The 60,948-nt window shown below is 45.2% G+C and overlaps 1 protein-coding gene across 1 annotated transcript; it reads left to right on the top strand.

Annotated features, from left to right (window-relative positions):
- Positions 1–658: 658 nt before the first annotated feature.
- LOC146204942 (tubulin beta chain-like) lies at positions 659–13,910 on the top strand. The gene is made up of 7 exons (XM_084586698.1): positions 659–715; positions 2,353–2,461; positions 5,810–5,920; positions 8,448–8,692; positions 8,848–9,047; positions 13,174–13,610; positions 13,744–13,910. The coding sequence occupies exons 1-7, from the start codon at positions 659–661 to the stop codon at positions 13,908–13,910; spliced, it is 1,326 nt and encodes a 441-aa protein (XP_084442824.1).
- The last annotated feature ends 47,038 nt before the right edge of the window (positions 13,911–60,948 follow it).

Genomic DNA, 60,948 nt, shown 5'->3' with positions numbered 1-60,948 from the left:
TTTCACATCACAGGACTTTCTTCTTGGCGCGAGCAACATTGTTGTTCTCCTCTAAGGTGATTGCACATACCCACACAGGGGGATCGGCCAAGAATTGGGGTGCAGAGATATTAGATTTTGAGATGTATAGCTACATCGGAAAAAAGAATGCTAGGGAGTAGAAAAGGAAATGTAAATATGATAAACCAAAATATATAAGAGTAAATACTAACGCACGCAGTAGGAGAATAGTAAGATTTATATGTACAGATTAAAACTTCAAAGCATATTGGCAAGCAACATTAAAAACGTAGAGAAGAAAGTAGAGGTAACTGCGCTCGTGCCTGGGGCCACATCGCGAACATTTCGACGCGAAAAATAGTTCCTTGCGACAGCAGAAATAGTTCTTGTTGCACTAGCGCAAATTCATCGCATTGCATCAGCTACGCCAACTGAAAATGTCATATCCATTCTCTCAAACGTATTTACCCTCATTTAGCGCTTTCTCTGGATCTATTAGGGGGTCACCACTGATATACGTACTCGTGGTGATACCCAAAGAAAGCAGTCGAGGCAGAAGTAAGTGGTGATGCGGTGCAGGGTTATAAAAAGGCTCCCCCGTGCCCCAGACTAGCAGTCGCCATTTTTGCTGATTGCTTCGGCAGCGATACGCATTGAAATGCGAGAGATAATCCTGATCCAGGCCGGAGAGTGCGGCACCAGAATAGGAAGTAAGGTAAGGAACTGCTTTCGACTCGGGGTTTTTCGCGGCTGAAGAGGTTGCTTTTTTGTGTCCTACAGGAGGTTTCGGCGCGGTATACGATTGCGACGTCACTGTGCTTTTAACGCTATTTTCGAGAATCTCTAGTTACAGACTATGGGCGTAAGTATTGGCTTGTGAGCCAGCCAGGGCTCATAGTAATTGCAGTTCTCAGCTGTTTAGTCGTGGCTCCTGTGCGTGCGGGACAACGTTGCGAGTCACAGTGCGCCTCCATTTATTCTTGATCGCTAATTTAGGGCTGACGGCTACTTTTACTAACCGAGTGGTGTTTGGTATTATTGATATATGGTGGCAGGACATTCCGGCGACTGCAGCTTTTGTTTCTGCCTCTCACTCGCTACCAGACAGAGGCAGGACTTGAGTTCAGAGGGCGAGGTCTACAGAGACATTTGAAGTGGATTACAGGTATACTGAACAAATATCCAAGAATATTGAAAAAGCACCACAACTGCATTCTTAAGACACGATTACACTAGTACAGAGACATAATTCGGGTTAGTTTTGAGCGGATGGCTGTATTTTTGACGTTTTCTGAGCGACCGCCGGGTCCGAGGCAGCGCGCTCCCGACTGTGAGCCGGCGGGTGTGACGTCACAACTACCCTCAGCAACGTCATGGCCCCGCGATCCCGCCGCCCCCGCACCTGAAGTTGGTTGACCGGCTACACGCAGTGTCGGTTCCCCCGCGTCGCGCCGTGCACAGTGCTGCGAAGTGGGGAATGCTGCATACGAGGGCGGTCGAGGGGGACGCGTACTGAGGGCGCGTATTGCGGACAATTGTTTGCGCGCTGGGAGGGAACGATGAATTGCGCGCAGGAACACGAGCAGCAAAAAAAAAAAAAAAAGCATGTCTGTCCCTGCATGCCACGGGGGAAAGGAAATATGAACAGGTGCGACCGGCCACGATGGGGGTAGTCGTGACGTGATATCCGGTTTTGTCAGAGCTTTCACAGGAGCCCGCTAGGTGCGACGACTTGAGAAATATTTATTAAAATACTTAATTTCCGCTCTAAGTATTTTAATGAATATTTCTCAAGTCGCCGCACCTAGCGGGCTCCTGTGAAAGCTCGGACAAAACCGCTCATTTCTGTTCATTAAGTGGATTGTTTTTGTCACTCCCAATGCAATAGCTACCATCTGCGCTGAAAATTTGGTCTAAGCGCTCTGACAATTCTTCTAAGCTTCAACTTATCGTCTTGCGTGGCCGATTTCCGTACTAAAATTGAATTAAACGTCTCGACTCCGGCCTTTTTTTTTTTGTTTTTAAGCTCGCAGCAGAAAGTATAGGAGCGCTTTCTGCTCCTACTTTAGTGCATCTTTAACCCACGCTCGGATTTTGCAGAGCGACGCTATTCATGGGAGGTTGGTGTACTTTCGCCAATGTTTCGCGAACCGTTAGCCGCGCGTGAGGAGTATGGCCGGAAGCGATCTATGAAAAAGAAAGGAAACGAGGCAGGTCTGCTATTTCTCATATATGTAACTGAGTTGCGCTCCGCGCGCACCTTGGGCCTTGGGGGGCGCTGTTTATTTTTTATTCTTGTCGCGGTTAGATGTGAGCGCGCTATGGTCAGTGACATCTTTAACCCGCTTGCAGTTCTGGGAGGTGGTATCTGCAGAGCATGGAATCTGTCCTGACGGAGTGTACGAGGGCGACTCCAACTTACAGTTAGAGCGAATTAATGTCTATTATGACCAAGGAGCTGGTAAGTACCTTTTTTACATTTTAGTTGATTTTACTGTTCTCCTGTAGCGGCTGCGTTGAGCACTCTTTCCATCTACTTCGCACTGCAGTGTCTGTTTTCTCACTAGACAAGTTAAGAAGCACACTCAGGATGAATCGAATTGATGCTACCATGTAATGTGTATTACTGCTTTGTTACAGTTTTTTTTTTCAGTAACACTTCTCTTCAGTTAAAAAAAAAACGGGGAAAAAAAGTGGCGGTTTTGTTTGGCTAAGCACTGATGTACACGCAGACACATTAACTATTAGATTGCTTTGCCACGTCTTGACATGTTTAGTTTAGTGTTTAGCAGGTGCTTTGCCTTTTATTAGGATTGAGCAGGCCTAATCAAGGTCTTCAGCCAAATTTTGTCAGAAGAGGTGAACATGTACATGAATCGCACTGAGACAGACTGACAGCTTAAGTGGGCTTATTAAAATACATATTATCTCTCACACTTCTCAGTGGACACCTGAACCTGTCCGCAAGAAAGGAAATACGCTTGTGTGAAAGAAACAGAGGGACTGTAGTGTAGAGGGCTCTGGAACAATGGAGGCCACCTGGGGATGATTACGGTGCACTGACATCGCCCAGCACACGAACGCCTTTTGGCGTTTTGCCTCCTTAGAATGGCATGGCTACCGAGATGACGCAGTGTCTTAACGCGATGCCTCTGCCTCGGTATGAAAACCACTGGCAGCAAGCTATTTTAGAGCGCAGCGCTTTGGCGTCCGTTCCTGGGTTTCGCGTCGGCGTCGGCCTCGTAACCAGCTCCTTTTCTTTCATCCCCCCAGCGCTAGCAGCGACCGACTGATACCGCTGGATGCCGCTGACGCCGCTAGAGAGTCAAGATAAAGTGACTGCATAGAACACCGTCGACGCCATGCAGAAAGAGGAGGGGAGGGTCCCCCCCCCCCCCCTGTTTCTGTGTGGCGGATAGGGTGCTCTTCAGTTTCCGACGCGCCGGTTATTTCACGTAGGCCCCGGCACGTCGACGAATACGTGACCACCTTCCCACGGCTAGACCTGGTTCTTGGCGCTGCGGAAGCGAGGGTATCATATTGTTTGCGTCGGCATCGGCGGCGTTGTCCCTGAAACCAACTCCGCAGCTGGGGTTGACTCACTATCGGCGTCAGCAGCATCAGTCAGTCGCTGCTATCTCTTCCCTCCTCCCTTTATCGCGTTGTCCGCTTGCTGCGCGCGCTTCTGCCTCCATCGTTTGCCGCTGGGTGTACACGCCGCCCCCCTCCCCCCTCTTCCTGCGAGTCTCCGGTTGTCAAAGCGCCGGCTCGAACTTAATTCCTTTCTTCGCTCCCCCTCCAATGCAACCCCTGTGCGGTGGCAATCAGAGAGCCAGATCGGTGGCGGCGGATCTGTATATGTGCACCGCCCGAGCCGAAATTGCCGCTGCCGTTCTCCACTGCGAAATTATCTGCCAGTTCTTTCTGAGCCATGAGCGAGACGAATGTTGACATAAAGACAAACAGGAATTTCTTCACACTTATGCGGGAGAACATCCCGTTCCTCTCGCTCGTAACGCGTCCCACGGCTGTGACAACCTCGCGAGGCACTTGTATAGATCTCGTCTTTGAGAATCAAGCATTGGTGTACCAAGTCGAACATATATCAGTCTATTTCTCCGACCACAAAGCTTCCTTCATGACTGTCAAAAACTATTAGTGGAGTCTTTGTTATTCAAAGATCCGCGAGGAGTACCCCGATCGCATTATGAACACATTCAGCGTGGTACCCTCGCCAAAGGAATACGTGTGAAAAATAAAAAAAAATTCTGTGATAGCGCATACGTGTGTTGCTCGATTTCTTTGCCTCAATCTATCGAAAAGGTGAAACAGCTTATTTGCTGCGCTCAAATTTCGCATTAGGAAGTAACGTAATCGTCGGTAATTTTTTTCAGAGTTTTTCAAATCAGGCTTCAGAGACACCCCCCTCCCTCCTCTCGTGAAAATGAGGCCGCCGCTGTCAGGTTGGAAATCCGGGTAGTCTTCAGGCAGTATGCACCTCTGATAGCAGGCAGCATTACGTTCAGTGGTAAAATTTTGTGTAGACATTTCAGTGTGCGCTTTTTTAACGCATGTACGGCTTTCAATATATACCCTTCCAGGCCGGAGCGGCGCGGGCAACAACTTTGCCAAGGGATTTTTCACAGAGGGCGCTGAACTGGTTTACGCCGTTCTTGATGTTGTTCGTAAAGAAGCCGAAAGCTGCGACTGCCTGCAAGGTTTCCAGCTCACTCACTCCATGGGCGGAGGCACTGGATCTGGCTTGGGCACTTTGATCATTTCAAAAATCCGCGAGGAGTACCCCGATCGCATTATGAACACATTCAGCGTGGTACCCTCGCCAAAGGAATACGTGTGAAAAATAAAAAAAAAAAATTCTGTGATAGCGCATGCATGTGTTGCTCGATTTCTTTGCCTCAATCTATCGAAAAGGTGAAACAGCTTATTTGCTGCGCTCAAATTTCGCATTAGGAAGTAACGTAATCGTCGGTAATTTTTTTTTAGAGTTTTTCAAATTAGGCTTCAGAGACACCCCCCTCCCTCCTCTCGTGAAAATGAGGCCGCCGCTGTCAGGTTGGAAATCCGGGTAGTCGTGTTCAGTAGCCAAGTGTATTCACCATTAGGTCACGGCAGCAGCCTCGCTAGGCATAATTTTGGTTGGCTTTAAACATATGAAAGGCGCAGTATCTGTCAGTTTTCTTTGGACTCCTGAAGCGCATCGTAAGGGAAAGGAGGAAGCTGGGAGGGAAAGATGAACGAGGGAAAGTGGTGAAGTTGTACCGGAAGTGTGTGACGTCAGAATGACGTAATATTACCAATGGTTTAGAGACAGGTTGATGGTTCGAGTGCCAAAGTATGTTCAAGCGTTCTAACCTAGAGTTAAGGTATGGGGTTTGAATCCCGGTTAAAGTCTATACTCACTTACAAGTTAAGAATGCAGCGACGAGATTCCTCAAAGGTTCCTTCAATCAATACGGCATCGACAGAGAGGAACCTTCAAGCAAATAAGTCACATAATTTTTCCCCTTTTAAGACAGAAGGTGACAAAGGACGTTGCGTTGGTGACACTGATCAATCATGGAGTTGTTTCGTGGCAATATGAGGACGTTCGCAATGTTCGCAAAGTAAAGAAAGTATCGATATGCACACGACTTCTCAGCGTTCGTCCTGCGTCTCTCCTTTATTTTTCTCGTGCATTTCGCGCTGAAGAAATGTACATTATACTTAACGCAACCAACTACCTCGTCTTTCTACGTTAACATGACTCCATTTCTACCGTTCAGTGAGAATTCGATCCCTTTTACTTCAGACGGAAGATACGTCCCTCGGTCGATCCTGGTTGATCTGGAGCCGGGAGCCGTGAACGCCGTGCGTTCGGGACGTCATGGACAGCTATTCCGACCCGACAACTTCGTGTTCGGTAAGCGGTGGCTCCTAAATGCCCGAAGCAACATCCATGAATTTTCATTTTCATTTATACATGCACAGAAATAAAGGGCATGTCATGCTACGAATGGACATTTCCACATCAGGTACAAGCGCGTACGTTTATTTTGAGGGTGAAGGCGAATGCATGGCCGCTCTTTTCGAAGCGTTAGTCTGTCCTACCTGACTTCGTCTCGAAGCGAAAATAAGAACGCTGCAGGCACCATTGTCCACCTGCGACACTTTTCTTACGCCGGCGGGTCGGACGCACTGGCGCTTCACAGAGAGGGACCGCCAGCTAGTGTTTGCTCCAAAAAAAATAAAAAAATGTAGGCCATATAGTCCGTGTGACCGTATATCCGGTGAATTCAATTGACGACCAACATACCACTAGAAAGGACAGAAGTACGCTAACACTGCTTCTCTAAAGCATACAAGGGCGTGTCATTAAAACGTCAAACCTAAAACCTAAGAAAGTCGATGACGTTTTAAGCGTGAAATGCTTTTCGCACAGGCTGTCGGCGCGAGTAACCGAAGACGAACATGGAGATGAATTGAAAGAACGCGGAGGCAAACCTAAACGAAGTTCTACAGTTCCGAGCCTTTCATCTTTTGCGCCCCGAAACCATCTCACAGTGAAGAAAGACGTTTTCATGGCACAGAACTGTGTAGAAGTCATGCCCCCTGACGGCACGGCCATGCGGCCTTTTCCTCGTTAGACCTCCTGTGGGGTCACGAGGGAGGGTAGCAACCGTGCTGGTGGCTTCTTCCTAAGGGACGCGCTTCCGAGAACTACTGTCAGTCACCCTTCTTTGGGTTCTTCTCGCACTGATCTCGCGTCCCCACTGGGCCACCTCCCGGCGACGTACGTACCTGGCTGTTTTCAACGCGAAGCTCCGCCCGCTGTATACCGACCACCGACACGAGGAGCAGCAGGCGCGAATATTTTAGTTTGAAAGCACTTACTCGATGGAGCTTAGCAAAGTAGTCTAACACTTATGCCGTCGCCCTGATTGGTTAAGCTGCTTCGTCAGATAACAACCACGTGGCCTCGCGTGGGTAATTCGAAATCAGTTCGGTATAGCGGCTCCACGAGCGAGTCTCCCCGACGGGTCTTTCAAATTCGTCACCCAACAGACCCCAGATACTCGGGTTCAGTAGCCGAGCGTCTCAACCACTTAGTCACCGCGGCTCGTGCTTTCGTTACAACCAGGTTTCGGTAGAATAAACTCCTGTTATTTGACGCGGCGGTTCCCAGATGGCGCTAAAAATAGCGCTAAATTTGTGGCCTCTGTAATCGCGCCATTGCACTGGCGCTGAACGCGGAGACAACAGTAAAAGCTCCCCTATTTGACGCAGCAGATCCTAGATTGGGCCACATGTACATCTGGAACAGCAGCGCACCAGGCCTACAGCCATAAAGTTTGGGCAACCTTGCTTTCGCGCTTTCACACGATATTAGAATTTTAATCAAATTCTCTGCATTTTTTTAAACCTGGTTTTTTGCCCTTTGTCGGGAGCGGTAAAATTTTGTGTGGACGTTTCAGTGCCCACTTTTTTAACGCATGCACGGCTTTCAATGCATGTCCTTCCAGGTTCAGATTGAGATTGTAAACGGGAGCAACGTGTGTGCTTACTTGAGTCCAGCCCCGAAAGGAGTCCTGCGCCATCCTGTGGGGCTCTGACACTCCTTAGTCAGGAAGACCGCGATTTGGCACGGTTCTTCATCACCGTCGGCCAGTGCCTCGCGATGAGCCATCGATATTTAAACAGTGTCTTCAAGATGTGCCTCGGGCATCCTTCATCCTCCACGCTGTGTCGCGAGTGCCTTAGCTCCACCGCGAATGCATCTGTAGTTTTTGCCTTGATTGTGCCGCCGCGGCCCCGCTTATTTGGCTGTTTCGGTAGACTTGAGTTTTATTGAGGTCTGTAGGATCAGTGCAGTTTTCTTCGTAGCGAGAGCACAGACGCGCAGTGAACACTGGCTGGGGTCCTCAGCTTGCTCTGGCCCGTAGTCACGATATGTGGGTGAACTGTGAAGTGCCACCGAATAACAGCCCACTGCAGCGGTAGCTCCACAAATGGAAGGCTCAGAACTCTCGGTGAACACCTTAAAGGCGTCATCAGAGCGGACATGTGCCGGAAGAAAAAGGATTCTATTGAGCAGGGTGCTCTTTTCCACTAATTCATTTCATTATTACGTCTACTCTCGGCGCTGCGATAGTGATGTTTTTAATTTCTTTCCTTTTAATTATAATTCCTTCGTTTCACTCTCAGGCGTTAAGGTCTGTTCTTAGCTAATCGATGCCACAATCTATATATCTTGGTGAGATTACAATGAACAAAAAAATGTTGCGTTCATTATTAGTGTATTCTTTTCGTGGCTCTATTTCCTGCAGTCTTCAGGCAGTATGAGCACCTCTGATAGCAGGCAGCATTACGTTCAGTGGTAAAATTTTGTGTAGACATTTCAGTGTGCGCTTTTTTAACGCATGTACGGCTTTCAATACATACCCTTCCAGGCCGGAGCGGCGCGGGCAACAACTTTGCCAAGGGATTTTTCACAGAGGGCGCTGAACTGGTTTACGCCGTTCTTGATGTTGTTCGTAAAGAAGCCGAAAGCTGCGACTGCCTGCAAGGTTTCCAGCTCGCTCACTCCATGGGCGGAGGCACTGGATCTGGCTTGGGCACTTTGATCATTTCAAAGATCCGCGAGGAGTACCCCGATCGCATTATGAACACATTCAGCGTGGTACCCTCGCCAAAGGTGCGGCAATATATATCTCTTAGACCCGATTTCAGTCTTTTTGAAACTGACCAAGTCAGGGAATTAGTCTCTGCTTCTTAAGATGTCTTCTGAAATTTCCTTCATGTGGTGTGAGTGCGTACAGTTCTAAGTGGACTTTATGCGGTTGCCTCCAGGTCTCCAACATCGTTGTCGAGCCCTATAACGTCACACTGTGCATGGACCAGCTGATTGAGAACGCCGATGAGAACTTTTGCATTGACAACGAGGCTCTGTGTAACATATGCGAAAGGACCCTGAAGATCCCGAGCCCCACCTACGGGGATCTCAACCATTTGGTCTCTGCGACAATGTCAGGCGTGACCACATGCCTCAGGTGAGTATTTTACAGCTGCGCTCAGTGCTGCATTCCGTTGATTGAGACAACGAAGTGATTCAATGGTCCCCTTTCACTCCACTACTCCCAATGGCTGCTTCAAACGAGAAAAACACCGAGGTTATCTACGGAATATTTACGCATATTCACAAATGTATGAAACGCGTGCGGTATACCATGCACCATTCTCACAAATCTACACTTCACAGAAAAATCTAAATAAACAGTATCCTTGGCTTCCGCATAGGGAGACTCTAAGCTGCATCTTGAAGGGTCCGACGCGACAAAGTTGATAGCTGGCTTTTGCGGCTGCCTTTGCGGATCATCGTGTCGCGTATATCCACTCTGACATGTACACACCTAGCCACACGGAATAAGTGCCTATAGGAGCAGCATGTTCGACTCGGCATCGATGCGTCCCGGTGGGCTATTCTAGTCTCGTCTCACCATCCTTTAAAGGAACTGTCCGAGTTGGTGCCTCCTGCTAACTCGACCATGTCCCGAAGTTTCGTGACGTCACACAGCGGCAGGCCAGATCACTTGCCAACTACTTACCGCCAAATGCATGCCCGGGATCTTCCACTCGCAGCGCCACGGGGCCTTAAAGAAAAAAATAAGCGACTGCGCGCACTTGTTATAGGCAACGGGCATTCGCTAGGAGCCGCCGCGATCGCCTAGCAAGCCAGCGCCGCCCTGCGAGCAGAGGATCACTTCGGCAAAGCCGCCGTAGTAGACTGGGTAGCATAGTGCGAAACCGAAGGCATCGCAAAAGAAACTGTGCGAGTAAATTAATATTTCGGCAGAGATTCATGCCTTAGGAGTTTTAGTTCGCAGGTTTTATTTTGCAGAGGCAATTTAAAAAAAAGGTGCGCTATATTTTTTATTTATTTTTTTTTGAAGTAGGACGCGTATACGACTAGATGGTGACATCCGACTTCTCTGGAAAGGCAGTTGCACGCCTCAGACTATGAACGCGCAGCTGCACTTCAATTTAATAAACGTCTGTATTAAGTGACCTTGTAGTCTTGGCTACTTTCAAGGAGTGCTTTCGTGTGGATAGTAGAGTCAGTACCGTAACGCCTGTCAGTTATCGCATGGCGACGCGGCATAGTCTCAACGGTGCGAACTAATAATTAGGATGTAATAAATTTTCTTCACACACATCACTTAAAATATTTTCTCTTTGTAGGAGATGGGTGATGTTCTTTTGGGAAGAACTGTACATTGATACATTAGTATTAATGCTTAGTATAGCTATGCTCTTTTAAGCAAGGCGAAATAATCCGGCATATTGGAAAATACTTCGTAAACAGTTCCTTTTTCCGCAATTTACCGGCGTGCCTTAAATTTTGCCAGCTTATAATTTGGAGCACGTACGACGGGCTCAATAACATGCATGCTTCAGGGAAAATCTGCGTCTGCAGGAGGCAATTTTCTATCGAATGGAAACGAATTACGGCCGGTACAACAGATGTATTTGTGAAGGTAGACGTACAGCGAGACAGAAATTCTGAACAGATTGTTTTCTTCTAGAAAGATTTTAATAGTATAGCGATCGCCTAGCATTTGGTGAGAGGGTCGTTTTTATGACACGCGCGTAAGATATGGGCCTCTTCATTTGCCTTCGCAACGAGACATCGTTTGGGAAGTAAGTTTAGATTGATGTTATGTACCAGCTGCATTCATAGCATACATCCAGCGCCAACCGGCAATCAAGTCACTTTATACAGCTGTCAAACTGTGCTTATAGAGAAATATTATGTCTTCATGCCTGCAGAATCGACAACGCAACAGTTCATGGTTAAGATCGGCTGTATTTGCTAACTGAGCAGCATCCTCGCCGCAGCCGGAATGTAGCCATTGCCGCGCTAATCCTGCCGCACGTGCGCTTCTCGCCGCGAGTGAACGGCGTTCCCGTCGGCGCCGGAGTTAAGCACTGGAACAAAGATCGGCAGCGGCAGTAGTGGCGAGCCTAAACCCCAAGCGGCGCCTAATCTCTCACGCGATAGCGCACAGTCTGCAGCGGAATAGAAGCGTTTAATTAACAATCATCCCCGAGGAAACTAGCTCTGTAAGCCTGCACGAAGAAATTAAGGCACGCTGTATAGAGTGCATTTTCAATGAAAAAAAAAAAAAACAAAACAAAAGTGTTCGGACACCATGCGTATATTTTCATGTACCACGACTCATGTGTGTTCGTCTTACCTGGCTGCTTGTGCCACACAAGCAGAATAAGTGGCGCTGATTACAATGCGTGTAAATTATTTTTAATAATTATATTCTTTATTCCATCAACGCGGTCTTTATTTCCATCGAACTGGGAATAAGTATTTATTATTGATGTAAAAAATACCAGGTTTGCTCCGCATATCAAGGGCACATTTGTAGCGTCCAGATAGTTTCTAAATACAAGCATAAAGCACCTGCCCTCTATATCTTATTGCCAACGATACCGTTTCGAAGTTTTTCATGTGCAGACGGTTGGCTTCTACGAGAGTTGTAAAAAGTACAATCAAGGGAATAAGGTCTCATTAGCATACACACAAGAGCTGCCATACGGTTACAGAGGAATGCTGTTGAGCTTTCTCAGAATCTTCGTAGTTAAAGAAAAATTCGTCCTAGTCCGGGGCAGTCGCTCTTCCAACCGAGCTAACCAGGACGGCCAGCAGGTCAGATGGTAGGGCGACAGCGAATTGGTCAATAACTCGGAGCGAGAGCATTGTTGGTCCAATGATTAGAGGAAACCCCCAAGGTATGGAAGGTTTGATATAAGGGATTAAGTATTCATTAGCATACCCTGCTAATGAGTACTTCCTCCCTTATTTTAAATCTTCTCCCACTTCGAGTTATTGAAAATTCGCTCATGTTCCGCCATCTGATTCTGCTTGGCTGTCCTGGGTGGCTCAGTTGGAAGACCGACTGCCCCGGACCGGCAGCAGTCCCGGGTTCGAACGCCGGACCAGTAGGAATTTTTATTTAACTACAAAGTTTCTGAGAAAGCTGTATAGCTTTCTGTCACAAACGTGGCAGCATTTATGTTTTTATAATATTGCAATTAATCATTTGCAGTATTCTAGAAGAGTTGATTGAGATATTTCCCTTCCGGAGCCGTGACACTTTCCTTTGTAGCCGTATGGTTGCTCTTGTGTGAATGCTAATGAGTAATCACTTCCCTTCTTCTAAAACTTCTTCACCTTGGGAGTTGTGCGCCGTGGCAGGCCGTCGGCGGAGCGGTCCAGGCGGAAGTCGAGCGCCAATGCTCTCTAGTTCTACTTGCTAAGTGTATACTCAGAAGTTCCCTCCTATGTTCTCCAAATGTACAAAAACTGCGTAACCGTCGAAGCTAAAGGTGCGGCCAAACGAATAATCCATTGCTTTTTATGCTTTTCAAATGAAGCGACAGGAGCAGCAGTAGCAGAAGTTGTACATGAATAATGTTCATCTTTTGGTCTCTCTTCCGCTGCAACATGGCAAAGGCGCTGGATCAAAAAAAAAAAGAACTAGTGGGAAATGTGTAAATTTTCAACTGCTCAACTCTACTCATCCGTGTATATATATATATATATATATATATATATATATATATATATATATATATATATATATATATATATATATATATATATATATATATATATATATATTTTTTTTTTCTTCTACTTTGTGCCTAATTATCTTTCCCCTAAACAGATTACATTACTAATTTCTGTGGTTATCGAAGTAAACATTAAAAAAAAAATGACATAAACATACCATCCCCAACGCTTTCCTTGGCCTCGCCGACTGTTGGCCTCTTTCCTTCATATGTATATATATATATATATATATATATATATATATATATATATATATATATATATATATATATATATATATATATACACACGGATGAGTAGAGATTTTTTTTTTTTCATTGAGCCCGGGTGTCTGCCTTCGCGCGAAGGCGCGCTAAATGTTATTTTCAAGTTCATGAAAATGCGGCAGTATATCACTGCATTCTACAATGCATCTCCAACGACCGCTTTAACTGCTACACAATCGTAGGCCGTGTCACGGCTACTGCCCCAGCAAGATCTTTCGCTTTCCCCTTGCGAGAGGCTTCTAATCAAGCATATTTCCGTCCCAGGTTTCCCGGACAGCTGAACGCCGACTTGCGCAAACTGGCCATGAACATGGTACCCTTCCCAAGACTGCACTTCTTCATGACTGGCTTTGCTCCACTCACCTCCCGAGACTGCGAGGGCTACAGAGCCCTGACTGTGCCCGACTTGACGCAGCAGATGTTCGACCCAAAAAACATGATGGCTGCTTGCGATCCACGCCAAGGCCGATACCTAGCAGTGGCGGCTGTGTTCAGGGGCCGAATGAGCATGCGCGAGGTGGACGAGCATATTTTCAACATCCAGAACAAGAGGTCGCACCAATTCGTCGAGTGGATCCCCAACAACGTCAAGACTGTTGGGTGCGACATCCCACCTCGCGGACTGAAAATGTCGGCTACGTTTATTGGAAACTGCACAGTCATACATGAGGTGTTCAAGAGAATCTCCGAACAATTTAGCGGTAAGTGCAGTCTTAGATTTGAGGCTAGTTTCCAAAACAATGCTTTTATTAGTCAATTTTGCCCATTTTCTGGAACATCGTATTAGCACCAGTGACCTAATACGATGTTGCTTGCATTCAATCTTTTGCGCAGCAATGTACCGCCGCAAAGCATACCTGAACTGGTATACAGGCGAGGGCATGGACGTGATGGACTTTACCGAAGCAGAGGCAAATATGAACGACCTGGTAGCAGAATACCAGCAGTATCAGGTTGCCTCATCTGCAGAACAGGCAGACGAAGATGAAGCGGATGCATAATTTTTTTCTCGTTTTATTTGTGAAAGCTTTAGGATTATTTTTTTGCTCTTCATTAGTTTTCTTTTTTTTTTTGCTCTTTAATAAAGTGTTCATTTTCTGTTCATGGCGTTTTCTCCTATCCCTGTCCGAAGTGCTTCGTTTCTATGCCTTTATACTTTGTCAAACCTACTGGACGACCTGTTGAACATTACTTTGAACTGGTAGTTGGTTCATGCAGTGCCCTCGTGAGGTGAGGCTACAGGGCCCGTTAGTGTTGGTTCGCTCAGCTTAAGCGAACTATTGGTGCAGACGACCGTGCAAATTTGGAAATCTCTTGCAAATCTGTTATGTACCCAATGTCTTGAGCCATTGCGCCTTAGTAGGCCTTAAGCAACTGCTGTGCCCATTTAGCCCAGTTCATCTATATTAAGGCTCACGCAGTGTAAAGAAACATGGCACATTTAGCTCCAAATGTACTCGGCTGTGGCAGGTCTTGAGACGATCGTGGCCATAATTTTTAGCGATTAGCAGGAATGTCATAAGAAAATGCGGATTGCGTGACTTTCGGAATCTCTGCATAAATGGCATATAGGAGCGGATTATCATAGCGTACACGGGCGGCAGCATGTGGTGGTATAGAAGGACGCTCTTCCTATCTGCATTGCCATTGTGCGCTGTTACTGTTTTCTGTCACGTGCTGTTCTAAATGCTAGCGAGTACTTAACTTGCTGACCCGCTGGTTATGATAGACTGAAATGTGCCCCTCCTTTAACTCGGACGCCTCTTCAAGTGCACCTAATGTGAATGGTCCTCTCATTGTTTTCTTCCTAACAGTTTGTCTTCAACCCGGCCGTCGGGGTGTAGTTGTTACGGCGCTCGAATACTGTTCCCAAGGATGCGGGATGCGGGAAGTGTCATCTCGGCCGATAGAAGCGCTAAGGTCGCCCAAAAGACAAACAGGACGAAACATTGCGTAGTGAAAGTACTGCATGGTCGAAGTGAGACGCGTGGTGACAGAACTCGCAGATAATAAAATCACTGCAGAGACACTCTTATAGATGGTCACAATCGACAAAATGGGGCAGGAACTTCCGCATCCATCAGGTTGCTACGGAAACGGGCTCGTCGACATGAAAAGGCAGTCAGGCGAGCTTGTTGACCTACAGAAAGAAAAAAACTGAGTGCGACAATGCAGCCCAGCTCAACAACTCTGAGCAACTTCAGTACAACAGGAACCATAACCTAGAAACCTATGGTTGCCATCAAGTGATGAAAATTTACTCCACAAAGTTAATGATCTGGCTAAGGAAATGGGTCTTGGTCACTAACCGCTACCGAAGAAGAAGCCTACCGAAAAAGAATGAAATAAAATTAGACCGGATTACGTGTATGACTGATGACAAGACATAGCGATGTTTTTTGCTTTCGGTTCGACTAAGTTATCCGTGATTAAACTTCGAGATTCACTTCTATCCGTTGTCGTCGACGCAGTAGTGTGACCGATACTGTGCTTTTTCTTTCCTGTACACCAATATGAAGCGCTGATGGTTCCTGCTTTACTGCGTCAATTTCTGTATGTTGTGTGATGCGGCATTTGAGGAAGCGCCTAGATCGGACGCCCGTTGGGGTCTGCTTCGAATATGCGTGAATCGCCTGGTGAAGTCTTCGGTCATGACCGTATGGGACGTCATGATGACGTCAGTTTCGGTTATTAAAAACGATTGAATGTGACGTCATCGGACGTCACATTCGGTCATGATGTGAAGTCCGGTCATGGGGACGTCATTACTGCCATGGAGACGGCATGTAGAACCGGATGTGACGTGACGTCTGGTCATGAGCCGTCATTATTGCGAACACATGACGCTGCGCACGATAGGAGAAAAATCTCAGGCTTAAATGGAATCGCTGTTGAAATCCCGCAGTGTTTGTTCACTTTGTATCACGTGTTACGCGAAACGTGTTGAAAATGAGTGTTCTGCGAGTGTTTTGCAAAGTTCTTTCTGGACAATCTTACAGCAGAAAATAAGAGACTGCTATGGGTTATGAAAGTATGAGCAGAAGAAAAAGGCTGCAGTACGCCTGGCAGAGGGGCGGGAAGTTATTCGTGTGCGCAAGGCCTCAGGCGTACAGGCTATCCGCATTCAGTGCGATGGAGACCTCGATAAAATAGTTTGATTTTTGCTGTCTTTTTTTTTAAGTATCACCTGTTTACGTACCACCTGTTTATCACCTGCTACCCTTTGCGGCGACATATATCACGATAATTTGTTACTTACCCTATCCTGCGCAGTCCTTTTTTCAACTCAAATGACAGCGTTTCCATTTTTCATGTGAATATTAGAAGTTTGAAGAAACAACAATTTGACAGAGACAGTTTTAGAGTCACTAGATAACAAGTTCGGTCTGCTTGCATTCACCGAGACGTGGTTCTCAAGTGATCGTGATACTGTTAACATCAATGGATACCGGCCTGACGTTTACCGATTGGACCGGAGAGGTGGCGGAATTTCACTTTATGTAAATAATCTTAATTATGATGTTATATCTGAATTGTCGCAAATAACCGTGCATCATGAGTTTTTGACTATGAAATGTAGTGTATTTGCCGCCTTCGGGCAGGCTTCCTGACTGTGTTCAATTCACCAGCAGCCTTCTGGAATATGCATGCCGATTGTCCTGATTGATTAAGTCAATAAAATCTGAAATTCTTTTCTTCCTTGCGCATTTCAGCAGCTGGGGATGGTGATCTCAAAGCCGAGCCCATTATAGCTGTCACCGATATACTTTGTTGTCCATTACAACATATATGTAATGAGGCTTTAATTAGCGGTCATTTCCTGATGGCATGAATACAGCCAAAGTAGCAGTTAAACATGAAGGAGGCCGGTGCGACGACATAAACTACTACCGGCCTATCTCAGTCTTGCCTGTGTTTACAGAAGTTTGAGAGCGTCTCCTGAAAACGCAGTTAATTAGGTTTTTTGACGAAAAGAAAGTCTTCGCTTTAAAGCGGTATGGTTCTCGTGCAAAAAGAAAAAAAAAACCGTTGAAATGGCATTACTGAATGTTAAAGAAAAATTGTTGAACAATTTCGAGAACAAACGTTTTACTGTCGGATTGTTTGTAGATCTCATGAATGCTTTCGATTCAGTTAAGCATCATATTCTGTTCCAGAAACTCCTGTCTTATGGCATTTGAGGCGTAACGCTCCGGCTGATCCGCACCCATTTATCCGGGAGATTACACCACACATGCCTCAATGCTTTTCGTTCTCAGGTAAAAGAAAACATACCGCGTTCCATCGGGCTCCATCTTAGGACCGTCGCTTTTTGTTATCTACATTAATAATATTGTACACATTACACTCACCCCAGAGATTATTATATAGGTTGATGAAACCAGTTTGTCTTTTTGTTTTTTCGGACAATAATTTGAGCGCTCTTGCAAGCCGGGCCAATACATGGTCGCACGGATTACCGTCTTGGCTGAAAACAAACTAACTACAGCTAAATATTGGTAAAGCGAAATATTTCAAATTTAAATTCAGAAATAAGCTGATGATGCATTATTGAATGCTAAATTGAACGCTATATTAGACAGGGTTTGTTCACTTATGTCTTTGGGTGTGCACTTCGATGCGCATTTGAGTTGGACGCCACATGTGAACAGGATACACGCGAACGCATCTATATCCGTAGGCATGCTGCATAAAGTTAGCCACTTAATCCCTGTAAGGTTAAAGCGACAGTTATACTACACCCTTATATAGTCTCACCTTGACTACTGCTTAATATTTTGGAGCTCTATTACTAAGACCAACTTTGACAGACTCGTCATTCTCCAGAAACGAGCCATTCGATGAATTGGAACCTTGAACAGTTAGAATACACGGCCGTGGTGCTTCATGGGCACAAGATGCCCATGGTCGTAACGTTGCTATGGTTCAGCAGGTAAAACGGCTTAAACTTGCCAAACACATTAGAACTCGAACTTAAGAGACCCATCTAGCATACCCGCCTTGCGTTTGCCCACTACTCGGTACAACACGAGACACAATTTTTATAAGCTACCCGCCGTGAGAACTATATAGTTATCGTGCCCAAACTCCGATGTACTTAATCCCTAACTTTCTGAACACCCACCCACCATTCCCAGATATCATGCAGCAATTTAGACCACGTGGGGCCTTAAAGAAGTCTTCACAACTTACATGCAGTCCTATTCCATGACAAGAGTATTTTCTTTCTTATTCTATACCAAACGTGTATACATGTCGAAATGTTGCTTAATTGTGTTGGTGTTTTCAGTACAGCTTATTTAGTTAAGCAAGGTCTCATTCCGTCACTTGCTTCTTTTGACCTGTGTATGGGAGACAGGGCCCTCGTCAGGCAGAGAGTTTCTGCCTTTAGCCCTGTTATCCAAGACCAATTCTGTCTAAAAGATGTTATAAATAAATAAATAAATAAATAAATAAATAAATAAATAAATAAATAAATAAATAAATAAATAAATAAATAAATAAATAAATAAATAAATAAATAAATAAATAAATAAATAAATAAATAAATAAATAAATAAATAAATAAATAAAAATTTAAATAGCGCGCTGAAAACACTGCACAGAAACACGCACACTTACGGGAGGGGAGCCAGCAGCGCCATTAATTAGAGCAAAAAAATCAATTCGCATGCGAGTTGGGCACCCACCTGAGCGGTGCGCAAGGCCTTAAATGATAAGGCCGCTGAAAACATGACATAATGCACATTATACAGCTCTTTTTGAGCAGTGAGGATAACATTTTACGTTATTGTTCGAATTGTGTTCTGTGGTTCCATGTGGCTTCGGATTCTGCGCTCCACGATCCATCCTGCTTTCAGGCTGCTTCTTAGCGCGCCATGATTACTAAATTTTGAGAACTACAGCTTCGTAGCGCATTAATTCATTCTCACATTTCTTTAGTTCCTGATACGGCGCAACGGACGCGTACGAGAAGGGGACACAAACAAAACACACACCCCTTCTCGTCCCGGGTCCGCTGCGCTGTATCAAGGTCTATGGGACACCAACTCGTCCAAGCATCCACATTATCACATCTCTCACATTGATTCACGGCGAAGAATAATTTTGTTCACAAATAATAAAATTGCGTGTTTTCAGATAACATGTGTAAAACACTGATTATCTATACATATGTATACTTGCAATTCTCCGCTCGGCTACGCCTCGACGTGCACGTGCATGTATAGTGCACTTTTTCATACTTCTACAGCAAAAGGGAGTTGAAGTAACCGTTTTATGAAAACTATAGTTGCCTATTTTTCGTGCTTGGTACGACAATCATGCCATTTAACAATGGTAAGCAAGATCCGCGTTTTATTTGTTGCCGCTGGAAAGAGTGAGATCAACTACTGGCTCTTCAGCAGTTGTGCTTTGGTCTTCTAAACACGCGATATATTTTCCTCCTTTACGTAGACGCCCATTGCTAAACCTCTGATTAATTTAGGAACAAGAGTTACCTGACACGATTGACGGCATTAACATATATATATATATATATATATATATATATATATAAACACACGTATGTATGTAATTCTATAGATTGGGAAGGTAGAGATGTCGGCCGGAGAGAGAAATGACAGGCCTGCTAACTCTACGCTGGAGAGGTCGAAGAAAAGAAGAAAAAGGGTCGTGGATGGGTGACGATGGGGAGACAAAAGGTATAAGGAATATATAATTAGTTCGCATGGTGATCTCGAGTTGAGTCCCCTGTGAGTCGAGAAGCGCGAAAACACCCAAATCTATAAATCTCAGTCCTAGCAGCAGTAAGTCCTCCAAAAGTGGCCTAGTGCTTAAAGGCTCAAGGAAGAGGCTAAAATGAGTATTTCGCGATAATACAATAGACACATCATCAGCACATGTCCAAAAGTATGACTGCACTAGTGGAACATTCTACGGTGCCCGCCTATGTAATACGTGTAAGCGCTTGCTTGTGAAACCAACGTCTAGACAGAGTATTAGTTATAGCAGTTTCAACATCTGAGAAGAGTAGAATGGGATCGCCTTGCAGCCGTGAACGAGAGGCTATAAGGAGTATGACATACCTTCGACACGCACCACACCGGTCGTGGATCTGCAAAAGAATGCACAGCTCAACCGATCGATGAGCTGGTGCAGCAGCGGCGTGATGCTCGCGTATCGCACTCCACACAAGCACCGATGGCTCATGCAACTACGCACTCGATCCTTCAGCCGCCAGCGCCTGTTCTTTCCCCAGGGAGGTTTACGCAGCTAAGTGATAACAAGCCAACAGATAATCGCAGACCAACGTCTGTAAACTCGGCATCGTCGGATTTATTGTTATAGACGTGGATGCAAGCAACCAAGGTTGCGAAGCAAGAACGTGCAGAGCTGGCTTTAATCACACTTCCACATTTCTATTAAGGCGGAGCCTTTAATGGCTTATACTGCCGGTGTCCGTCCGGTCACACTATAGCTGTCGACCATCCTGACTTAGCCACGCCGGGCACGTGAGAAACGCATCTTAGTTGTCCTTGTCTAGCGCCATGCCAATGTGGTTGCCGTGCAGATCACCGCCGCTGTTTACCTTTAAAGCTGTCAGTGAAGATCTTTAGTCAGTGATCGATAGTGACCGATAATGATAGTGGTAGTGATAGTGACAGTGATGATGATAATGACCGAGATGACTGTGACGTCATCACGACGTCACATCCGGTCATGCCTGATATTCAGAACTGACGTCATCGTGACGTCACATCTGTTCATGACGTGTTTCACCCATGTACGAAGCTGACCCCGCCTGGCGTCCGATCCAGGCATCCATGGTGCGTCTTTCATTTGGCGCTTCCCCGAACGCCGCACCGAACAGCGTACAGAAGAAGACGCAGTAAAGCAGGAATCAGCAGCGTTTCAAATTGCTTTACAGGAATGAAAAGGCGCAGTTTCTGTCACAATTCTCTGCGGATACCGAAAGCGCGCCTTAAGGGAAGGGGGGAAGGTGGGAGTGAAAAAAGAGAAAAAGAGGTGCCGTATAGTGGAGGTTTTCGGACACTGCGCAATAAAGGTGTTCGCCTCATCGCACTTTAGTGCTCCAAAGTGCTCCTAGAATTTTTTTACGGAACCATCTATATCATTTTGTGTTGAGCTCGTTGCAGTTCAAGAGGCACTCTGCTCCGTGGCCACCATAACTATGTCCCATGCGGCCCACGTTTTCATCCGTACCGACGCCCTCCAAGCAGAACGATTGCTTCTACGTGTCAATCGCTGCCAGTGATATGTCACGACATATACGGGCCCGATCGCGGCACGCATTCCGCAGTCTACACGTACTGAGTGGGTTCCACGGTATCGTACCACCTTCTCAAAGCTATGCAGACTTAGCGACCCGTCTCGTGACTCCAGGTTTATCATGGCCCAGGCTCCTTAATTTGGACAGCATTACTCTCCTTTCATCAGAAAAGGAGCGCCTCTGGCGCCGCGCACGGGCTCTTATCCCTCCGTGTTCGGTGACCCTCCCCCGCAGTCCCACCCATGCAGAGGAGATTGCGCATTGGAGGATCCGGGTCGAGATTGCCCTCACTCCTCCGTCGCTCGGACGTGCCCTCATTTCCGACATTTGTATCCCCGCCCAGGGTGTCCGATGAAAGCATTGAAGCCGACGTTCACCACTTGCTGTGGGACTCTCCAGAGACCGACAAGGATCCGGCACCTGACGAGCGGGTCTTTCACCGAGATGTCCTGCTACATATATTGCCTGGACGCAGAAACCGCATCATCGCTCACTCCTGGACTTCATAAAATCAACACAGCTTTTTTGATCAATTTAATAATTTCTTTATCCTTCATCATCATACTCCTCTGATGCCCTGAAGCAATAACATTGCTAAAAAAGTAGTTGGCTTAGTTGGAACTGGCTTCTTAAGAAAATAACGCCTAGCGTGTTAGAAAAAAGTACATGACACACGCAGACCGGACTAATGCGAAGGGTGTTTGCGTGCCTCTGTTTGACCTCTCTGTGACTTTTTGTTCAATGGAAATTGTGATTTCTAGTGAATTAATTTTTTTTTGTTTCAGGAATCTTTGTTATATCCTCATGAGTTGCTTCTCAGTTAATGAAAATCACCTAGTGGTTTCCAACTACTCGGTGTCACATTAATTTAACGTCAGTTCATCAATGCTATACTGTTTTCATCAATGTGTGTGTGCGTAGTGTTGCATCCGGTCGAACACAAACAATAAAAGGCACGCAAAAAGTAATTTTGCGGCTCACATTCTGTCCGACGTGGTTCTTCAAATGCTAAAGAAGTTGGAAATTTACGGGGGACACCTAAGGTATAGGCGTTTTATGATATGGAGCGAAATAGTTAATGGCCACTTCTGCAGCTCCCTTTGCGGTTCTTGCACCAGATACCTTGATTTCTGGCCGTAATTGTCTCAGCCTCCGCATTTTCAGCTACCGGTCGGAGCGACCACCCGACACAGGTATAAAATCCGCCTCTAAACAAGCCATATGGACGTGCCTTCGTGGCCTGTGAGTACTGCGCCTGGCTCGGCATCCAATAGCACTGGAAGGTTGATTCCTACCCCCCTCTCCCACCTCAAATGAGCAGCCTGGGTTAGAATTTCCTCTCAACTTTGTAACATTGTGTGGTCTCGTTACGTTACACAACCCAGCGACGAATTCAGTGCTTGGCAATGTCATCACCTGCCAACTTCCACCTGCAAGAGCCATATGGACGCCAAAAGCCCGTGCCCGCGCCAAAAGCCCGGACGCCAAAAGCCCGCGCCAAAAGCCAAAAGAGCCATATGGAGCCAAAAGCCCGTGGCTTTTCTCTCCCTATAATTAACGCCGGCAACGCCGGATTTACCGCACAACGTGAGTTTTTAACGGTGTCGCGTAAGAACCATGTGCTTGATCCTTCGAACCTAGCTTAATGCCGCCTTCATCACTGTCAGGGAACCTGATTTTCTCAATTTCTGATCTCAGTTCTGCAGTATGGAATCTAAGAAAATGTAATCACCGCCGGCTCATGACCGATTCCCCTATGTGGGTATGCGCCATTTTAGGAGGGTAGCAATAACAACGCGTTCGCTTGGAGACTTCCAACAAGAGTGGGATTACTGCGAAAAGTCGATCTAACTCCGGAAAGTTTGTTCCGAGCTGCTTCGCGAAGTCATCCGTAATCCCCGGAGACCTTTCTTAAGCCCGTGAGTGTTTGCATGACATATTTATAGACTTGAAGTTGCGAGGTGGCGGTGGCCAAGCCACGCGTGTCGAGGCCTAGCGAAGCCGATAAAGTTGACATGGATACCTCAGATCAAGCCGAAGCCGGTCCTAATGGAGTGCATTTCCGAACCCCTAACCGAGATAGCTCACCGAATCAACACAGAGTGGGATTTAGACGTCCAAATCCCAAGCACTCAGCAAGTGGAAAAAGGTCGTGCCTGGACGCCGGACGACCTTCACTCTAACTGGCATGTAAACTTCTGCAAGAAGAATCTTCAAAGGTTAACTAGGGGCGAGCAAGTCGGGATCGCAGGAAATATCTATGCTCCCTCCCCACACATACTTATGACCATAGTAAAATCGAAGTAATTAAAGACATCGTTGCCCAGTCGCCAGTGATGCATCCAACATCTCATAAGAAGGGGAAACTACCACCCCTTCCAAAGGCCGACTACACGATGATTATGAGTCTTAAGAAGGGAAGGAAGTTAAATTTCTGCCCACCCAATTCTCAAGAGCCATCGTGGCTACCTGCAACAACTTAACATCGTGCGACTTCTCCAAATTTATTGTAAGGCCACCCACAGGATCCAGCATCATTGTCAGCATCCCGTATATGAAGTGAGTGCGGATGACATACGGCCCATTACGATTCCGTCCTTGGTAGACAAAGCTACATAGTAAACGTCTATCTAGCGGCATCCGAGGACGTCATCAGAGGAGTTATTCATGGAGTGGATCCAAACGCTCCATCAGAAGAGTTCCTAGCCAACATTCGACTGCGCACCCAGGGGGTCGAGATCATTCAGGCGCGCACGCTGGGTATGTTTCGCATGGCAGTACTGTCCTTCCAGGGTCCCATCCTCTTTCACAACGTCATCTAATATAAGGGGGAATGACAGCCTGCTATCCAATGGACCGACCCACCAGATTTGCCAAGTCTATTTCAAGGCAGTAACACAGAGATTTGAGCTAGTTGGTTCAAGCTTGTCTTGTCGTCTCTTCTTGTTCCTCGTCCCCTGTCGCAGCGCCGGTAAAATATCGAAGACTATTTCAAGGCAGGTCACAGAGGTTAGCGGGGCCCACACAGAAGCTAGCCAACCATAAACGTCAATGTATGTCTTAACTGCGTCCTTCGGGGCCCATGACCAACCCACGAAGACAATGCCAGCGAGCAACGCCTCAGGATAGGCACTGGACACAACAGCAACAGAGCTAACCAGCAGAACAACCAACCGCGACTGAAGCCTCCAAAGCAACACGTCTGCAGGAGCGACCAGCAGGTAAAACTGATGCAGTACCTCTGGTTCGCCACGGAGGGAGAGGAGCGGCAGCTGACGGGTAGAGTGGAATCCCAGTCCCTCTCTAGAACCAGGATCGTGGGAAGATCCAGCTCCAGAGGCCCGAGGGGGTATTCTCAACAGTAGAAACACCAGATTAAGCCCTACCACCAGGGACCACCAGCCTCCCGAGGGGCGAAGCCAGGTCACCTGGGGCAAGGCGACAAAAGATTAAGCTGCGCTCAGGCTGCCTTTCCCTCTGCTCTAAACAGGTACGGTCCATGCCAGGATTGCGCTAGGCTCGACGAACAAAGCAAGTAACTAAATATCAAACTATCAAAATAGGAGAAGCGCTTTAATAAGGTAGAGCAACGGCTACAACAACTCTTAGAAGCCGGTGCCAAGCAGGCTGCCTCCGCAGCGTCACCAACAGAAGTACCGGTAAAGTCAAAACCAGTGTAAGACACTGTCAGCATCTACACACCCGCGCCTCAACAGGCCAGTAGAATCAAAGCGCATCAGCAGCAACCGTCAACAGCAAGCGCACTACCAAATCAGGAGAGCACGCAGAATATTATTTGCCAAGCCCAGCAGATTATCTGTAAAACGCAACGGGCCCCGACGCAAGGACTAACACAACAAATCCAAGCCCATCAGACGGCCACACAGGCTCAAATTGCAACAGTCCAAGAAGAATTTAACTCGGAATTCTAAATATTAACTAAAAAGGTGCTAAAACGAGGAGAAATCACTGACGATCTTCGCCTAAAAGCTCACCGAAGGTCCGCTGGCACTACAGACCTCCGCGACTCCGAATCAGTCACGAGCAGTGGTGATGATCATCTCCCCTAATCGGAAACCAGGCCAGCAAGAAATATGGCAGTGGAACTCTCAGCCCTTCAAGAGAGAAAACAGCTCCCTGTAGACGTTTATTTAAAATCAACCCATATCCTCGGACGTCATCTGCCTCCAAGAAACGGACTGTTAGTGCGGGGCCACCAGCTCGCAGCCAAAGGGCCGTGGGTTTAAATCCCGCCTAGTATTTCATAGACCTTTAACGTTAAATTTTAAGACGTAAGTGGCCTCCAGTTCCTATTGCATGTCACGCTTTAATCATTTTTATTCCGCTCGTGACTACGTTTTGCATGAGCGTTTTGAGTGTGAAATTTCCGCGCAAGTTCACGTGAGTGATTACAACTGGCTACGATGTCACCGGATTTCTGGACGTCACTTTTCTGGACGACGTCGGGTGTCATTGTCAATGATACATACAATGACTTCGCATTGATACTTAAATGAAAAGAAGGAAATAAGAGGAAGAAAAATTACGATGAGTTCGTAAAGTCAGCGTTAGCTCGCTCAGGGGTCTGAAAGAATTTCAAAAAACAGAATTCAGTTGGTAGCATGCGGCGTAATGAAAGTGCGAGGAAGCGAGCATCACTCTCCTGGTCATTTTTCTCCTCCTTCTACCCTTCTTCCCCTCAGTGCCCTGACGATATGCTTGACGTCACTGTATCTTTGCCTTGCAGCTCGGCGGGTGGCCTGTGCATGCGATGTAGTCTTAAGTGAATGCAGCGACGTCCTAAAATTGTGGTAAGTGGTATAGTAACATAGCTGCTAGCTATCTATAACGCTTTAAGAACTGACACCACGGCTACAGCCATGAGGCGCAAAATTCAGCCAAAGCTAATGCGCCATTAAAATGTAGTGCCGGTGGCAGTCAGAAATGCTTCTTGGAACGTAAAGAAGCAAGTTGTAGGTAATTTATTTAATAATTTATTTAGAATACACCTCAAAGGCCCTATAGGTGTGGGTAATGCATGAAGGACAGCAGTAAATTATCGAAATAGTATATTAGGTAACACATAAATAAATTATTTTCCCGTGAATCATTTAAAATGTTGCGACTGGGATGGAGCACGGAATCAAAGGGAAACTCCTCCTAGTTTTTTGCAGCCTGAATAATAATAATAAAAAAATAGATGAGCAGTAGTATATGGGCAGGCGATGGATAAACACTTGTGGCTGACACGTTGCGAAGTCAGATGGGCGAGCCGGAAGACGGAGTTAGATAGCGGTGAATAATAATATTTAAGATAAAGACTAACTCGATAAATTTTACGTCGATAAAGGAGAAGTGGCAGCTTTGCCTGACATGGGTGATCCCATGCCAAATGTACCAGCGTTTGCTCCCTACCCCCTTCAACCTTCTCAATACATTTTGTGGCTCTGTATTGAACCGGCTAAAGTAATTGCCCTTAATAAAGTTGACGAAAAAAAAAAAATCCTGGGCATGTGAGAACCCGTCGAATTCCCCAGAGAGTGCAAAGATGGGTCTCACTAAAAATTTTACAAAAATCAAATATTTTACTTTTGCGCTTGAAATTTAGTTTCTTTTTTAATACTCTTTCGTGACATTGTCTGGGAACATCACATATTTCGCTGCTTCTCTATAATATTTGCTACCTCATTAAATAGTTTAAACTTCAATACAACGCAATGTATTTCAGAAAACAACTGTCAAACTTAGAAAAAAAGGTGTGTTGTGCCATGTTTTCGGGCAAGAATTTCCTAGAGAGGCGTTCCTAGCAAAAATATAAATTGTTGCTCAATTCATAGCTAGCTGCATTGAAATATTCGCTGAGCGATTTTTATCGCAGCTTTTTGTTTTGTTGTGTTAAACGAGAAAATGAAGTTCAGCGCTGCCCCTCGAGCCATGATTGCACCGCACTGCCACTGCACTGCAGAACATGGTCATGGCGCCGCTCACAGTATACTGTGTTAGGTTTACACGATCTATGATATGGAATAGGGCATCAACTGATTCGGGGGGGGGGGGGTCACATCTGCGGTCTGCTTTCTTCTGCTTCGTACCGTAAGGTGATCGAAGCGGAGCAAGAGTGGAGCAGCAACTGTCTGATTGCTTTGGCGTTCTCAAAACGAATGAGGCCGATTTCATTGATAATGGAAATATAGCTGCAGTGATTGTATGTACTTGGTTTGGTAGTTAAAAATTCCTGTGCTGCTGAGTAAGGTGTAGTTCCAGTGAGAACAGTGGAGAGGGATGAAGGTTTGAAGTAATGGAAATCACGTGTTATTTGCATCACTTCAAACCCATGCGCACATTTCATCCGCCTTGTCATCTTCTATGCAGACGCTGAAGGTTTATGGAAATTTAAAGGCGTGATCATGCAGGCAACATTACGCAGCTTGACTGCATGCCAGGAACATCAGGCCTTGCGATACCAGTCGATTGTGGGTAGAGGCTGCTTTGCCTTAATCAAAACGCCTACCAAACGAGGCTCTCTGCAGCAGCAGCAAGAATTGTGGGCACGCGCTTGCACTCGCTTGTCTTGTCATCTCCTAAGTCTTCCGGCGCAGTAGAGCCGGACAGCCGACGATCGCGCGGTACTGTCAAAGAACTGGCCGTGTGTACGCTCTCCTCAGTAACGCGGCAACATTTTCGTGCAGAGAAAGTACACTCGAAAGGCTAATCTCTCCGCCTCGCTTGACTTACTGTTCCTTTTCAGTACCCCTTTAACCAGGTTTGGTTTGTGGGTTTAACGTCCCAAAGCGACTCAGGCTACGAGAGACGCCGTATTATAGCTTCGGAAATTTCGACCACCTGGGCTTTTTTTAACGTGCACTGACATCGCACAATACATAGGCGCCTTGCTTTTCAGCTTCGTCGAGAAGCGGCCGCAGCGGCAAAGATTTCATCCCACATCCTTGGACACAGCAGTCGAGTGCCCTAACCCCTGCACCACCACGGCGGGCCCTTTAACCGGAATAGCCCTTTAACTTAACTCTCCACATATGGCATACACGCTGCTTTGTGGCGTTTAACCCAAACAGTATATATAGCATAGCACAGCATAGCATACCGTATCATGACACAGCTTTCCTCTCAAGGTATGTGGTGACCCTTTGTAATCTAAAGGTCATGAGGATGTCTACTACGAAAGAGGAAGGAAAACTGCAGCAGGAAACCAGACCGATGAGAGCATGCGCATTCTTTAAAGGTAGCCAATGTAAGTTTCCAGGAGTCAGAGTTGTCTTGATACGTTTCAACCGGAAGTTCGGCCTGTGGAATGCTGAGGCAGTGAAAAGTGCCGTGAACCTCATCCTTCGCGAGCCCTTGCTGTCTTTGTCCTCAAATATGGAGGTCGTCGCAGTATATCGTCGTCAAAGCTGCTATGAGCGAATCAGTGCGTAGATTTTGCCTTCGCGAATCTCAGTTATTGCAGCACAAAAATGTAATAATGGAACCTATATGGCACACAAGTGTGCACTTTCACCTCGCATTATTGTGCATCGCACCGCCATGTCATGCATCGCGGCGGGCGTGAGCATTGTCTGAATAGCTATATGTGACACTGCTCTTGCCAAAGTGGGTTTGTACAAACATTGGTTTGTACAGCGTATCGTGCTCACCCTGTGGGCCATGACTACAAGATTATTGTGAATGGTTGTACACGTAGCGAAAATGCAACTGAATGAGTAGACTTTTCGGACACTGGTGCAGTTGGGAGTGTTTTAATGTCAATTAATGCTTTTAGGAATGGAAGTTAAATTTTGAACATAAGAACAGGTTAGAGAAACAGCAATAAGAAAAATTATGGGGGAGATATTTAAGTCCCGCCTTTATGGGTATCACGTGATAGAGCTAAATGTTCTCGTCTGCGGCTCCGCTTGCGGTTCCTCGTTCGTGTGCATGTAGCCTGGGCTTGATTAATTACCAATCCATTAATATGTGCCTGGACCCACGGAAGAATCAGTACTCGGCCATGTAACCTGCTAGAGACCACTTGCCATAGCCATGCCCGTCATAGTTTGCTCATGACGTCAACAACGTCAACAACCCTGATAATAATTCGCCGGATTTTCCCCAGACGAACCGGTTATTCAACACTGCCGCGTTAAAAGCAGCAATGTGCAAAAAAAAAAGAAAGGAAAAAAAATAGGACTGTGAACGTCAAATAGAATGATATCCGAGCCTTTGCTGCGCTGCTGAACCCCCCCCTCGCTTTGAAGCAAATAATTACACCCGAAGAAAACAAGTTAAGCGAGAAATGTGCAAGAAATAAGTGCATTCTTTGATACTGTGCACTGTCCTGCCCAATGCAGGCAGGGGCACTTGTCTTTCCTTTCTCAAGGACTCTCTATCGTGTACTCCCTTACCCCCTTACTGGCCGTTGCTATATAGGGCGCCTCTATATACCAGCGCAGCCGGATCGCTGGTATGACTCGCGACCACTTGAACTTAAAAGAAGGAAAACACGCGGCCGTCTTTGTTACTCACTAAGTCGTCGCAATAGACTGTCGCAATAGATTGTCGCAATCTAGTGCGCTTGCAGGGTTTCGAGCGCATTGGTTTAGAACGTTCGAAACAAAAGATCAAGCAAACAGAATCATTGCCTGTGACAGGAGGAAAGACCATTTCACGGCTATCACACCAAGGAAAGTTTATTTTGACACTGTGTAGCCTTTTTATTGGATTTCTTTCATATCTTATGTACTTATAAACTTATTTATCGGCTTATTATGGCGTACGAAATCGCACTTGCTTCTGCACGTTACTTTGCATCAACCCTCGAAAGAAGACGCACATTTTGGATGACTCACGGGAACTCAGGGGATTTCACGTGAGCGAACGAGGCTCCACAGAGAATGTATTTGTGTGCATATAAGTTATCGTAGTATTGCAAAAAAAAAAAGCAATACAAACGCAGAACATGTTGCACACGTAAGTGATATGTGGGCAGACTAACACGCAACATGACGTGCTTGCCCGAGATATGTTCTCTTTCTCTCTCTCTCTCTCTTTCTCTCTCTCTCTATATATATATATATATATATATATATATATATATATATATATATATATATATATATATATATATATACATACAGAGCACATCCCGACAACATCGTGTTTTGAGTGCACCAGGAAAAAATAAAAAGCGGGTAAACGGGAAGCTAAAAGGGAAGGAGAGAAAAGGGGAACAAGATTGGACGGATGGCACACCACTGAGCTTTTATTGTGCAACCAGCCAAGCAGTGGGGTTTCGAGTGTGCGCATGCAGCGCCACTCGTGTGCGTTCTTCCGCAGCCCGGCGGTCAGCGGGGATTCAGGGCGACCCTCGAGGCTCCCGCGAGCGGTCCTCAAGCATGGTGCGAACAAGTAGACTCAGCAGTGGCGGAGAGGGGCCATTCCGCTGGGGGGAGGCGCATGTATCACCACACTGGCGTGACGTCCGGATATGTATATGGCCGCAAAAATGGACGCCCGCGTCCCGTGTACTTACGAACGCACATGGACTTGTGACGGGTGGCCTCAGCTTCCACGCACTTTTTTTTTGCATTTCTCTTCAGATGTTGTATGCAGCAAAGGGGAAGGTGCAACCGCGTTTAATGCGGTAGAAAGAGTGGCGTCGTTCTAGATACAGTTGATGTTCTTCTCTGGGCTAATGATCGATACTGTACCCGCAGAAGAAAGAGATATCGAACCGACCGCTCGTTTAATATCAACTCATCTTGTACTCTCTTGGAGTAAACAATTACGATCTGTGGTCAGATTTCATAACTGCATCCCGGAGATCGGAAAAGATTTCATTCATCCTTTCCCATAGCCGGCACCATTGGCGCTGCCCGCAAATACGACGAACTAGGGAGCATAATACTCAATACACGCTCTCCGCATGTCCTGTGTTTCAGGATGGGTCCCAAACCTCGGCTCGGCGAGCATTGTTGATCGACTGTTGGGGTCAGACAATGGTCACGCTTTCCCGAGCACCGGAAGAAGACGGGGCCGGTAAACAAGTAGGACAGGGAGTCGCCGCAGTGGTTTGTTGTGGCCCTTCTGCCGACTCCTCTTCGCGATTGATGGATCAGTCAACGCTTGCAAGGCAGAATAGAAGAATGGGCAAGGGAAGGGACACAGGGTGAAGGGACACAGGGTGAGTGGCTTGAGCAAGGGAAGGCTTCGCTGCGAGTTTGAAGCTCTTTTTTTCCCTACGTTACGCTCACGTGCTGCTGGGCGGACAAACATACAAACAAGATGCTGAATACCACAATTATATGAAGCATGGGAGGTCAGCCAAATGAGGAACCGCCATGAAAAGAACTTGAGAAACGCGACAGACACATTGGGTTCAGGGAATTTCGCCAACTATCCAGCCGCCGGACAATGAGCATCAGTGGTCAGAAATGTTTTCTGCGAAGTATCTCTGAATTACTGAATACTTTCGGCCACGTGAACAGAACTTTTTCTTTTTCATTTGTGCCACTCACTCATATAACGAAGCCTCAGCACGCGCATTTATAAATCTCTCAAATGCGTCAAGAGGTTAAATGAATCGAAAAGAATAGCGGCCCACCTGAAGGAGAGCTTGGACATTATCAATGCTGGTAAGAAAAGCAAGCAGAGAGGTACAGAATTGGACTTAGGCATTCGAGAACCATTCTCATGTAGCGGCAGATATGAAGACGAGGCATGCAAAGTGACCCTGCATTTAGAATCTTTTTTAAGGATATTTGAAAGGACCCTTTTCACGTTTTCTTCAAGGAATTGGAGGTCTGGTCCAAGCTTTCTTCATAATATTACAAAGGAGAGCCTTCGTTCGGCACTGTCGTTGTTTAATAACTCTTAGGGATGTTTAGAGGTTAGCACCAACCATGAAACGATAGTGTTTAAACAATGCAAATTACATACATTAGACTCGAAGAGGAGTATAAAAACGCTGGTTTATTGAGGCGAGCCCATTATTTAAATAAGGGGTTCGGCTGTACTCGTACGCGAGTTTCAGTGCACATTTTGTGACAGTTTATAGCCCCGGGCACCACTCATGTAATGGTGGAAGGAGTTTGCGAAAGGATTACGGATGAGCAGTTTACAAGGTGATGTTGCTAATTAAAATAATGTGGCTTATAAACAGGAAATGCGGCCCAGTTTTTGGGAGCAAAATTAACTCAACGACGCTTAACTATATTCCTGTGGTCTTTTATACCTACGTTTTGGAGGAAGAGCGTACCATTTCCTTTTAATATTTGCATATGGCAGAAATGAAAATGATTTTTTTTTGAAGAGCACCGAAGGTTATTGTTGTCAAGGTATTTTGTTCAGAGTACTCGGAGCACGCGAGATGTCCCCCTCGATCGGCCACTCAGAGGAAGAAGCAGACGAATATTGAGTGGTTCTGGCCGCAGCATGTCAACAAGGATTTATCGGTCGCTGAAAAATGATGCCTTGGCGAGTTAGTCGACCGGACGCACTTTGTAATGCTAAACGGTGTCGTATCCTTCTTTTGACAGGATGCCTGTTGTGTAGAAGGGCCAGCTGCGTATAGTTCGTGTCTGTTTCGTTCGCTACTAACTAGTAGAACGTTAAAGTGTAAAACCTTAAACGCTATGCCTTGTGGGTAGCTGAAATCTTCTCCATGAAAAACAAACACCAGAAGACCGCGTGCAGTGATTAGAACTCAATGTACACTCCCCATCTAAAGTCATCAGGTCGCAGCGTTCAGTTGTAATGAAATGAATGCGCCTTGAATGTACCTTTACACAAAGCAGTAACTACGCATGTCAAGCAGCAAGCTTCTATATAGCGAGAAGAAACCTTTTCCAATAATTTCGACGTCATTTTATCCTTAGTGGTACCATGATAGCTTCATCCATTACAAAAATACTTTATAAGTTTAAATTGGCGTTTGATTCAAGCTGTTCCATATTACGTTATGACATTAAATTGACTAGGTATTGAGGTTTTCTATTGAGTTGCCTTAACAAGCAGGCCACCGCGTTCGTATTGAAATACGATACAGAGTGGTAAATGAGGCTCATTAGTGTTCACTCGATGAATCCATTGAGCGGAAATTTAACGTCGACGGAGTGGAAATTCAATATATGTAGTTTATTCTGTCACCATTTTTAATAGTAGTAGACATCGTCGTGGTACTAAAACGCTACCACGGCGTTATAAAAGAATTTCATTTGTAAAAAGAGATTATATAGCCTGCCAAACCTATATTGTAACCTTTCAAAAACATCATGAATACGTACACTCAACGATATACGCTCTTAAGTTTGCATGGAGCCCACAACGTACGACAAATTTCCCACAAGGAACATTTTTATAACCGAAGACGCCAAATTTTTCAGCAGGTACCTCCTTCCAGCAGTAAGGAAGACAAAAGTAACAAGTTCTTGGTGGCGGAACTCCAACTCAGAACATACTACACTCATGCATTCTACCTGAAACTCATAAGTGCTGATGCTTATACCCCTTATGAAAGATGTATCAATGATTATCAATTGTGAGTCTTTGATAATCGCAGATTTGAAAACGGAAACAAATCTCAGCACTATTCACGCACTCAAAGAATGACAAAAAGCAAGATTTCGAAAATTTATGAGCTGATGTGATGGTTGGAGTAAAATAAACGCAATTGAGTCCTTGATATCGATGCTTGGTGTACACTTCCACTTCAATTGAACGTTCTTTTCTCCCTTCTCGCCAAAGTTTTAATGCTTGAAGTCAATGTTTCATAAATAGTGCTGGAACGTTTTACTTATAGCACAACTGACTCATTTTTTTTTAGCATTTCATGAAAAAAAGTTAAGCTATAGGAAAATAATTGAAGCACGAAATAAACTGATGTGTAACTTATTCGTAGTCAGTTGTATTCCCCTTGACTCATATTCTAATAAAACTCAGATGACCTGTAATCAATTGGCTTCATGCTGAAAAATATCATTAGAGAAAGTCGATACTTTAACAATCTAGCTCAGTGTTTCTCAAATGGGGGTCGGTGAAGAGAATTTCGGGGTTCGCGACCCCCAAAGAAAGGTTCGCGATAGCTCTAGACTGGCTAACACAGCTTTGCAGGGTTAAAAACATAAAGGTTCAAAGCCGACTTTAGTTTCTAAAAAAAAAAAAAAAAGTGAGAGGAATGCGGAAACGGAAAGCGCATGGGTTAAAAGCATAAAGGTTCAAAGCCGACTTTAGTTTCTAAAAAAAAAAAAAAGTGAGAGGAATGCGGAAACGGAAAGCGCATGCGCGCGTGCTAGAGAGAGCTTCTACAACGTTTGTTGATGTCGGCATCGGTGAAACTCGTGCACTCGCGCTTTGGCTGCGCTGTTGGACGAGGCTGCAATGCCTGACGAGTGAGCGGTATCTGACGAGGGTATCTGACGAGCGAGCGGTGTTGGGAGGAGTCGAATCGCTTCTGCGGCACCGCCGCCGACACGTGGCCTCTTCCCCACGTCCTCTACAGGCCATGGCGCGCTTACTTAACAAGTGCTCGTTTTTTTTTTTTTTTTTTTTAGCGACAGTTTAGCCTTGATGCAGTCCCGATTCTGCTACAGTTCCCGGAACTGCGGCAGCAGTCTGAACAAGATCGGCTCCCCTCCCTCGGTCTCAAGGGGTCCCTGACGCATACAGGGCTGCGAACCACTGATCTAGATCGATAAAGTTCGAGCTTTTATTAAAATGGTATGGACTCTGCAACGGCTCAGTAAGCAGTAAATTTCGACGTAGAGTGCATTTGGAGATAAGGCGGCTCAAAAGAAAAGCCTCTGTCTTAAATAATTTTTAACAGTGCGGTACATATAGATAAGCACGTGGTAATGGCAGTAGTCCCAATCATGATGTTGGCATGGGCTTGAAGGCCTAACGCCTCAGGAGCGAAGGAATAAGACTGCCTGCAGAGGCTGCACGAGCCACGACCATGCGCCATCTTTATTTTCTTCGCCGCGCGGCGCGCGATATCCGGGTTCCTGGCGCCACCGAAGAAGGCGCTACAGGCTTATATGTTTTTAAGTTAGTCAGGCGTGCTAAATCAGGTTCTGCGATGGCCCTGTGCACGGTCTTTCCCAACAGTTATTGGCTTATGGCTATCGTATGTCTCTCTGTGCTTGTAAGAACTAGTGGTGAGAGAAAGTGCCTTTGATGCAGATGACATGAATCGATTGCTAGGCTACGACACACTTATGCAATGCATTGAACGACATAAGCAAGGATCTCTACCTAGGAAAGGTCCGAGAAACTCTTTACGACATCTAGAAGTAGTTGCATTAACACACTTCAGGGCATCCCATCACAACGACCAAGTTGAGCAGGAATAATCGATGACGTCCAGCCCATCGGCAGCGTGTACAAGCCCTTGTCTGATTGCGAGTGGCAATTTATTTTTAATTCGAATACAGCTATAGTTCAGGCTCCTCTAAAGACATGTTACAGAACTCGAGAGAAATACGAAAACATCTCGCTCTTGGAGAATCATTCTTAATGACGAGATGCTTTAAAACGAACTATAAAATTACCAATGTATGTTGCACTTATGTGTAACGTGCGCAGATATTAGCACATTACCACTACGCATCCTCTCCCGTTCTGCCAAGTAATACTGTTCAGTGAAAACAATCAACACATGCGTTAATACACCAGCTATACAATTCACTCCTCCATTGCTAAAATCCCGTGCCGAGACTCAGTTTGGAGCTTTCGGCGAATTTTGTGTATCTATAGCTTGACTGAAGGACAGACAGACACGAAAAAAAAATAAATAAAATCATTACGGATAACATGACATTTTTTTTTTTTTTTTTTTCAGTGAAACGGTTGATGGTTTAAGTAGGGAAAAAAAAAACAGGGATTTCGATGAGAGAGTGCCACATGTATGCAGACTCGTTCTCGCTTTGCAATAAAAGCGAGAAGGTAACGACGTTAGCGTTGGAGATGTTGAAGGGCCGAAGCTGCGATTAACAATGCTACGTTTGTTTGTTTTTTACCTCCGGCACGAGCTCGCTTCAGGGGTCGCAGCTGCGAAGGAAAACGATTAAAGCTCAGCAGGGCGCTCCATTCGGAGAGGAAAGGCCGTTGCCTCTGGGGCCACTGCTTTGTGCGCGCCCGGTGAGTCGTGCGAGCCCGGCGTGAGGCAGTTTAGTAGCTTAGCCGTTTGCTTCCATGCTCCGAGCGTACAGGTATAGCTTGCGGGTGTAAGTTGTGGTACGTTGAGTTTCTCGGTGAGGTTGCGGCGACGATGACCACCGTTACATCCACGTTCGGATACCGTGCCTTCTACATCGACGCTTCAATGAATAACTTGCATCGGACTTGGATCTTCGGTGGATTTTCAAGTGCTGAGAAATAATGACCCTGAATTTGAGAGTCTAAAAATCTGACTGTCCCTTGATATCCGTGATGGGCTCGTGCTGCCTAATGTGCAGGTTTTTGAAGACATTTAGCATTCGGTACTTATTTTTACCACACGCTCCGACAAAAACAGCAAAGTGTTTTCGGACGACGTCACTCTCGACGTAGATTACGGCCAATTCTTCAGTGCGCTCAATGGCACGTTTGTTGTTTTGCGTCCTTCTGTAGACGCAACTTGACGAACTACAGAGCTCGCTTCCAAACGGCCTTACTATTCTGAAATAACCTAGTTCAGTGACTCATCTTACTTCGAGCTTAACGTTCTTTTTATGGGAGCGTTTTTCCATACCAAACGATGTGAATGCCAAGGCGATTTCGTAACGTGCAGTGTCTTCGAAATGTGACATTCGGATTAGTTGGTATATGTGTCAGGGCATCAAAAAGGCAGCGAACCTCGATATCGAGAAGATTGGGCGCTTGCACAGTTTGGCCAGTATTTTTCTACCAGCAACCAATTTTCGCGCTTAGACAACAAGAGCTGTGCAATCAGGTATCCCAGATTTCACAAAACTACGCAGATTTGTACAGAAAAGTTGTAAAAGCGAAAAAAATGGCAGGTATCAACGACGGGGCCACTTTCTGTGCTCAGGAACGCTAGAAGAAATTGACTTGCAGACGAAATCTAAACAGACATTATATTCAGTCCTCTATAACGCCAGGAGTACACAGGCATCTTTCCGTGCGTACTCTTTGTTGAGCTGCATATCTCTAGATGATGAACAAAATTTTCACGTCGGTGCTTGTGAGAATACCTTCGAAGATTTGTTAGAGCTACGTAGTTATGCAATTTCGGAGACTTTCTGGGCTCTTCCGGCGCAAAACGAATACGTAAATCTTTGTACGCACTGCATATGCAGTTGCCGGGACAAATCAAGTGCAATGGAGCCAGTCAGACGCTACAACTTTTACATAGCCTCGCCTTCATTATAAAATGTGCAGTAAGGGAGTACGAAATGTAAGCCACCTCGTGCCGATAGTTGCCCGCTTGAGGTTAACAGAAAAATTTTACGGCTGAGTGAACGAAGCGAAAGAAAAAGAAAGTACTATCTCGCGTGGTCAGCGTGATCAGAAGTTGACATATATACCGCACGCTTTGCAGTGTTCAGTTCAGTTGAGTCGTTCAGTCGTGTCCGACTCTTCGTGACCCTATGGACCATGTCACGCCACACTTTCCGGTCTCTCACTATCTTCCTAACATCACATAACTTCATCTGCAGTGTCTCGAGGATGCCATCTAACCATCGCGTTCGCTGCCTACCCCTTCTCCGGCGACCCTCAACCTTTCCCAACATCAAATCTTTCTCCAGCGACTCCTCTCTTCTCATCAGATGACCAAAGTAGCTGAGCTTTAACTTTAGAATTTGACCCTCCAATGAGCAGTCAGGGTTTATGGTCGACAATATCGACTGATTTGATCTTCTGGCAGTCCAAGGATCTCTCAAGAGTCTTCGCCAGCACCACAATTTAAACGAGTGAATTCTTCGTCGCTCAGCCTTTTTCACAGTCCAACTCTCGCATCCATACATCACAACTGGAAAGACCATAGCACGAGTTATACGGATCTTGGTTGGCAGACTAATGTCTCTGCTCTTTACTAGGCGGTCAAGGCTAACCATTGCTCTCTTTCCCAGAAGCAGGCGTCTCCTAATTTCATGGCTGCAGTCTCCTTCCGAGGTAATCTTGGAGCCCAAGAAAAGAAAATCTGTCACAGCTTCCACTTCTTGTCCATTGATGCTCCAGGACTTGATAGGGCAAGACGCCATGATCTTTGTCTTTTTAATGTTCAGTTTAAGCCCAAACTTCTCACTCTCTTCTTGTACGCGCATCAGAAGTCTCTTGAGTTCCACTTCACTTCCTGCCATTAAAGTGGTATCATCCGCATATCTAAGGTTGTTCAAACGTTTTCCAGCAATCTTCACTCCAGCTTAAGACTCGTCCAGACCGGCCTTCCTCATGATGCACTCTGCATATAGGTTAAATAGGCAGGGCGAAAGTATGCAGCCTTGCCTCACTCCTTTCTCAATCGGAAACCAATCAGTAAGACCATGCCCAGTTCTGACTGTGGCCTCTTGCCCTTCATACAGGTTCCTGAGGAGACAGATGATGTGAATTGGAACTCCCATCTCTTGGAGAGCTTGCCACAATCTGCTGTGATCTACGCAGTCAAACGCTTTCACATAATCAATAAAGCAGAAGTAGATGGGTTTCTGGAACTCTCTTGCTTTTTCCATGATCCAGCGAAGGTTGGCAATTTGGTCTCTAGTTCCTCTGACCTTGCGAAACCCAGCTTGCACGTCCGGAACCTCCCGATCCACATACTGCTGCAGCCTACCTTGGAGGATTTTCAACATCACCCTGCTAGCATGCGAAATAAGCGCGATAGTGCGGTAGTTGGAGCAATCTTTGGCACTTTCTTTCTTTGGAATGGGGATGTAAACTGACCTCCTCCAATCCTGTGGCCACTGCAGGGTTGTCCAAATCTTCTGACATAATGTATGCAGAATGTTAACAGCGTCATGGTTGAGGTTTTGAAGAAACTCAGCTGGAATGCCATCAATTCCGCTAGCTTTGTTCTTAGCAAGGCTGACTAAGGCCCATTCAACTTCACTCTTCAGGATGCCCGGCTCGAGATCAGTAATCACAACCGTCTTATGTTGGGTTTGCACATTCGTGTCCTTCTTGTACAGTTCTTCTGTGTTTTCCTGCCACCTCTTGTTTATCTGTGAGGCTTCAGTGAGGTCCTTGCCTCGTTTGTCCTTTATCACGCCCAGCTTAGCACAGAAGCTTCCTTTGATATATTTGATTGTCTTATACAGAGCTCTTGTGTTCCTTAATTGGCTGTTGTCCTCAACTGCTTGGCACTGTATGTTCAGGAAGGCATTCTTATCTCTCCTTGCTATTTTCTAAAAATCCGCATTGAGAACCTTGTATCTTTCTTTTTCCCCCATAACTTTTGCCATCCTCCTTTCCTCAGCTATTTGCAAAGCCTCTTCAGATAACCAGTTTGCTTTCTTGCATTTCTTTTGCTTTGCAACTACCTTAGTAGCAACTTCTTGTATTATATCACGAACATCAGTCCACATCTCTTCGGGCTCTCTGTCTTCTAGATCTAATTCTTGAAATCGATTCCTCACTTCCACAGCATATTCTAATGGAATTTGATCCAGATCATACCTGAAAGACCTTCTAGTTTTCTGCGTTTTTCTCAATCGAAGCTTAATTTTGGCAACAAGAAGCTGATGATCGGTGCCACAATCGGCCCCAGGCCTTGTTTTTACTGCTTGTATAGCGCTTCTCCATCTCTGCCGGCAAAGAATTAGTTTTTGCTATATACGACCAGCCCTCATCATATGCAGTCCTCAGGAGTCAGGAGTATTACAAAATATTTTTGACCTCTGCTTGCTACGTGCTGCTATCTTCTTCTCAAAATGTGAACATGGCGTTGTCAAAGACTTGCCTAAGAGGCTAGCCTCAAAGTGGCAAAAAGGAAACAAAAGATTTTCATGACGGAAGGGTAAGCCCTGTCGTCATGAAAAACAGCCAAAGGCATTGGCTGGAGGACTTCCTTTGAGAGACAACTGCTGCTTGGTTCTTGAGTTGTATCCTACAATGCGATATAGTACCGATGACGTGATGGGTGAGAGAGCATGCTAATCCATACTAGAGAAAATGGGAGAAGAAAGGAAGCTGGCAAGGGCGCCAGCCGCACAGAAGCCTGACTAGTACGGTTTATAAAATCGAAATTCGTACCTTACCCATATCTGCGCAAGCTTTTGCTGATGCAAAGTGCCCATAAGACCGCGCCGTACCTTGAAGTAATTAAGGTACTCAGTCGCCAGTGAATGAAACTGATAATGCGAGCGTCCTGCCTCCGACGCTCGCATTATCACGTTTTCAAGTCTTGGATGCTTATACATAAAAATTACGTGCTGCGGCCAAAAAGTTTTTTTTTTTTGTACGAAATTTACTGACTTTCTGATGCCGACACCTGAGTATAGTCAAATTACAAGAAAACTTTTCTCAATTCCAACCAAATAAATCGTTACTAGTAGGTGACCTAAACTTACCCTGCATAAATTAGGAACGTTTGCAAGCACTCCAGTAAATGTTTAACAGCATGCTGACATAATGCTAACGCATGACCTAATTCAAATACTCTTGGAACTAACATCTTGGCAATCTGTGCTTGACTTGGAATTTTTGACCAAAATATTAAATTAATTTGCTGCTGCAGTTGTAGACGGCATATTTGATTGCACCAGCTTGTCGTCATCAGTGTACCCATAATAAGTTTCACGCCGTCTGAGAAACCCGTGAAGCGTGCCTTCAAGGACTACTCAAGTGCAAAGCATGCAGCCATAATAGAAGCCATAGAAACATGCCTCACCGACTTGAACGACAATGACGTGATAACACTCCGGCTCCATTTTAAGGACGTGTGTCATTTATGTATTGATAACTTTGTGCCTGATAAGTGCAAACTAGTTCGCAAACAAACTCCGCGGATGACACGGGAAATTATCCAGACAACCCGCGAGATAAAAAAAAAAGATTAACGAAAAAACGCTTACAACTCAATCACGTTGAACAAATTAAAGTAAAGTAACCCTTGCGCGCACAGTACGGACCTCGAACAGTATTACCAAATATTTTTCTCGAACAGCCTGAAAAGTTCTGAAATTAGCTGAGCGTAAAAAAAAAAATACTAATATCACAAATTTGCATTGACGGGGCAACCATTACCAATCGCTAAGATATTGCGAGTCGGTTTAGTTTACTCTGGTTTATGGGGTTTAACGTTCCAAAGCGACTCAGGCTATGAAAGACGCCGTTGTGGAAGGTTTCGGAAATTTCGATCACCTGGTGTTCTTTAACGTGCTCTGATATCGCACAGCCCACGGACGCCATGCATGCGTTTCGCCTCCATCGAAAAGCGGCCGCCGCGGCCGGGATTCGATTCCGCATCTTTTCAGCACAGTAGTCGAGCGCCCTAACCACTGCATCACCATACCGCGAGTCATTTCAATTATTATTTGCATTGCATATTTTCTAATTTTGGCATTTGTTCATCCGGAGACAAAGCGTTTCACCCATTTGAAGCGAATTCGATTTCACACCCTGGCATAATTTCGATACTATTAAACTTAAATCTAAATCTTCATGTGGTCCTGACAACCTTGCAAACAGTTTTTTTGAAACGATATGCCGAATTTATTGCAATGTTCTTTGTTATTATATTTCGTGCTTTATTACTTCCTTGAAAATTACCACATGACTGAAAGATAGCCAAGTATTCGAGTAGGACGACCGTTCATTGTTAGAAAATTACTGTCCAATATATCACTCACATCCTCATGCTGTAAGCTAATTGAACATATTCATTTCTTGGCTCATCAGTGGCGTGCGCAGAAAGTGACTGTCCTCGAAATGCGTGAAAAAAGACAGATCCAAAGTCAATCAAAAATAATCCAAATAACACGCCAAAACAGACAAAATACCAAGTCCTGTCATGATTACGGGGCTATAATGCCTTAATGACTTGGCATAACGACCAGCCACATTCGTAATTGCCCAAATCCAAGCCATAGCTAAAAATCCAAATCAGAATCCACATAACAAGTCAATACCAAATCCAGTCATGATTAATTTGCTATTACGCACTAATGAAATGCATAACGACTTGTGACATTTGCCATGGTCCTAATCCAAGTCATGGCCAACAATTCAATCCAGAATTCAGATAACAAGACAATCAAAGCCAACATAAGAGGTATCTGTGCTTTCGCGTTACCGCACGTAAGGAGAATTAAGTGCTCCTATTGAAATTTTGTTTTCAACCAGATTAATGAATTTGTGGGTAAATGCTCAGTACTTTCTAGTTTTCAACACGGATTTAGAAAAGGCTTTTGAACAGTTACACAACTAGTTGCAGAAATAGATGGAATCGCCTCATGTGTTGGTAAAAATAACCAAATTAATTCTTTATTTCTCGATTTTAGCAAAACTTTCGATATAGTTCGACATGACAATCTAATACTAAAACTTCGACCATCTTGAACTTCCAAAAAATTTGACAGCATTTATTACGAACTACCTAACAAATCGCCTCCAGTTCGTCGCAAATAATAAGCAACAATCTGGCTACCATTCAGTTAACTCCGCAGTCTCTCGATGTAGTGTCCTAGCGACATTGCTTTTTTTTTTATACTTTACATAAATGATATTACTATTGCGATTAATTCTGTTTTGTAAATCAAGCTGTTTCAGGATTATTGTTTGCTTTTATTAAAGTCACTTCAACAAATGACCAAATCGATTTAAATGCTTCTCATGCTGGCACGTTCGATTGATGCAAAATCTGCACAATGCAGTATAACTCTGAAAATGCTGTCTTTCTTCCCTTCTCTCGTCAGAAGGCACCACTATCCTCTATTTGCACGTTAGATTCATCACCTTTGCAGGAAGCAACCAAACGTAAGCTTTTGGATGTCACAATTGCTAACAATTTATTATGAAATTTACACATTGATAATATCTCCTCTTCTGCCTTGTGCAAATTATATTTTTTGAGACATAAACTTAAAATTTGTCCTCTTAATGTAAAATTGCATGCTTATTATTCATTCATTAGAACTACACTTGATTATGCATGCGTTGTTTGGGACCCATTTACTAAACGAAATATTCAATGTCTCTAAAGAGTTCAGAGGAAAGCTGTGCGATATATTTATTCAAAATTCTCCTGGTGCGACTCTGCCTCAGAAATAATGCAGATAACGCCACTGAACTTCTTGAGCAGGAAAAGAAAAACTTGCGATTGCAGTTACTTTTCATGCTTCTGAAGGAGATTTAGCAAATAACCCTGCATCCTGTCGGTCTCGTTCAATATGTAGGCTTACTCGACACCATATATCATCCGTATTCGCTAAAACCTTATTTTTCGCAGGTGGCTGCATTCAAGATTTCATTTTATCATCGCACCATTACCGATTGGAATGATTCGTTGTTGCCTGGTTCTATTGATTTATGCATTGTTATTTGTATTATTGTTGTATTTTACTACCCTTCTTGGACCTGAGAAGGATCTACTGTATAGAAAAAAGAAAAAAAAATTCCGAGAGCACTGCAGAATTTGCACTGTTGAAATGCGAAAGCCTGAGCGTTGCTGCTGAATACGTTATATCGCGCGCCCGTTGTAAGCTTTTGCTAGCAAGGCCGGGCCTCGTGCCGCACAGTGTAAATTTCCTTTCCTTGCGCGCGTTCGTTGCAGAGCCATATATAATTATGACTGGTTTACGCAAAGGAAAGGCACGGTATCTGAAATACTTTCCCCTGCAAGTGAAAGATTGGACGGTACACCGTCGCTCCTGTCGCGTGGCGTTCCTTGGCGCGCGCTCGTTGCTGTGCTCATTCAAGTGTGGGACTGGCGGTAGGGCGTCGCTCCTATCGCGCTGCGTTCTCATAGCCACGTGACATTCTGGCACAAGCCGGAAGCGCCTGAAGCAGAGGCAACACGCACAAACTTTCCAGGTCTTTTTCTTTTTTCATCGCGCCACCGCTCTCTCCCCCACGACGTCATCGCGTTGCCGCCCTCTTCTATGACAGCACGATGCCGCTAGGATGCGCCATGACGTCACCGGCGGTGGTCCCCATGGCAACCGCGTTGGCATGACGTCACTATGAGCGTACCCATTTTTAAAAATGTTTTCATCAATTCTATTTTGGCTGTTTTCATCAAATTCAGTTTTGATTATTGTTTCTTATTGTTTCATGTTAATTAATCCCTTTTTAGTATATTCCAACCCTTTATTCGTCTTGCTTGTGCTTTGTCTGCACAACTTTGACGACTTCCACTCTAGTCTGACTACACTATCGGTTTTGCACATCCCCGCGCTATATTGATGGCAGCGGCTATTTCGAAGTTTAATTTCTTTGTTGCCTGTAATTAAACAACTAATCACTAAGCATCAACGTGGCACTTAACGACATCTTTTCATCCTCTACCTGATAACATTATTCTTTTTCTCCAAACTTTTCGCTGCATGACGTAAACGTGCCGACAAGTTTTGCGTTCACTTTCTGATGACAGCGATCGCAAACTTAGTCAAATAAGGATTTCTCCTTAAAAATAAAAGTAAGCAACCCGTTAAAAGACTTCAAGCCATAGGATTAGCTTTTGGTTGGAATTTAGGGGAAACCCTCAAGGTGGAGTAGATTTGTAATAAGGGAGTAATTACTCATTGATATCCACCCAAGCGCAGCCTTACGGCTATTATAAAGGAAAGCTGTATAGATTTCCTTTGTAGCCGTAAGGCTGCTCTTGGGTGGGTGTCAATGCGTATTTACTCCCTTATTAGGGTTAGCTTTTCAGCTGTTTTGCTGATAATTGAAGATTCCCGCCAAGTTGTGAACTTCAATAAGACGAGACCTAGCCGAACTCTTATCCTAGCCTTTCAAGGCCATGTGGGCTTAAGGAGCCCGGGAGTACTCCACAATGCGGCTCAAAAGCAAACCATGGCCCGGGATCTTCTTAACAAGACGATACATACTTTGCGAGTACAAACTCTCGAGTAGACCTCGCGCTCTTTGTCATCTTTTTTTTTTTTTTCGGAATTAACGTTGAGTGGAAAGTTTTAAAATACACCATTCCACGGCTCCCGTATTCACCTGAGGTCACAAGCTCGAATTTTCAAGCTTCATTTGTGTGCGACCACATCATATCAAAACTATTCGCATTTTGGAGACGGACAGTTCGTGAGAAACGTTATCTTGGGCATCGTGTAATTTCAGTGAATAATTTTAATATTTCCGACTTTGTTTGCCTTCATCACCTCGTTCTTAAATGATGTCCGGCATGGGAGATAGCTTGGATGACAACCCAGGCAACAGTGCAAACGAAAGGCGGCGTCGATGCTTAGAAACTGTACGGCAGACGTTGACAGATGAGCCTGACTGATGAAGCTCCCCCTTCCGCGGCTGGCAGCGGGCTTAGGAACCCGCGATGTAGCAGGTGGTACGGATTAACTGAAGCCCCGTCGCGGTGACGTCTGTTTGCGCATTCTCACGAGAGTTATGGAGTGCTGCCTATATCCCGTGCCCGATGCTTGCAATGTATTTACAAAAGAGCGCCTTCTCAACGTGTTGATCTACTTATCACACGTCTGGCGTTTTTCCCCTCTGCGTACGACTGGGCAATGTTTGCGGCCACTTCCACAGTTTGGACCCTGAGTCCTTGAGAAGCTGAATGATCCAAGTCCAGGAGTAGCGACGTGCTCTAAAGGGCTGCCAGCGCTCATGTGTACGCTTTGCACTCGGCTGATTGTTGATCGTATCTGTTGCTTTGGAGTTCCTGAACGAAATGGAGCCCTATTATTTGATATTGAAAGGTGATTGCCCAGAAGCCTCTGAAAAGGTTAACAAAGCATGAAATAATCAGCACAGCGCCCGATACAACGATTATAGAGTTAGATTAGCAACAAGCAATATGACCTCCATCTGAGCTGCTTTCTTATCAGTTGCTTCGTTTGAAGTTCAGTTGACTTTAACGCGCATTTTTATAACACTAACGCTTTATTTCGACTGTGTAAGTGTCTTTGAGTACTTGAAAATTAAAAAAAAAATAGCTATTAGTTTTTGGCACGTTATTCAATGAACCGTGACCTTTTTCTTCCACCTTCGAACCTTTCTTTACACCTATAGGCGCCAGGTCACGGCAAATATTCCAGGTGGTTGATTAGCCCATTGTACACGTTAGCATTTCTGAGTTGCTACAAAGTTATTGGGCATCAGGTAACATTTCTAGGCGTTACTCAGTTCTGCTTGACTTTGTTGTACGGAAGTTTTTTTTTTATTTTATAATGACAAGGAATCAAACATATCTATTGAACGAGAAGTTCATTTCCATACAGAACTCGACACGACACTTTTAACCCGAGGCTTATCTTTCATGGACGTAAAATGATTTGTTCAAAGAATGAATGTTTGGCATATCAGCCATTTACAGGACCAAAGTGGGAGTTACTTAAGCAGCGTAGAGCCGAATAATTATGGCAATGGTGCCACTTTAAGGAAAATGGTTCAAATAAGTTTCACCGGTCCAATTGTACTTAAAGATCTAGCATTAAACAGCAACTGGCCGCGTGTAAAATTTCAAACTTACTTCCAGAAAATTTTCAAGCCGTTCTCGACGAAGTTGTTCTCGCTGTGTAATGAAAGACGACAACGACATCAGCTAATGTTCCGGAATTTATGAATGAGCGAATATCATTCATTTGGAGATTTCCTTCAATCTAAACGCTGAGTTACTCTGAAAGCATAATAAATTGATATGAACGCTGATTATTTCAGCTTTGGTGTTCTATACTGAGAAATGAAACTAAATTAGTTCCAACTTAAAGAGCGCTATATTTATTTGAACAAGTTTTTCTTGTCTTTTAGTCTTCTAGTTAGAAGGGAGTTCTAGAAACTGAACAATAATATTTCAGTATCATGACAAATTTACGCTAACTGTTCGCCTGTCCCTAGAGACTGCTGCATTCCCCTCTTCGGAAGAGCTCCTTGAAAGTGCAGTTCATGCCTCAGCGCCGAATGCAAAGTTCGAATTCGGAACTGCATTCAGTCTTTCCACTTCCACGCTCTGCGAGCTTCTTCCAATCTTGCTGGATGCATGGGCGGCTACAAGGCGCCACGTCTCATCCTACTTTTATGGACACAAAAGCCTTTATTTTGGTTCCATGAAGAAACCTTCGTCATCGTAGGTCCAGGAGGCTTCTGAAAGCACCTTTCAAAAAAACATTCCATGCGCCAGTAGCTATGTAGAGGTGGTGCCCTCCCACCAAATGGACGAGGGGATTCACGGGACGTAACTAAAGGGCGCCATGGGTGCCTGTCGATTGAAGCGAAAGACGCTACAGCACCCATGAGTCCTGTTGTGCGGCCCTTCTGGACAAGCAAACAAAGACCCATTCACTTTCGTTACACAGGGTATTCGCTACTGAAGCACTGTTGGGTGCATAGGGGCGCACGTGAGAGTTTCTAGATGGGTGCATGCGGCTCGAGACCTGCCACTCAGACTTTCCGATACCGATCGGCGCCCCCACCCAAGCCTTCTCTTTGCCCTTCTTTGAGCGCGTTTTCTGTCGCGATAAGTATCGACACTGTAAATGGCGGCCGTAGATCGTGCGATTGCTTGTCCAAAAAGGAGGTAGCGTTTCTTTTCGCTGACGCTACAGCCTTAGCGCATAAGTCTGCCAAAGAAACTATAAACACTTCTTGCTCGCAGAGATTTTATTTTTGCTTTTAGTGGCGCACATTGTATTGCTTTCCTTTTTTTCTGAACAAAGGTGCACCAACATGGAGAATTGCAGTCCTCACTTGTTGTTATTACCCCCGAGTTGTCTATTTGACCCCAGAAATTATTACTGCCCAGTTGATGAGACCAGTCTCCATGTTTGTGTGCCATACAAAATCAGCTGGCTGGCAGGGGGTAATTGGAGCCATCACCCTATGATCTTCGTGCATATTTTCTGCAACGCTGGACGCTACAATGCCCAAAAAGTCACTGCTCACGCAGCGTATCGACGTCAGCGGCGCTCCCTTCCTTCCATGTCCCACCCACACGGATATGAGAAAATATATTTTTCTGCCAGTGCAGTTCATATTTAGGGGAAGAGGGACGCTATAAAATATGACACTTTGTCTGTGTCTCCACTGCTTTGTCGTTTTTAGGAAGAATAGGTTGGGCACTACAAATACGCCGCCTCAGCTTCAAAGAGTAGAGCAGATAAGAAAACAAATCTGAAGGAAGAGACCAATGCAGCATGTGCTGCGGTTGACAATATTTCTTGAGCTTTTTTCCTGTGTGTGTGTGTGTGTGTGTGTGTGTGTGTGTGTGTGTGTGTGTGTGTGTGTGTGTGTGTGTGTGTGTGTGTGTGTGTGTGCGTGTGCGTGTGTGTGTGTGTGTGTGTGTGTGTGTGTGTGTGTGTGTGTGTGTGTGTGTGTGTGTGTGTGTGTGTGTGTGTGTGTGTGTGTGTGTGTGTGTGTGTGCGTGTGCGTGCGTGCGTGCGTGCGTGCGTGCGTACGTGCGTGCGTGCACCAAGCAGATTCAACTCAACCTGAACACGCCCTGTACAAAGTATTGCGGCCTGCAAGATAGACACGCAGATGAGCAGTCTTTTAGGGGGCCCTGCCGACATTGAGAACCACTTTCGAGGCGTCATTTGAAGATGGACCAGAATTTACCGATCAGCCTCGGAACCGAGCTCCCAGTTACCTTTGTTACCGACAGGATAACATACTGCCGCACACACCAGTATTGGGTCGCGTAACTGTGGGCCCGAAACTGAACAAATGCGAAGGCAATAAAAGGGGTGAAAGTTGCGTCTTCTTCGTCGCCGGTAGCTCCAAGCACTGACCGCATCACCAGGCGCACGAAAACCTCTTTTATGACATGGATTTGTTTTTTGTAAACTTATTTCTGGTGGCCGTCGCAGTCGCAGCTTGTGCGGGCGTCTCCACTTCGACGTATGGGCAGCGTACAGAGCCCAGCGTTGACAGGTACGGCAACTTGAAAACGAGCTTTTTCCCAAAGCGCCGCCGTTCTAAAGGACAATTTCAAGCGTCTCACAGCCACGCATTTTATGGCAAGGGAGGCGATGTTCGCACGGCGTGTTACGGTTACCGTGCACAAATGAAACGATCACTGAGTCTATGCGCGAGGTATGCTGCCCGCGGAGAGCGCTTTTTGGTCGCGTCAGTCGTCAACCCTGCGGGCTGCTTTTGTGCCAAGGTACTTGCTAGCGGTGAAGACCAATCCTCGAACATAAATCTATTCTGTTCAAGTAACAAACAGGTTAGGCTTTTTTAAACTTTACCCGAGTTCTTTGAGACGACAAGAAGAGGAAACAGGAGGCTGCTAAAACTAAAAATATACACAGGCTGAAATGAAATGTTCGGATATATGGATACTGTTGGTTTCACGTCAGGTCGCACGCGACGCCTGAAGATGCACAGGAGATCGCTTCGTAAACAACCTGGTGGTGGCGTTCCCTGCTGTATATTGATGCTTGCTGTCGGCCCACGCACGCGCCGCCAGAAGCCACTTAACTGCGCCTGCATGCTGGTTGTCCCACTAACTTTGGCCAAGATTAAAAAAACAACAAAAATGAAAGGCACTTGGGAGAAGGTTTGAACCGCATGCATGGTCTTTCCATGCGCCCAGTATACCATGTTATGTATGAAGATGACGCCAGCATGTTTTTTACGACAAATACGCTAAACGAATTGACATTCAAAGCTAATGAAACCTACATAGATTAGTTGCATGGAGCTCAGAATCCCCATTAAATATCAACGCAGCGAAAGATGAAACAATATTTTTCAGACCGAAAAACCATCCACTCCTTAAATTAACTATACTTACACTTGGTTCCAAGCTCTCCAAGAGATGGGAATTCCAATTCACCTCATCTGTCTCCCCAGGAACCTGTATGAAGGGCAAGAGGCCACAGTCAGAACTGGGCATGGTATTACTGATTGGCTTCCGATTGAGATAGGAGTGAGACAAGGCTGCATACTGTCGCCCTGCCTATTTAACCTATATGCTGAGTGCATCATGATGAAGGCCGGTCTGGACGAGTCTTCAGCTGGAGTGAAGATTGCTAAGAAATGCATCAACAACCTTAGATATGCGGATGATACCCCTTTAATGGCAGAAAGTGAAGTGGAACTCAAGAGACTTCTGATGCGCGTACAAGAAGAGATTGAGGAGTTTGGGCTTAAACTGAACATTAAAAAGACAAAGATCGTGGCGTCTTGCCCTATCAAGTTCTGGAGCATCAAGGAACAAGAAGTGGAAGCTGTGACAGATTTTCTCTTCTTGGGCTCCAAGACTACCCCGGAAGGAGACTGCAGCCATGAAATTAGGAGACACCTGCTTCTGGGAAAGAGAGCAATGGTTAGCCTTGACCGCCTAGTAAATAGCAGAGACATTACACTGCCAACCAAGATCCATATGACTCGTGCTATTGTCTTTCCAGTTGTGATGTATGGATGCGAGAGTTGGATTGTGAAGAAGGCTGACCGCCGAAGAATTGACGCTTTTGAATTGTGGTGCTGGCGGAGACTCTTGAGAGTTCCTTGGGCGGCCAGAAGATCAAATCAGTCGATATTGCCGACCATAATCCCTGACTGCTCATTGGAGGGTCAAATTCTAAAGTTAAAGCTCAGCTACTTTGGTCATCTGATGAGAAGAGAGGAGTCGCTGGAGAAAGATTTGATGTTGGGAAAGGTTGAGGGTCACCGAAGAAGGGGTAGGCAGCGAACGCGATGGTTAGATATGGCATCATCGAGGCGCTGCAGATGGAGTTATGTGATGTTAGGAAGATAGTGAGAGACCGGAAAGCGTGGCGTGATATGGTCCATAGGGTCACGAAGAGTCGGACACGACTGAACGACTGAACTGAACTGAACAGTTGGTTCCCAACGCGTTGAAATAGCTTCTTCAGTAATGTATCTAGGTGTCCTGCCTCATTGCAACTTGTTCTCGGACATGCAAATCGATACCGTTGCCAAAAAACTGGCGAGAGGCACACACACGTTATGCAGAGTTTGTTTTTCATTACCTCTTAGTGTGAAACTTATAATTTATAACGGACTATTTCTATCAAACATTTACTATTTTCATTTGGTGTGGGGCACAAAAACGTGGTCAAACACAGATTGGTTATATAACATACAAAAGATGGCTGTTCGTATAATTGCAAACGCCCCGTTTAAAGCTCATACCCAACCTCTATTCGCACCATTAGAGATTACACCAGTAAATGAACTGTATTACTTTTGGTATTGAAACGTTCAAAAAAGGGGCCAAAAATCATAATACTTTTTTCTATGATCTAGCTAACTTACACCCAAAGGCATTTATCACTCAACACGTCAAAAGCGTGAATGGTATGTACCATCGCTTCGTACAAATTACGGCCGTCCAATGCTCTAGTTTATAATCCCAAGCTATCTCAAATCACGTAATGAGATTTGAAGTACTTTTTGCTGTTTTTGCTTGCATTGCACTCTCTTCAATGATATGTTTTATATTTATTGCGTTTCTACATCAGTGTTTTCACAGTTATCAGTTAAGTATTTTTCTTGCAAATGATTTTTTTTCTGATAATGCTTAACTACGTACAATTCTTTTGTTATTGTTATGTTTCTCTTCTTGTTCCACCCGTGCTCTGTTGCTGCCGCTTTTCCTGTATGTAGGCGTGTAGCCCTTTGTCAAGCCAGTTCAAGACTTTTTGGATGCACCCGGCCTTGATGATGCTAAATAAAGATATTTGAATTTGTAACTCGGGCTATTATTTATTTTCTCCTCAACTGATCCGCAAACCACGTTTAATTACAGAACTATTCGAATATTGGCCGCAGGCTCCAAGTGTGATACGCAGAGTCAATTGAGAAGCTTCAGAAACCTCTTATTAATTTTTTTTTTCCTGCACGATATGTCTGATGTAGCCCTGTTTCTCGCGCTCCTAAACAAAACCGTGAAATGTGAAAAAGAAAAAAGATTATTAGAGGGTCTCTTAGATTTCTCCTAAAGGAGAACGGCGAAAGCCTACCCTTCCTCTCCTATCATTTGCCTCTCATCGTTTGCCTCAGTTGCGGTCATTTCAAGTCATCGTTCGTCATACTAGTCGTTTCGTAGTCATGATGAATCATGCCTAGTCATTGTAATCATTACCACTCATCGCTAATAATGTTTACTCCTTTCCGTTTGTCACGCGTTAATAATTATAACTTTATAAGTTATTAATGATGTGCCGGCATGCACACTCCCAGACATTCTTAGAGAGTATGGGGGCAGCTGTCCCGGTCTCAAAAGAGATGCCCTCGACTTGCGTAGCAAGCTCAGTCGGAACTGCCTGTAGTGACATAAGGGGGAGTCCGTTTGATGCTCAACTTTTGCCAGTACAAACCAGAGTAAGGGTCGGAGTCAGAATTAACAAGCAAAATAATCTTTATACACAGCAAGAGACGATACAGAGGAATTCACACAAACACTTAAAATACACAGACAAGAGGTTCACATAACGGCGATGCAAAGCATGCAACTAAAGAGGCTTTCAATAAATTACAGAGGCTTACAATACTGAACAATGCACGAGAGAGTCAGAAAAAATAAGCACCAAATTGTTCACCGGGCACTGTCGCAGACCGACGCCTTCAGAGTCACGATGTGGCCGTCCTGTAGAGAAGCGAAGCGCCGCTCCCTCGCAGATCAGTGGGCTTGCCGAGCAGCAGGTTGATATCGGTGGCCGAGCAGTACTAACTCGCAGCAACGCTGGATAACTGACTGGCTGGCTGTCGAAGCGACGCGGCGACGCGGCCTCAATAAATAGGGCATGCCGCGTCTGTCACGTCGCGCCAAGGCAGGCGCGCACATACGCGTAACTTCTGCTCTGCGAGCGTCCTCTCATCTTCCCGCAGAGCCGCGCGTCGTCATTGGTTAGGCGCGGCAGAACTTTCTGGAGATGACCAGCAACTTCTCGGCCGGGTGAGTCATCGAGGGATGAGGCTGGATGATGTCGATGCGCGCAAGGAGACGCGCTCTCCTCGCCAAGAAAAGGAGACCTTTCTACCATTCTAGAACCTATGCGATGCCACATGCGCACCTCCCTCGTGCTGCGCTGACTCAACTAAAATGTTCACCGACTTCGTGACACCCAGTCAGTTGCAGTCATTCAAGTCGACGTTTGACATATTGGTCGAATCGTAGTCAAGGTGAGCCATGCCTAGTCATTGTAGTCATTACCACTCATAGCTCTGCATTTTTACTCATTTCCAATCAGCTGCATCCATTGCAAGTCGTAGTTTTACATACTAGGTCTTGACAAGTCATATTTAAACATTGTTAATCATTATTATCAGTAATTACCATTAGTCATGGACTAGGTCAATGTTTATAACTTTTATTCATTACGCATCACCATCAATTATTCTCATTCTTAATCTCCCTCCGCTATTTGCGAGTGCCACATCTGCGAAAAGATGCGACGAACAGATCACGTGCAGATTTTCGCTCCTTGAGCCTTGGCTTTCACTTAAAAAAAATACCAGGCACTGCTATTGCGCTGCTCTAAAATGTGCGATCGATGCACAAGGTAGCTGCAACATGACTGTGGCTAGGGGAAGCGACAGGGCGTTTCGCCGTTGTAGGTATCTGGGCTTCCTAATTTTGTCGCGTGATAGCGTACATTAATGCTACTGGCCGAGCATTCCTTCGTTCAAGCAGAAAAAGGACAAACACTCACCTTTAGGACGCGACAGCGTTGAAAGGTCCCTGGTCGATCAACTCATTTGTTGCGACCTCATTCTGTTTTGTAACCCTGTCTAGTGAACGTGTCTCGGTGATGTGGGGATATAGTTGTTTGAGGTTCGATTCCACCGCTTGTCAACCAAAATTTCCTTTAAGGGTAAATAATTTCGTTTGTTTAATTATGCTTCATAATGATGTTTCAACCTTGTTACGTGCGCATGATGACTACTTATAATTTCGTTAATATCTCCTAATGCTGCAACTCGATCAGTCAGTTTTCCAGTCACGCTGACGCTTTTCACCTGTATGGTGCTCTTAATGCTATATCCTTGAAATTAGTAGAATTCTCTGAATGCCCTTGACACAGCAAGAGCATACTACTTCATCAAATGGAGATGTGCGCGACAACAATCTTTCATACTGCGTTATAGCTATATGCACGCAAAATCGTATATTAACACTACTTGCATGCATAAAGCAAATTGCAACGTAATTTGTAAAGGCGCTCGATTCCTTTCGTGAGTCTGTTTGAGCGACATCATCATTTGCGTGCAAATGCTGTAGACTGGATAAAAGCATTCAATTGAATTTTGCCCCATTTACTTTTTCTTGCTTTAGTTAACTGGTCTGGCATGTTATATTATAGTGAAAATTTCCACGGCGAAGTTGCGGTGCATTTTCTCCAGTAATTCTGATGGCAAACTGAAATAGCGAGGAGGGCGTTATTTCGTATTATTGCCATTTCGAACAATACAGGATTGGGGCGTGTTAAGTGCGCGCGCCCTGATCATGGGCAGAAAAAGCGAATGAATGGAAATACTGCGACGTGTGTGTGTTTGCGTTTGTGTGTATGTGCGTGCGTGCGTGCGTGCGTGCGTGCGTGCGTGCGTGCGTGCGTGCAAGCAAAGCGGCCGTGGATGACGCCTCCCTGTAAAAGGTCCGAACTTGGGAGGAAGTCTGCGGGCTGGCGCCGCACGGCCGGCCGGTGATGTCGGCCGAAGAAAAGCGCCGCTCCCGAGAGGACACCCGATCCTCCCTCAACCACCCCCAGCCGTGGCAGCGAGTTGTTTTCCGGGAATTCGGCGGGAGCTTGCAACTGCTGCTACGGTGACGCCGGAAGACGGGGGAAGAGCAGAACCCGGAGAGGGAGAGAAGCTCCGAGGAGTCCGAGCGACGCGGCAAAAGAGAGACTCGTTTCGGGTGCCGTGATGAGAGGCCGCACCCCAACAGAAGTGAAGCTGTGCTGAAACGTGTATATAGTGTAAATAAATTCTGTATTCTGCAATTAGATTGATTGGTCCATGTAATCGGGAGAGGAGTGAAATTAGAAGAAAAGAAGAACTTGATGTTTAACTGGGCAACACATGACACAGGCTTAAAGAAATATTCTTTGCTCCTCGAGATGCTGTAAAGTTGAAAGTAAGAGAGAGAGAGAGAGAGAGTAATTAAATGAGAAGAAAGCTGGAGAGGTCTGTCGGCGGTAAAGAGACCCTGGTCTGCTACTACACACTGGGGAAGGGGGAAGAGGAAGTTAAAGGAGAGTTAGGGTGAGTGAAGGTTGACGGTGTCATAGTGCAGTGAGGTTTCACTTGTGGTCCGAGTTTTTGAGGAGCCAATGCACACACTTAACGAATTCGTGAAACGTAACATGCCGCACATGTCTTGGAAACACACCACTCGTCATTGAACAAACACCGCCACAATTACAAAGAACTCTGTACTCTATGCATGCCAGCACAAAAGCAGGAACACGCCCCTGAAAACCCCAAAGTAAAGTGCGCACTTGAGGAGACCATGCACACTCGTAAACGCAACGTGCATATGGTTCTGCTGCAGCAATACAGGTGACCAGCCCGTTCCTTGATGTTCAGTCTCGGCACAAATATTTTGTTCCAACAGCTTCATTTAATACGAGCCGTTAATATATCAGAGCTAATGATCCAAAGTAAACAAACAAACAAGCAAAAAAAAACAAACACATAGCTTCAGTCCCAGGACAAGAACTGATTCCTGTAAGAGTGATGCCTTACTGCTATGTCTGATGTCAGGTTGACTTCGATTTCTACCATCTGTGTACATAATAATAATAATAATAATAATAATAATAATAATAATAATAATAATAATAATAATAATAATAATAATAATAATAATAATAATAATAATAATAATAATAATAATAATAATAATAATAATAATAGTCGTCATTATGACTCGTCTTTCTTGGAGGTGCACGCTGTAGTGCCTCAGCGTTTCTAACACGAAAATACGCTCGCTCGTGTTCTGGCTCACAGTATACTACTGGGCTGCGTTGAGTGGCAATGGTGGATCAATGCCCCATTTGTGCGAAATATGAGCTAGAACAATCCAGTGGCTTAGCCGATATTCTTTTTTTCGGTTTATCAGAGCGATGCAACACAATATACAAAGCAGTAACAGTAGTACTCTTATTTCGGTAAGAACAATGAGCACAGTTTTACACGCTTTGTTTTTACGCACAGGATACTTTGTTTCACTATCATGAAGCATGACAAGTCGTATGACAGATTTGAGCACGGCGTCGGCGGCCCACATATATTTTTCAGCATCCAAACCCCATGAAAACCACTCGGAAGTTGTGGAGAGGTAAGTATAGGATCTTAAACGTATAATGCGCTAAGGTTCCCTTTTTGGTCAGGATAAGGCACGCTGCGCCGCTCATGTAAGGACGTCTGATCAAGACAACGAGGAAGTGTTCATGTTTAGCGGACTGGGGGTGCACGAAGCTGAAATCGTTTTTAATAACATGATGGGTTCCGAGTTTTCCCGTCCAAGTATCAGCGATTGCCCGTCGTCGTGCCGGACTTATTGGCATATGCCTCTAGCCCGCCTCGTGTGCCTCGTGTGCCTCGTGACTATTCTTTCTTTTTCTTTTGTTGAAAAGCCGCTTCCCGTGAAACTAGACAGAACGCGAGAAGCAGCAGCCGTAGGGGCATACGCTCTGGACGGGGTCGTTTCACGCAACAGCGCGCGCAAGGAAAAGCACCGAAGCGTATAATCACCCTCTCGAAAACCACTGTCCATGCAAGAAATGCCGCTGCCCGCGCCGGCCAGGTAAGAAAGCGAGAATGCTGAATGCCGCCTTCGGGCGCGCTCCTCCTTGCAGACAAGCCAGCGCGGTTTCTTAGTGCGGCGGCGGTGCGGGGCGGAGCAGGCGCACCACTGTCCCCAGCACTACGGCGCCGTCATTGGCACTTATTTTGTCTGAGCACCGATGAAGAGCCCCGGTCCCTCTGTGCGAGCCAGCAGGGGACTCTAAAGAGCGATCCCTTTCCTGCGTTCTTGTCATGCATACTCGTGGTCACAAGAAAAAAAAAAAGGAGAGAAAAAAAAAAAAAGAAGGGGGGGGGGGGGGGGTAATGTGAAAACCGCCTTTCAACATAGTCATCATCATCGCAAAAGAGGTCTGCCGCCTCTAACCTCATAGATGTACCGCAAACCACAGAACGCGCTTCTACATTCTAAATGAAAGCATCCCAGTCCGCATACGGCAGTGCAGCAGGCTGCTTCTCTGCCTTCTCTTTTTCCTTCTGTGAAGTCTGGAGGGTTCTCTGGCACCGCAAATCCACGTTAAAGCCTGCTGCACTGCCCGGATTTGACTTATGCAGAACAGAGCTCTAGAGCGACTAAGTGACATTGAGAACATATTAAGGCTTCGAACTGCCATATTTTAGGACTTACACAAAAAATGACACCAACAACAAAGGCGGTCCCTTTCTAGGAGGCTTCTTTTGCGGTCTGCACAATCCCCATTCAGCATTTGGTTTCCTTTCGCATTGACAACTTCGAGGAGCGGAATTTCTCAATGGTTCAGTTCCGTTCCGCTAGAAAGCCTACGCGTAGCCCCACTTTGCGGTATATGGACGCCGGACGTCGGCTTGAAAGAAATTTGTCGGCCAGGCACTGCGCGCCATTGCAGGCCGCTTTGGTGGGGCTTGTATGTGTAGTGCGCTGTGGCAGGAAGACCTTATAATACGTGCGAGCGCGTGTCGGTGAACGATGACTTTCGGACGCACGGATGTTGGGCTGCTTCACAATAAGAAACCTTAGCCCTCCCGGTTTAGGAAAGTACCAAAGAGGAAACTTACTTGTTCTGGCCTAGGCTGCTCTTTGGCGTGCAAGAGTGTGAACGGGGTTCAGAAAAGGGATGATCCGAAGCTGGCACGGTCCGTAGAAGCGGGAGAGGGAGCATCGAGAGTACTCTTACGGGAGGCCTGCCACCTTCTCTCTTCACATTAAGAGTGTCTGACCCCAGCTGCTGAACGTATTTTGTTTGTAGCATGAGCGTCACTAAGTGAATTCTGTTGCCGAAACTTCCTTCACATTGGGTCCGCAATATTATGTGCCTTTCACTGAGAAATTAAAGAAAACAGTTTTATTAGTGTCTGAGTGTCTCAGGCTTGAACCTGCGAGGCAGCCAAACCAGTCGAGCCTTGCAGTATAATTACGGTAAATACGAAGAAAACCAAGGAAATTATCATATCTATAGATTTTATTTTTGGTGGTTGTTAGCAACAAATTAGAAGCATAATTATTATGGTGCTGAAAGACTACAGCTTAGAAATTTGGAAGAATAGAATAACCCCTTGCCACGGATGGGATCCAAACCCATGACCTCTGAATTTCGCGGACGGTGCCCTGCCAACTGAGCTACGGCGGCGGATGACCTATCTTCTAGTTTAGTTACGGTGGCGGACTAAAAGTACTGCACTTCCTTACGGTGTCAGTTCAAAGTTTACATTCCTAATGTTATTCCAGAAAAAAAAAAAAAAAAACAGCACTTACGTTCAGCGCTCTGTGCTTACCCGTTGTGGTCTGGCCTTGCACGTGCTTTGGTTGAGCTCCAACGAGGACTTCGGATAAAAGGACGTACACACAGCCAAGTAAAATAGTTACGGTTGGCTAGGTCCTTGAAAAGGACGCATCACTGTTGTTTACCCTTCAGCGGACAAATAAGTCAGGAATAAAAAAAGAACTCACTTCCTCCACACTCCAAAGAAAAAAAAAAAATCATTGTTAGCGTCGCTAAAATTTGGGGAATGGGTTATGCCGACAGTTATCAACCATTGGTATTTGGCCCATTTAGGACAGCTAGCTTGAGCCGCGTGGTATACCAGATCGGGAGCGTCGAAAGCACCGGAATGCCCAGAATTAGTACACGCCTTTTTATTTAATAAATATCTTCCCATTTGTTACGCAATATTTGTTACAAAATGAAATAAGCGAGGAAGTTTTTGGGTGCTGGCTGGGAGTAGCACCGTTTCACACCCTATTTCTTCACATACCTTGCCATCAGTGACGGCTAAAATATTTATTTATTTATTTATTTATTTATTTATTTATTTATTTATTTATTTATTTATTTATTTATTTATTTATTTATTTATTTATTTATTTATTTATTTATTTATTTATTTACTTATTTATTTACTTATTTATTTATTTATTTATTCTAGATACCCTCAATCACCGAAGCATTGAAGAGGGGAGTGGAATACAGTGGTGATACAAATAAAGTTAATACGCGGTGGCATCTACTAGAACACTGAACACTTGATACAGAGCAGATTAGACAAATCAGTATTAATAACCAAATTACAACAATTTTTGAATAATAAATAACAAACCATTAAAGAAAGACGTAATTAAAAGACCTGAGTATGATAAAAAAACAACAACTAAATAATACGGACAGTTCGAACAGGCTATTTAACACGCCAAAAATACGAAATGGTACACATCCCATGAAAAACAAGTAAAATCGTTTTATGGCATAGCAGAACTCGTAAACGACACCTAAACGTGATCACTTCGATCCAAAATTAGAGCACACACAAAACAAGGCACTTCACCGATTAGTCTGCGGCATCGACAAATATAACTAAGCTGATAAAACCTAACTGTAAAGGACGTCGGTTCATGGTTAACAAAACAGAACTGCGCGAAGGAAACGGGACAAGAAGGCACGAATACACACACACACAAAGCGCCGTGTGTGTATTCGTGCCTTCTTGTCCCCTTTCCTTCGCGCAGTTCTGTTTTGTTATAACGTAATCATTGATGCATGCGATATCAGCCGGGAGGTGGTTCCAGTCGTTGCATGTAAGTGGTAAAAATGAGTAAGAGAATCTGTACGAGTTACAACGAATGTACCCTACTTTGTGTCTGTGGTCTACTCATGATGAGCGATAACAGGGTTCTGGAATGAGCTGCGTTCTTAACGATGAATGATGGTATATTTTGTAAAAGAGACAGAAACAAAAACTGTTTCAAAGCAGAGACAGGCAGGGTAATAAAAGATTGGAGTTCATGCTTGTTACGCTTGATGTGCGATGATAGTTAGACAGAATGAATGGAGCCGCATTTTTTTGCACAAGTTCGAGAGACAGGCATAAGTTAGCTTGGTTAGGGTCTCATATGGAAGCAGCATATTCGAGGTTTGGATCGCACGAGTGACTTATGAAGAAGCGTTCTTATTGAGACTGAGGCATTGCTGAAAGTTACGTCGTAGATACCCGAGCATGCGGTTAGCGTTGTAAATTATTGAATCAATGTGCGGTTGCCACGACAGCGTTGAGGTTATAGTTAGACCTAAGTACCGATACGATGATACGACTTCCAGTTCCGTATTATTACGGTGGTACTTTGGTGGATGCGTGCCGCGACGGGAAACACGCATTATATTGAATTTGTTAGCATTAAGCTCCATTTTCTATGCCTTGTAACAGTTAACAATGCTGTTAATGCCTGACTGCTAATTGTTAGCGTCATTTTCATTGCAAATTTCCTGATAAACAACGCAGTCGTCAGCGTACAGGTGCATCGAAGATGTCACATGATTAGGAAGGTCATTAACAAATATCAGGAAGGGCAACGGACCTAAAACAGAACCCCGAGGAACACCAGAGGTTACTTTGTTAGGTTTGAGTCATAGCCGTAAAGTGTTACGAATTGGCAGCGGTTA

The sequence above is a fragment of the Amblyomma maculatum genome, chromosome 1 (genome assembly GCF_055883805.1).
Source record: "Amblyomma maculatum isolate TAMU_Amacu chromosome 1, ASM5588380v1, whole genome shotgun sequence".
Taxonomy (NCBI): Eukaryota; Metazoa; Arthropoda; class Arachnida; order Ixodida; family Ixodidae; genus Amblyomma; species Amblyomma maculatum.
This window is presented reverse-complemented; position numbering and strand designations above follow the sequence as displayed.

Coding starts and splice junctions, on each gene's coding strand:
- LOC146204942 (XM_084586698.1), top strand. CDS start 659: ATGCGAGAGATAATCCTGATCCAGGCCGGAGAGTGCGGCACCAGAATA. Junction 2,462..5,809: donor CTATTATGACCAAGGAGCTG/GTAAGTACCTTT, acceptor CTTTTACTTCAG/ACGGAAGATACGTCCCTCGG. Junction 9,048..13,173: donor GGCGTGACCACATGCCTCAG/GTGAGTATTTTA, acceptor TTTCCGTCCCAG/GTTTCCCGGACAGCTGAACG.